This window comes from Vigna umbellata, chromosome 4 (genome assembly GCF_029865625.1).
Source record: "Vigna umbellata cultivar VRB3 chromosome 4, Vumbellata_1.0, whole genome shotgun sequence".
NCBI classification, from domain to species: domain Eukaryota; kingdom Viridiplantae; phylum Streptophyta; class Magnoliopsida; order Fabales; family Fabaceae; genus Vigna; species Vigna umbellata.
Window position 1 is genome coordinate 48398378 of NC_142168.1, and position 72089 is coordinate 48470466.

The 72089-nt window shown below is 32.2% G+C and overlaps 3 protein-coding genes across 3 annotated transcripts in view; 1 reads left to right on the top strand and 2 right to left on the bottom strand.

Annotated features, from left to right (window-relative positions):
* Positions 1 to 16959: 16959 nt before the first annotated feature.
* Positions 16960 to 21471, top strand: LOC124839126 (eukaryotic peptide chain release factor subunit 1-3). The gene is made up of 2 exons (XM_047314860.2): positions 16960 to 17118; positions 19877 to 21471. The coding sequence occupies exon 2, from the start codon at positions 19902 to 19904 to the stop codon at positions 21213 to 21215; it is 1314 nt and encodes a 437-aa protein (XP_047170816.1). The 5' UTR covers positions 16960 to 17118; positions 19877 to 19901; the 3' UTR covers positions 21216 to 21471.
* Positions 21472 to 29033: 7562 nt separating this feature from the next.
* On the bottom strand, positions 29034 to 29965 carry LOC148200443 (uncharacterized). The gene is made up of 3 exons (XM_088112529.1): positions 29942 to 29965; positions 29760 to 29838; positions 29034 to 29662 (listed from the first exon to the last, which is right to left on the bottom strand). Exons 1-3 carry the CDS (start codon positions 29963 to 29965, stop codon positions 29034 to 29036), a joined length of 732 nt encoding a protein of 243 aa, XP_087968655.1.
* Positions 29966 to 71151: 41186 nt separating this feature from the next.
* The window catches only part of LOC124839129 (xyloglucan endotransglucosylase/hydrolase protein A), a 1632-nt gene continuing 694 nt past the window's right edge, over positions 71152 to 72089 (bottom strand). Inside the window, exons 3-4 of the mRNA XM_047314863.2 lie at positions 72046 to 72089; positions 71152 to 71832 (exon numbers count right to left, since the gene is read on the bottom strand). The exon at positions 72046 to 72089 is cut by the window's right edge and continues 150 nt beyond it. Of these exons, the coding sequence (XP_047170819.2) occupies positions 71433 to 71832; positions 72046 to 72089 (444 nt within the window). The 3' untranslated portion in view covers positions 71152 to 71432. The remainder of the gene's footprint in view (positions 71833 to 72045) is intronic.

A 72089-nucleotide genomic window follows, 5' to 3' on the forward strand; every position in this document is an offset into this window, starting at 1 on the left:
GTGAAGAAGGTGAATGATCGGAGGGTTGAAGTTAGAGAAGCAGGGAGAGCCGTCTGATTTGAAGGAAGTGTCGAAAAGAAGATTCGAAGCGCCAAGTATCAAGGGTTCCCTTTTCTTTGTTCTAGTCTTCTGACCCTATATAAAGGGGCTTTTTCCATGTACATACAGACTTTCAACAGTTCTAGACACTACAGTTTCACACTCTCTAGAGTTAGGTTTTTTTTACGCTTTCTATAGAGTAGGTTTTCGTTTTTCTTACTTTTGGAGCACACACTCACGGTAGTGACAGCCCGTGGTGGCTTCGATTGCGTCTCATTCGGTACGTTTTTCTTGTACTCTTAATTTCTCATTAATAAATGTCTTTTTCATTGATGTGTTTCTGTTGTGTCTGTTTTGTGATTCTGAGTTTGATTTTGTTTAGGTTTTATGTAGTGTTTCTTGTTTTACATTGAGAAAAATGATTTGGATTTTGTATCTCTGCAATTCTATGGTTCCTTTGGAAATTATATGACTATGTATTGAGCATTCTTTATCGAGATGTCTTCTCGAGTCAGAGATGAGTCCAATGCATAAAAATTGATTCAAATTTGTGTTTTTTTTATCAGATTTAAATTGTCATTGATTGAGAATGAGTAGAAATTACCACTGTAAGTTCTGAAATATGAACTATAAAAGACCTTGTGATGGGCTTACTTTAGTCAGAATGTCTTTCTGAGTGTAATTGAAACTTTATCCTCAATCATTTGCACATTTAAATTCTGTTTGTGAATTTTAGATTGATGAATAGGCAAATGAACATTGGTTGGACAAATTAGTGGAAAGAGTCAAATGGGGCTCTGAAAAATGACCTAGAATACCCTGTATTGGGGTTCACATTATCAGGATGTCTTTCTGAGAACTTTAAGCACTCTTTTATTCACTCCAATGTGCATTTCACCTATGACTTCAATTCTGCTTTTGAGATCGTTATATTGCTTTTGAGGATTTAGGTACTGTTTCTTCATAGTTTAGTTTTCTGTTATTTGGAAATGTTATAGATTTAGGATTTATTTTCTTTTAGTTTTTGTTTGAGAAGGTTCAATTTGTGAATGATAATAATGATGTTGATAATGTAGGTTATTATTTTTTACAAGTGCTTAGACTAGAGTTGGTTCTGATTCATGAGTTTCTTCCCTGATTCTTTTCTTTTGATCATTAGTTCTAGGTGTGTCTTGTTGACTTTTCTTTACTTTAGATTGTACATATGTGGCCGCAACATTTAAGTTCAGTTACTTCATACATGAGCATATTCATTTGGCTTTTAGGATTTGTTTAGCTTTTAATTTCCAATTTGAGTTGCTTGTTTACAGTTTTAGTTTTAGGTCATTTTAGTTGCATGTAATTCTCATATTAGTTTAATTTCTGTTTCTACTTTAGGTAGTTTACAGTTCTATTCTCATTTCTTTTCTTTATTTTTAAAATGACATTTTATTTCTTTATTTTTCTTTTAAACAAATTTGATTTCTTTACTATTTTCTTTTTAAATTTCTTCATTTAATTTCTTTCCCCACCTTGCAGTAGTTAATAATTAGTAAATAAATACAAGACTTTAACCCTACACTTTAATCTTAATTAGCTGAGTCCTATGATTGATATTCTGGTTGCCCTATACTACATTAGTGGGGACCAGACTTTGTTCTGCCTTAGGCGACTAAAAGGCAGTTTAACAAATGGCGCCGTTGCCGGGGACTCGACGAGTTAAGTCTTAGAGTGTTAGCTTAGTCTTGTCTAGGTTTGTTTTCTTACTTGCATTTTTGTCTGTGTTCATATAGCTTAGGTTTAGGAGTGTAGAGTTAGTCCTTGCATCCATATAGCTTGTATAAATTCTCTTTTCTTTCATAGATTTCTTTTGTTGAATTATGTACTAGATATTTTAGAAGTCTGATTGGTGTTTCTTCCAATGAGCCTTGGGTAAGCATGAATTACTATTCTGAATATTATAATTGCTCATTTCCTTATAATGCTCAATCACCAAGGTTTGACCTATTTTATCAGCCTATTCTTGAGGATTTTATGCAGCCAACCAATCAAGCTTTCCAACAGCAACCACCACATTATTTTCAACCATATCATGAGCAACCATCCTAACATGTGCAGTGATAACGATTGAAAATACTGTTATCTGTGATGTGATTTTGATACTAAATGCATCCTTTTTTACTTAGAAAGTTGCTTGAAATCATGTTTTTCTGTTAAGTTGTGTGAATAAGAGAGTTAAGGTTGAACTTGATGATTTTATGACTAAATTCCCTTGTTTTGGAAGGAAATGAGATAATATGGAAGCAGAGCTGAAGTGCCAAGGAGATGGAGCTCAAAAACATTTGAAAAAGCACTAGAAACTAGGAACGCTCGAAGCTTGAGCATCCTTTTTTCAGCCCTTAGCGCCAAAGCCTACCGCACAATGCCTGGCGCCCTTTTTGGGGCATCGAGCGCCACTTTTCCTGAAGAACCACGCCTGCTTGCCCTCCGAGTGAAGCTGAGCGCCAATTTTAGTATCGCAACACGCCCAGGCGCCCTAAGTGGGGCGCTGAGCCCCAGCGAGATGGGCTTGTGCTTTGTTTTTGTTTTGATTCCGCTCTATTTAAAGGATCCAGACGCCCTAGGTTTTGTATCTTTGGAAGAGGAGCCGCAACAACAAACTCTTCCAGTCTCTGAAGGCGGATTTGGATGCGGGAGCCTCCATCTTCAACTTTTAGGATTTTTCTATCTCATTCTTCTCCATTGTACATCTAGTTTCATCATGACAATGGCGAACTAACTTCTATTTGTTGTTGGGGGATGATGTAACCTTGTGAATTCTCATGTATTTGAATTGATTCTTAATAATATATGCTTATTTCATTAACTGTTAGGATAATTCTTCTGTGATCAATGCTTGCTTTGTTTAACTCATTCATAGCATGATGTATGAATTGCATGAGTGCCGGGAGGTTCCTTACAATTCAGGTTCTTGTAGAATTATTCCTAAGAGCAGTATTTCTCAGGGATGGGGGTATGAGTCTTGGTCGTCTTAAGCTCCTGATCTTAAGAATTAATTATTAGGGATGCTAAGAATCGTATGAACTAGTAATTAAGGATACACTTTCTTCACCGAGGGATCGGGTTTTAAGTAATTTAGTGAGTGATGTTGACTTTAATGAAAGAAGAAGAATTCTTATATACATGAGAGTAAACTTGATGAAATCTAACCCCAACAACATATTCATCTCGTAACATCCGTTCATCGTTGTGCTACTCTTCAATTGATCAAAACTGCATTCATATTTAATTTTCTGTATTTGCATTCTAAACCAATGATTTCGTTCCTTTTAATTCCTAATTAATCGAGTTATCACACGATTGTGTGCTGAGAGTCTCTTGGGACACGATACTTGGTCTTACCATTTTATATTACTTGTACGATCCGGTACACTTGCCAGTGACTCAACAAGTTTTTGACGCCGTTGCCGGGGACTCACGATTTAAAATATTCAATTTGTGTGATTCTTGATTAAATTTGACTTTATTTTTTTATCTTTATTTCTTTTATTTTTTATTTTAGTCTTGTGTTTTGTTTTGTTTTTATTTTCCGTGCTAACAGTGTTTTCTAGGGTTTTGCGTCTAGTGTATACAGGATGCAATTCGGACAAGAATATAACTATATGGGCACTCACTTCCACCAAGGTAATTTCAACCACGGGTGGTTACCTCACTCAAGCATGAGTCAAAGTCAATTTGGGCAAGCTGCTAGAGAATTTAATAGACTACCACAACAATAATGGCAGCAACAACTCTCTCTATCAAAAAGAATGGCAACGCTAGATGACACACTTCAAGAGTTAATGCAGATGTCTGTATCTCATCATAAAAGCACTATGGCGGCAATAAGAAGGATGAAGATGCAGATTGGTCACCTAGTTGAGAAGATGGAAGAGTTTGAGGTTAATACGAAAGTTAACCCTAGGGAGGATTGTAACGTCGTTATCACTGGAAGTGGCAAGGTTTTAGATGAGAGAAAAATAGAGAGAAAAGAAAAAGAAAGTTTGAGTGAAAAAGTGAAAGATGTAGAGAAAGAAAAAGAAGAGAGCAAAAGAAAAGAAAAGAAAAAAAAAGGGAAGAAAAGAAAAAGGGAGAGGAAGAGGATGAGAGAAAAAAGAAAGAATTATATGAAAATCCCCTTCCTTACCAAAAGAATTATTCTAGGAAGAAGAAGGAAAAACATTTTGAGCGTTTCATGGAAATCTTCAAGAAATTGGAGATTAAAATTCTTGTGATTGAGACATTGCAACAGGCTCTTGGTTATGTTAAATTCCTGAAGAAATTCAACAAAAAAAAATATCCAGAAAAGGAAACAATTGAGGTACAAGGCAATTGCAGTATGATCTTGCAGAAGGCACTTCCTCCAAAGGTTAAAGATCTAGGAAGTTTCACTATTCCCTGCACTATTGGGAGTCATGAAATAGGGAAAACCCTAATTGATTTAGGGTCCAATATCAATTTGATGCCCTAAGGTCCAATAGATCCACTAAAAGCCCTATGGTGTGGTGGAGGATGTTGTGATTCGAATAGACAACCTTAGATTCTTGGTGGATTTTTATGGTGATGGAGATGGGGAAAATTTAGAGATCTCTATTATTCTTGGAAGGTCATTCATGAAAATGGCCAAGGTTATCATGAATGTTGATGATGGAACTATAGCACTCAAAGACCAAGAAGAGGAGGTGATGTTCAATGTCTTCAATGCTGAGTAGTAGATCCAGGTGGAGAAGACTAGGCTCAAAGCTGCATATGAAGATGCACTAGGGACTAGTACAAAAGCTGCTAAGCCAAGCAAGAAAGGTAAAAATTGTTTTCTGTCACAAGTGAAGGAAGAAGAAAAAGACAACAAAGGAAGAAGTGTTCATCAAGACTCCCTGGAAAAATATGAAGAACTTAGATTAGGCATACCAGTGAGATTCAACAACAAATTATGGGTAGTAAAAGAACTCAGAATTGATGGAATGATAGAGATTGAATATCCAATTTCAAGAAGAGTCAAGAAGGTGAACAGGAAGTTGCTGAAGATAAGTTGGTGTGGAGAAAGAAAGGAGAACACCAAGATCAAAGATGTGACATGAGCTTAATGGTGTCAAGCTAGTGACGTTAAATAAGCGCTTTCTAGGAGGTAACCCAGCTTTCTAAACCTTTCTTTTTTATCATTTGTTTTGTTATTGTACTTGGCTTGAATTAACTAGACTGTTGTGGTTATATTATGTTGTGTTTTGTGATAAGTATTGCTTTGTGATGCTCTAGTATATTGAGTGATGTTGAGATGATGCCTGATGTGCTTATATACAGGTGATGACTCACAGTTTGTATGAAACAAATGCTTAAGGTAAAAAGTTGATTGAGATACTGAGCAAGATGTTTATCTGAATTCTGAACTTGAAAGTAACCTGTGTGAGGTTTGGGCTTCAGAGTTTTTTCGAATAATTGCTATTACTTTGAAAGCATGAATGATTTTGCCCAAATTTTCTGTGATTGAACTACTTGCTTGCAGGTTTCATATGATCAAGGTCATCTTTTATTATCCCTTTTTAGCCTACACATGATTTTAGCCCAATAAAAAGAGAACAATTTGTTCTAACCTTTAACTTTGAGCCTTAAGCATGTTTTGAAAACCCTATTTGAAAAATCTTTGCCTTGAGTTAAGTTGAGAACATTTGTGGGGTATTGATGAAGGTTCAAGTTTGGGGTTGCTGGGAAATTTGAGAAAAGAGATCGAAAGAAAAAGCATTGAGCTAAGCAGTGAGCAAATGAAAAGCAAAAGCAAAAGAAAGGAAAAATGAAAAGAAAGAAAAGAAAAGCTCAATGTAAGGAAAAGTTGGGAATAAGTGAAGATGGTTATAGGAAAGAGAGGTTGTGTTTGAATGATGAAATCATAAATGTCTCTCTTAACTCAAGGATTTTGTTGTCTAGAAAATCCAATTTTCTTCTTAGCCTAGCCAAGCTACAAGCCGAGAAAAGACCTTGTGATGAAAACTTGCTTGTGAGTATGATTGATTGTGGTTAAATGAAAGGCAAAGTTAATTTGTTTGACATTGTGATAGCAGAGTGAAAGAGACACCAACACCTCACTATACACCTTTGAGTTTGAGTGATATACTTTTGAGTGCTTGAGTGATACACTTTTGAGTGCTTGAGTGCAACACTTTCCTTGGTGAGGAGTAGTTCTTTGAATTCAAGATTTCATCTTTGCTTGAAGTACATGAGCATCACATTGAGTTTGATTGAATTAAGGCATCTGTACATCTTGACTGACATCTTTGTGATGAGCTGATAAAGGTGATTACTTGTCATGGAAGAAAAAGTTTTGAAATATGCTGAGCCATTGTCGTAATTGTTGAGAAAAGCTGAGTTACATTTTGTTTTGCTTGAGGACAAGCAAAGTTCTAAGTTTGGGGTTGTGATAACGGTTGAAAATACCGTTATCTATATGCGATTTTGATACTAAATGCACCCTTTTCTACTTAGAAAATTGATTGAAATCATGTTTTTCTGTTAAGGTTGAACTTGATGATTTTATGACTAAATTCCCTTGTTTTGGCAAGAAATGAGATAATATGGAAGCAGAGCTGAAGCGCCAAGGAGATGGAGCTCAAAAACATCTGAAAAAGCACCAAAAAGTAGGAACGCCCGAACCCTTAGCGCCCTTTATGGAGCCCTCACCGCCAAAGCCTACTGCACACCGCCTGAGCGCCCTTTTTGGGGCGTTGAGCGCCACTTTTCATGATGAACCACACTTACTTTCCCTCCGAGTGAAGCTGAACGCCAGTTTTAGTATCGCAACACGCTCGGACGCCCTAAGTGGGGCGCTGAGTGCCAGCGAGATGGACATGGGCTTTGTTTCTGTTTTGATTCCGCTCTATTTAAAGGACCCAGACGCCCTAGGTTTTGTATCTTTGGCAGAGGAGGCGCAGCAACACACTCTTCCACTCTCTGAAGGCGGATTTGGATGCGAGAGCCACCATCTTCAACTTTTAGGGTTTTTCTATCTCATTCTTCTCCATTGTACATCTAGTTTCACCATGAAAATGGGGAACTAACTTCTATTTGTTGTTGGGGGATGATGTCACCTTGTGAACTCTCATGTATTTGAATTGATTCTTAATAATATATGCTTCTTTCATTAACTGTTAGGATAATTCTTCTGTGATCAATGCTTGCTTTGTTTAACTCATTCATAGCATGATGTATGAATTGCATGAGTGCCGGGAGGTTCCTTACAATTCAGGTTCTTGTAGAATTATTCCTAAGAGCAGTATTTCTCAGGGATGGGGGTATGAGTCTTGGTCGTCTTAAGCTCCTGATCGTAAGAATTAATTATTAGGGATGCTAGGAATCGTATGAACTAGTAATTAAGGATAGACTTTCTTCACCGAGGGATCGGGTTTTAAGTAATTTAGTGAGTGACGTTGACTTTAATGAAAGAAGAAGAATTCTTATATACATGAGAGTAAACTTGATGAAATCTAACCCCAACAACATATTCATCTCATAACATAAACATCATCCATTCATCACTGTGCTAGTCTTCAATTGATCAAAACTGCATTCATATTTAATTTTCTGTATTTTCATTCTAAACCAATGATTTTGTTCGTTTTAAGTCTTAATTAGTCGAGTTATCACACGATTGTCTAGTGCTGAGAGTCTCTTGGGACACGATACTTGTCTTACCATTTTATATTACTTGTACGATCCGGTACACTTGTCGGCGACTCAACAAGTTTTTGACGCCGTTGCCGGGGATCAAAAATTCTATTAACACGCAGCAGCAGCTGCCACACGTATACTGGGACCAATATGTTGAACCAGAGCAGGAGAAATAGATTGCCCTAATGAAAAAGCTTTTAATGCTTTAAAATATCCCTTCTTTTTCCATAAAGTGTTCCGAATAATTTTTTTTGATCTAGACGTGCGCTTTTTTGGAACTGCCATAGAATTAGTATAGTTTTTTATTGTTATAGAATTTTATGTGAAAGACATTTTTTGGTAAATTCCAATTAAGTTTCTCTCTAATTAGACATATATTTTATATATTTCAATTTCCATTTTTTTTATTGAATATTATAATAATAATATAATACTTTTTAGAAAGTTTTCCAAATATCGCTATATCTTATTGTCAGAAAAACTGAATTAGTTAAGTTAAATTTAATGAACTAAACAGCAGGATTACATGTTCCTTAGCTAGATTGCGGAACTACTCAAGCAGATCTGTAGGGGAGGCTACAAATGATTTGTAGGGAAGGTTACAAATGATCTATAGGGGAGGCTACAAATGTCCCGTAAGGGATGCTACAGGTGGACTGTAGGAGCGGTTATAGTGGGTAAGGTAGCGTACAAGAGTAAGACAAACTCTTTCTATTGTGGTGTTTATGGTACACTGATTCTCATGGTGTTGTTCATGACTGGGATAGTCATGATGGTGGTGTATCTATGATGGTAATCATCGTATTTGAGATGCTCCAGGTGCTGCTATGTGATAGCAGTGCTATTATAATAGTTATAGTAGGTCGTTAGCATAGGTGCTAAGGAGTGGATACACCAAGGGTCTATGTGTGAGATGTTAGTGATGACATCAATGGTTAAAGATCGAGGATCGATGACCGATGAATTCATTATGTTTGAATTTTTTATGATAAAAGATTAAGAATTCAATTGTTATTATTACTATGTATGAAGTGTTTGTTTATGGTTGATATAATTAGTATGTTTATATCTTGTTATTATGCTTATTTTATCGGTAGGTTACCCCATATGTGTTTATGTTTGTGAGTGATATTATCGACGATGATCGTATAATGTGTTATATGTGAGCAGATGATATTGTAGATGTTCTATAGGAATGTTAGATTCGTGAGATGATGGGGAAAAGATTTGGGTTTCTTTAAAAGTGTTTTTGGTATAGTCCTTTGAAACAATGTAGTGTAGTTGGTTTATTTCCTTAGTCATTTTAATTACTTTTAAAATAATGTAATTCGACAAAGCTTTTGGAACTATTATGTTTTAAATAAGTTATGCATGTTTAAAGGTTAAGGTTTTGAAAAATACGTTTTTGCACTATAAGAAAGTTTGAAATTTACCGATTTTTGTAAACCCGTGGCATCCCAGAAATTCGGGTGTTACACATTACTTTGACCAAAACCGAGTTTCACCTACTCCTGGTTATGCAGAATTCTCATCACTCTTGGTATCCCTAGAAAATCCATATATCTTTCTGATATTTTGTCTAGTTGAGTTTCACCCACTCCTGGTTTCCACTAGACAAACCTGTCTAGCTATCATATTACCCCAATGAGTTAAGCGTAAAATATTTGAATTCTCTTCAGAGTTCACAATCAGCAGATCAAATACAAGTCCTTAGAGCGCGTTACTCTTGTAGAGATGATGTGCATATAATATAATTCTATCTAATAGACTCTAATATTTTTCTCTCCTTTTACAACAATAAGCTTATGATTCTATGAAACTTTAAATTATTTTCTTTTTCTTTTGAGTTTTTCATTTCTTCACAGATTTTTCTTTCGTATTGATGTGTTTATTCTCTTGCTCTTTTCTTTGACATTCTTCAATATATAGGCTTTAAGAAAATGTCTGTTAGATAGTACTTTTCTTTGATCTTCGGATATTCTTATATCATTGAACACTAGCTCTATTATACCTCAAACTTCAACATAAGAGAAATAACTTCATAAGTTCACATATCTTATTGTATTGTGTTGATCCTCTCCTTGAGAGTTACTCAAATATGTATTTGTAATCAAACCCTGATTGTATTTGTATTGAAACACTTGTATTGAGATAATTGTATTAATTAATATTGACTAAAGGAACTAGGAGTGGTTGACAATACTTTGTGTGAACCAGAAGTGGGTATAATACTTGGATACAGGGAATAGTTAAACTCGGACTAGTCAGGATTGACTAGGGGAAACAAAGAGTTGTTTAGAATACTCGGTCTATACCAGGAGTAATTATAATACTCGGATACAATGAGTTGTTAGAATACTTGGTGTATACTAGAAGTGGTTTATACTCAGTTGTAATCTTGGATAAGATTAGTGGAACATCTTAAGAGTTCTTCAGACACCAGTATAAAAACAATTTTTTTCTTCCCTATTTGATTTGTGAAAGATTGATTTGTGAAAGCATTGGAAAACACTATTCAAACACCACATCCTCCTTTATAGTGTTCCCTGTATTTTCGTGTTCATAAAGAAATAAAAGCATTGACATTCATGAATATATTATGAAATAAGTGAAGTATGCCAATATTTTAGAATGCGCGACAATACATTATAATTTTTTTAAAGGTAAGACTAATTAAAAAATTAATTTAAAATAACATATAAATTACGTTTAAAGTTATTAAAATTTGTGACGGTAAAAAATATTATCACAAATGGTAAACACTTTTAGTAATGTAACTTCTCTGATTCTCTATACTAATACTGATTTATATTTATTTAAATTATTTATTTAATATTAGTTATTTGATTAATATTAATTGTCTAGATGAAGTAATTACTCATCTTATTTCATCAACTTAGATTGAGTTAGGAAACTAGTCTATGTTAAGATCCAATCATATCATCTACTCCTGCTAGATGTAAGGAATAAATCTATCTACTTTAGCTAAGTATAAATCTTAATGTACGGATCAATCAAGAAATGAGGAATCACATTGAGTTTTAACTTCTTAGGTTCTAAAGTTAGGGAATTTATTTAGAATTAGTTATGTACTTTCAAGAACATTGAGTAATGATTTAATCTATACTAAACTAATAAAAATGCAATATGAAAGGATCATTGAAATTCAATCCCGATATGCTCATTCTCATTAGAATATTTAACTTTGATTAGCATTTTTATTTTATTATCTTAAACAACCCAAACCTATTTCATTCCAAATCTAAATAGATTTAAGATTATTGAAAAGTTTGAACAAGATTCATGTAAATACAACACTTATTTACTACAATTGAACCAATGCATTTGGTGAAAATTGACAAAGAGGTCAAAAACACACACACAAATGCACCCACACCCATACCCTCACACACACACACCCACCCCATACTCACACTTACCCACCCACCACACACATACACATGTAACAATGTGCAAGAACTCACCCACCCTCCCCTCGCCTTTCCCCTCAATTTCTCATCACTTGAAGTCTTAGTTTATATGACTTAGACTAGTAGCGAAGCATGAGGATCTTTGTTATTAAATAGGTGTTTTTGCATAATGCACAACTTAAACATTGACTCATATCATTCCAAACTTTGCCGCAAATTCATACAATTTTAATCATTCTCAACAACCATATCATGCAACATAACTAATTTAAACAAAACCACAAATTCCTTAAATATACAAATTAATATTCATTTTACATTTATATTAAACATTCACATTCAATCTATTAAAGAGAAAAAAAATATTATAGGAAAAATTGTTTTATTTTAGCCAATATTTCTTTGTTTGAGCGAAAATCTAGTTGAAAGTAAGGGTTGAGTTGCAACTCTATTTGTGAAAATAGAGCCAAAAGAAAAGCTTGAGTTTCAACTCTATTTTTGCTTGTGAAAAAAAAAGAGTCTTTCTCTTAAGCAAAAATATCATAAAATTAACTTTATGTAGTCAAACAATTTAATAATACAACTTTTAAACAAATAATTAGAAATGACCAATTTAAAACTCAAGACTTGATCAAACTTAGACTTAAACTCAAGAACTTCCTCAGAACCAATTTTGTGTTGTCAATAGTTTAGATAACCTTACAAAGGTTTATAAGGCTTCTATTTATAGGCCATGGGTCAAAAAATGAAAATAGAACTCCCAATTGCTAGAGATAATCGATTATGAAAAGTGATAATCGATTATTTCAGGCAGTTATGGGTTTTGAAACACGTGATAATCGATTATCCTTAGTGATAATTAATTATTGCCAAACCCTGAACAATTTAAAACTTGCGGAGATAATCGATTATCCTTAGTGATAATCGATTATTGCCGAGACGAAGCCTTTTCTACTTTTGCTTGTGATAATCGATTATTCCCTATGATAATTGATAATTACTGCAAGAAATCAATAAAGAAAAGTAAGTTATAAGACTTATAAGTGCTTACAATTGAAAGATAACTCTAATATAAATGATTTCTACAAAGAATGCTTTTAACAATTAATGTATTTATTTCTTCAAGTCTTCAAGTGCATTAGCATCAAAATCTCTGAAAGCATCAATGCTTCCCATTGGTAACACAATTTCCACATGATATTTTACTAATATCATATTTTTTCTTCTTCATGCTAAACATCTTTCTACAATGTTGAACATCCAAGAAAAATTATAATTTAAGAATTTTATTGGTTAGTCTTTTTATTATTTAATAAAAAAGAGGTAGTTTTAATAGAAATTAGTATAATGATTATTTTCGAAATATTTTGAAAAATGAAAGTTAATATATATTTGATTCTAATTTATTATTCCTAAAGAATATATAAATATTGGTTTTATAAAAAGATATTCAAAATAATTTTTTAAATGTAATCATATTTTGTTAGCAAAAAGAAGAAGGTAGACATCTTGCTTCAATAAATGATTTTGATGATGATGTTTCATGGAGTAGTGTTGAAGATTGAAAGAGTGCTTGGATTCAAAAGATTTATTGAAGACTTAATAATTTAGTTGTTAAAGTCTTGTAATATGTGTATTGTATTTAATTTAGTAAGTTCAAGAGTCAATAGGTAGAACCCAAGTAGCAGAGCACTTGGAAAAAGTTTTATTTTTCATAAAAGCCTCTCTGATAATCGATTATCATTAATAATAATTAGTTATTCAATTAAAATCAAGAATTTCATAAATGTCTCTATGATAATTGATTATTACCAAGGATAATCAATTATCACGATAAGAAATTGTTATTTGAAAACGTTAATGGAATAATCGATTATCACTTATGATAATCGATTATCAGTGGCAGTTGCGAACCTGACTATTAATTAGTTTTTTGACCTAATTTTAAAATGTAAGAGTCTATAAATACTTAACTTAACCTAACTTAAAATAACTTTTCACTAAGAGTAGTAGAGTGTTGTGCCTAAAGAAAACTCTCTGTATTTGTTAAAAGGGAGTTTGTGTTACTTGGTGCTTGTAGAAGAAGTGCTCTTTCTTAGTGTGTCTAAGTGGTGGAGTATACCTACAAAGCAGAGTCAAGTTGTTCATCTTTTTATGTGTTAATATGATGTGCCTTTCATCTCTTGTCTCTTAAGAGAGGTAGTTTCTAATCTCAATCTTTATTTCTCTATTGTAAATTGTTAATTATTTTAGTGGAAAGGTTAATCACTCTTTTGGAGAGATTAACAACTAGGCGTATGGTCTTTTGATTTGAATCAATATAAAAATCACTTATGTAATTATTCTCTTCCTTTCTCTCTTTTGTTTATTAGCTTTTATTCAAATTAATTTTTCAGATTTATTAAAGAAATTTTTAAAATCACAAATATGTTAAAGAGACGTGATTTCTAACACAAATCAATTCACTCCCATCTTGGTTTTTTCTACCCATAAAACATTTCGCTGCGTATTTTTCTACATTTGGTATCAAAGCTTGCTTTGATATTCTTTCAATTTTTTTAAAAATGGTCTGAAAAAACCAAGTTTATGTTGAGGGTGCCTCCACCAACAGAATGCAAATATTTTTAGGGTCTGTTGATAGGGGTGTGGGAAGCTGTTGTGAATGTACCTATTATTCCCACCATTGCTGTAAATGATGTGCAAGAAGAAAAACTTTATTTATAATGAACTGCTGAAGAAAACAGGTGAGCTCAGTTTGATGTGAGAAATCGTAATATAATCTCTTTTTCTTTGGTCTTAGATGAATTTTATAGGACCTTTGTATGCAAGACAAATCAAGAGATGTGGAAGGTTCTTCGTGTAACTCATGAAGGGATGGACGAAGTGAAGCGTGCTAGGAAGAACAATTTGATACAGGAGTATGCAATGTTTAGGATGTAACAAGCGGAAACCATCATTGATGTGTAGAAGTGTATCACTCACATCGTCAACCATCTTTTCAGTTTAGGTAAAACATTTGACACTAACGAATTAAATGTTAAAATTCTAAAATCTTTGAACAGGACGTGGCAGTCAAAGGTTACAATAACTATGTCTTAGGACTTGTTATCAATGTCTATGGTTGTGCTATTTGGAAAGTTGAGAGAGTACGAGCTCGAATTGAGCATATTAAGTATCGAGGAAGACCAAGGAAAGAAGAAAACATTAGCCTTCAAAACTGAAATTTCAAAATGCAAAAGTTCAAAGAAGAATAAGGAATTTGGAGATGAAGACTCAGATGACAAAAATATGAGTCACATGATCAGAAAATTCAACAAGTTCATGAAATCTAAAGATAAGGAACAATTTAAAAATGAGAGGAAGAAGAAACAAGGATCTTCTTCAAATTACAGGTGTTATGGCTACAGAGGAAAAGGGCACGAAGCTCTTTAAGAAAAAAAAGGGAAAGAAGTTCTTTAAGAAGAAGAGAGCTTACTTAATGCACGAAGCTCCTCAAGCTCAAGTGATTCTAATGAGCAAGGCCAACAATGAATCATTTGGAAGTCAAGTAAGTATATCTAGCAATAATTATAATTATGATGAACTCCATGATGTTTTTCAACAATTATTGCATGAATTAGAAAAATTGGATATTGCTTGTCAAAAAGTATTTTAAATAATTACAATTGAAATTTGAAAAAGCTCTTGAAGAAGAAAAAGTTTAAAAAAATAAATTTTGGATCTAGAAAAGAAAGATGTCTCAAATGCTCAATGTGAGTCATGTAAGAGTTACATGTTTGATAATGATATTCTTGAAAATTTGCTTAAAGAGACAACTAAAAAAAATCTTGAAAATTCAAATTTTGAGAAAAAAGGACTTTCATATAAATAAGTAAACTCTTAAGAATAGGAATGAAAGACCACGTAGGATATAGGTAGACAAAGGTAAGTCTTATCCTAGGAATATAAATTGTATAACAATTTTTTTATTGTATGAAAAAGGGGCACACCTAAAATAAATGTACAATAAAACAATATGGTGTTCCAAATCGAAGATATGCTTAGATTCTTGTTATAAAGTAATCTGCCTCTAATATTGAAGAATCCAAATAAGAGTTTAAGGACCAAAATTCTTTGGTTTTGTTATGCAGGTTAAAATTCATAAAGAAAAGAAGGCTATATAGTATCCTGGTAAAAAATTTATGAGTTTTGAAAAGATTTAGGAATCTTAATATGTCTTAAGTGTCCAAAAATACTTAAAATAACGTTCATTCTTTTGTGTGTCAAAAACAAATGTCTTTCATCTCTTATATGTTAAGAGAGATGATTTCTAATCTCAATCTTTATTTCTCTATTGTAAATTGTTACTTATTTTAGTGGAAAGGTTAATCCCTCTTTTGGAGAGATTAACAACTGGACGTATGGTCTTTTAATCTGAACCAATATAAAAATGACCTATAGTTTTTCTCGTTCCTTCTCTCCTTTGTTTATTTGCTTTTATTCAAATTAATTTTTTAGATTTATTAAAGAAATTTATAAAAGCACAAATCTTTTAAAGAGAAGCGATTTTTAAGACAAACTAATTCAACTCTCTTGGTTTTTGTCCACCCACAAAACATTCCGGCTGCATATTTTTCTACATATGTTATATATGTAATTTCATTATTTTAAAAAGTTGAAAATATAATATATTTTGAGTTTGCTTAAGCTTAAAAATATGATAATTTTGAAAGAAAAGAAGTTCAAAGTAAGTATTTTTTATAAGTCCGTAAATTACTTATATTTAGATACGATTGTAAAAACACATTTTCTTTTAATTTTTTCACGTTTTTTAGGTTTTTATGAATTTATTTTGAGAAACTATTTAAAAGATTATATATAAATAATATTTTAATTTTATCTTTAGTTTTGACATCTAAAATATAATAAGCTTTTCTTAGTTTAAAAGGAAATGATTTTTTTCCTCATAGGAATCCTCCATAAAAAGATTTATTGCTTTTATAAAATAGTGCTAATATATAACATAAAAAAAATTTATATCAAAATTGAATAAAAATACACAAAATTTTATAAAATTAGAAAAAATAAGAAATTAGATACTAATATAATTATATAATTGAGCGTACGACCAGTAATTAAAAAACTTTTAAATATTATTAAAAATAAAATATTTAACATGTTAAAAAATAAGACTCGAACTTAGCTCATATAATTTTATGGATATTTGATCCTTGAACTTATTTTAATAAAAAAATTTGTTGGTCTTGTGAGTTTTTTTATATTAATCGATGTAAATTAGGACAAAGTCGAGATTAGGACCAAATTCTATGAGCTAATATGATAAATTTATTTGTTTGAGAGAAATTTGTTTTCTATGTTTCTATACGTAATTTGATTTGGTTGTCATGTTTTTATTTTTATTTTTATTTTTATCATTTTTTAATGGATTGTTTTAATGGATTGTTAAATGTGATATCATTAAATTACTGGTTGAATCTTGGAATGTTAGTCTACTTGTGTGTAAATAATTTATAACTAATATGTATTAATAAAACTAATAACATTAATTTCAATAAACAATTATATTATTGCAAACCTTTTAAGTAACTTGACTCAACTTGGAAACGGTATATTGTCGCCATTAGCCAATTAAACAAAAATAATATATAATAGAAATACAAAACAATTAATAAAATAATAATTAATGTTCGAAGATTTTTTTTTGTCAGAAAGTTAGTGCCTAAACAGGGGGCATAACTATGGTGGAAACGAAAAAAAATAAAGATTAAAAAATGTGAGACGGAGGCATCAGCGTTTCAGCAACATGCCGGTGGTGGGTCCACGCCACTATTATTCAAATCCAAGTGAAAAAAACAATAATAATAATAATAGTGAACAAATATAGGGTGAAGAAGCAAGCCCCACTGTTAATACCCTAATTGGGAGAGTTTCAGTTTCACTTCCTTTTCTCATCTCCAGCATCTTCGTCACAGAGGTAAAGACCCTTCCCCAATCTGTGTTTTCTCGTGCATCTGAAGCCTCACATGTTGGATTCAAATCCTTAGATTGAACAATTTGTTTTCGATTTGCAATATGTTTAGTGTTTTTTGTTAACTGGAGTCCAAAAGATTTCATTTTGGGTTGATTTGATTTATTTATGGATGATGTTAGTGAACTCGTTGTGGTTTGATTTGATTTATTTGGTAATCTCACTTTTGTGTTAATATGCAATTTTGAGTTGCTGTCTTTCATGTTTTGACTAGAAAGTTGAATCTGTTTTGACTGTTACAGCTATGTTACATTTTCTTTTATGCATTTTCTTATACGGGTCGAACAAGTTTTCTGCTTTCTAGTAAAATGAAAATAAAAGGATTTCTTTGAGCAAAAAAATCCTGTGGTAAGTGGTTACTTATCGAATTCATTTCTATCTTTTGGAATTGATGGATGTTTTTCTAACTCAAAACTTTGGGATTGTTTAATTAAGAGTGCTTAATATGTTTATGTATTTATTTTTGGGAAAGACATGTTTTTGGCCCTTGTACTCTTTTTGTCAAACTTGGATTTGGTTATTGTTCTTTTAAATTGATGAATTGGTCTTCGAACTTCAAAGAAAATGAGTTTTTTCTGCCCTCGATATTTTGACTGTAAACAAAATTTTATTAAATGTGAGGTTTAAATATAAACAAGGAGTAAAATCAAATATTTTCAGAAGTTGGAGGACTTTAATTTGAAAATACACGGACTAAACTCAAGTTTTACAAAAAGTACAAAGTTCAGAAACATACTTTTCCTTTTTTTCACTTAAATCTCTTTTTTTGCTGTGATATTTTCACATGTTAGGCTGATTGTAGGTAGATTATATTTTCCCTTTCTTCGTTACCATGTTTTCAGGTACTTTAGAAGTCTAAATCAGGACGCTTCGAGTCCGGATCTTGTTTTAAAATTTAATTAGAATGCTCTTACAACGTTATATAACCATTTACGATAAATTTGTAGACTTTTATAGTAGTTAAGCCGTACCAAAGATTATCTTTACACTGACCCTGCTAGAAAATTAAAATTCTTTTCTTTTTTTTTTTATCTTGAACAAAATGTTTGAAAAGATATTAAAATATTTCATATTCTTTGTATTAACTGAAAATATTAACAAAGTGCAGTCAGTATTTTTCGCTAATATTATGATATTGGGGGCGGGGGGACAATCTTGATTATAACGATTTGGAAAGTGCTTTTGAAGTTGCTGTTGAACATTTGAGTTTCTGCGATACCCTCTATTGTTACAATTTTGTGAAGTTTTCCCTGCAACACATATTACAAACTCTATCTCTATCTCATCGAGTGTGTGTATTTATAGGAAAGCTTGCTTGTTATACGCATGAATAAAACAATGCATAATATAAAATTTTATTGATGCAGGAAAACAAAAGTCTAACCACTGTCATTCCGTTTTTTCTTTTTTATCCTTGTTCAAAAGTTCAACTCATTGAACCATTGTGTGAAAGTAAGACCTTATAATGTTTTTCCATCTGTGTCACTTTTGCATGTCTGACTCATTTTTTCGCTTACCAGTTCCTTGTTATCTTATTTTTCATTACCAAATATGATGCTACATTAGATTGTCTATTAACTCTGGGAAGAAAGAATATTATCACATATACAAGGGTGCCAGCTACCAAGATTTTATGTATAATGCACAATTATACTATATATTGTTTGAGATGTGTCATTTATTCATAGATAATATACAAACTTAAAGTAGTTTCACTATCAAGTATGGCACACCACCATTATCCATCCATCTGTGTATTGATTTTTACTTGGCTAAACTTACGGTTATGATTCTGTCATTGGGTGGCTGAAGAATCACCAGACTTGTCTATCTACTCCTCAGCTACTTACTGTGCCTCCTTCATAGCTAAAACCCTGCAACCATTGTCTAAGTTCTGAATATTTCCCTCTCTTCACCCTTTTATTGTTGCATCATCAGTTCATTATTTTTTTTCATTGCTGTCATCATTCACCACCAATGTCTTCACTCGTTGCTGCTGCCCTTTCTCAACTTTTCTGCTGCACTCCACCATCAATCCTCTTCTTGGCAGATTTTCTTTTCTTTCCTGTAACTTGTTTTTGGATTTTGAGACTTTTTATTGTTGATTGAGTCCTGAAAACCTGGGGATTTGAGTCAGTGTTATTTTCTTGTTTGATGAATCCTCCATGGCAAAATTCACCTGTGTTTTGAACTTTGCTGTTTTTTACCCAAGCTATCAACATTGGGGAAAATATAGGCTTTTTTGTTTTGTAATCAGGTGCTATTGTTGCACTACTGAATAGAGTGAAAAGAGAGGAAGGAGAGTGTGAGTTTGAAAAATAAAAGATAATAAAATTACTAATTGATGTATTGGATATCATTCATAAAACATTATTATTGGATTAATTGACTTTTATCCAATTGACAGATCGTGGGTGGATTCTGTGTTTAATATTCTACTTAATGGATCTTAAATTGATTTTTTCTGCAGCTTTGTAATGCAATCCATAATACATTCGTGCATCTATCTGTTGCCCAGAAACAACACCAATGGACTTTGTTTTAACCTATCCATCATTTCATTAATGTGTTTTAAAAAAAATAGTTCAGTAATGATTCAATAGCATTGGAGGCTAAACTAAATTTAGATCTATTATGGTGGTTAACTGATTAACTTACTGTTTGCTGAACTTGCTACCTTGTATCCCTGCTGTTATGCTTGTAGGCTAGTCTTCCTGTCATCACAAACAATGGCTGATGGTCAAGAATCAGACAAGAACATTGAGATATGGAAGATCAAGAAATTGATCAAGGCATTGGAAGCTGCAAGAGGTAACGGTACCAGCATGATTTCCCTGATCATGCCTCCACGTGATCAAATATCCCGGGTCACTAAGATGTTGGGAGATGAATTTGGAACTGCTTCAAACATCAAAAGTAGGGTGAACCGACAGTCAGTGCTGGGAGCCATTACCTCTGCTCAGCAGAGGTTGAAACTATATAACAAGGTCCCTCCAAATGGGTTGGTTCTTTACACAGGAACCATCGTCACTGAAGATGGCAAGGAAAAGAAGGTGACAATTGATTTTGAACCTTTCAAGCCTATCAATGCATCATTGTACCTCTGTGACAACAAGTTTCACACAGAAGCTCTAAATGAACTTTTAGAATCTGATGACAAGTTCGGTTTCATTGTTATGGATGGAAATGGTACCCTTTTTGGGACCTTAAGTGGAAACACGCGTGAGGTGCTTCACAAATTTACTGTTGATCTTCCAAAGAAGCACGGTAGAGGAGGTCAATCCGCTTTGCGTTTTGCTCGTCTTAGGATGGAAAAACGCCACAACTATGTAAGAAAAACTGCAGAACTTGCTACTCAGTTTTTCATCAATCCTGCAACCAGTCAACCTAATGTTTCTGGACTTATACTGGCTGGTTCTGCTGATTTCAAGACTGAGCTGAGTCAGTCCGACATGTTTGACCCTCGGTTGCAAGCAAAAATATTGAATGTGGTGGATGTTTCTTATGGTGGGGAAAATGGATTCAATCAAGCTATTGAGTTATCTGCCGAAATTTTGTCAAATGTGAAGTTCATTCAAGAGAAACGCTTGATAGGGAAATATTTTGAGGAGATCAGTCAGGACACTGGGAGATATGTCTTTGGGGTTGATGACACTCTGAAGGCACTGGAGATGGGTGCTGTGGAAACACTCATTGTGTGGGAAAATTTGGATATTAATAGGTATGTGCTGAAAAATAGTGTCACTGGTGAGATTGTCATAAAGCACTTGGGCAAGGACCAAGAGACTAATCAAAGCAACTTCCGTGATGCAGCAACCTCTGCAGAGTTGGAAGTTCAGGAGAAGATGCCCTTGCTTGAGTGGTTTGCCAATGAGTACAAACGATTTGGATGCTCCCTGGAATTTGTTACCAACAAATCTCAGGAAGGGTCACAGTTCTGCAGAGGGTTTGGTGGCATTGGTGGAATTCTTCGGTACCAGCTTGACATAAGATCATTTGATGAGTTATCTGACGAGGGAGAAGTGTCTGATTCTGATTACTGATCTGTTACAGCAGGATCATTACTTTGTTTTGGATTATTAGGGCCTCTCCAAGCACCACTTGGATATTGATTATGGTTTCAAGACTTTGACTTTACCTTTTTTATTGTTTTTGATCGTATGATGTGTATCACTTTTTTCCTTTTAAGCCTCATACAATTTCCCTTTTTGTTAGTCAATGTATGGTTATGGCAACTCTGCCAGATTGTTCGTTGATTCGACCAGAAAGAGCCCTCTGGAAACTCATAATTTTGCAACATTTCTTGGTTACATGATTCGAATAACTCATGATTGAAATGTTGGAGTTTTTAGAAAGTAGTTATTGTAATTTGAAGCATATAGAGAAGCAAATGTTAACATAATGAAGCTTAAATAAGTTTGTGCGTCACAGGTGAAATTAATCTGCATAAATGTTTTGAATCAATTATCTTTCAAAGATTGAAAATAATTAACTTTTAGATTTTTGAACGATTTATTTATTTATAATGTACATTTAAAATTGTCTCTTCTCTTTCATTCTTAACAAACACGCACATAGATATTAAACTATGGTTTTAAGACACTTAAAAAACATATATCAAAAAACCTTTTACTTTACTATTCGCATTTTATCTTCTATCATTTAATTTATATATATATATATATATATATATATATATATATATATATATATATATAAATATTATATTTTGAAGTGACCATGACATGGAAGAATCTCAGTTAGATTTCATATTCGGGCAAATCTCCGATAATTGTCACATAATTTTAAAATTTAATTTACTTATATATTTTAAAACAATAATTTTATATTTAAATCTATTTAATTCAATTGATATGTTTTGGTTTCCAACTAAAATGTTCAAATTCTGTCATTACCATTCGCAAACATTATTTGATCTAGATAAACCATAGATGTTACAATGAACAGAAAATTAATTTAATATATAGGTTTATAAATGTAACACATTAATAAAACTATCAACCAACATGGTATATTTTATAATAATATGAAACATTTTAATTTAAAAAACATAAAATAAAACAATACTCAATCTAATAATAAAATCATAAAAAGCATAACTGAAGTTTTGTATGGTGGTAATGGATGAGGAGAAAAGGGCAGGGAAAAATTAAATAGATAAGGTGAATGTTGTAAAGAAGAATGAAGAAAAATGAAATGAGCTCGTGAATCTAATCAATTATATTGGTTAAAATTCATAATTAGTTATGGGACTATTTTTTTGTTATAATAATAATGATAAGTAAAAAATAATATTCATAATAATAAATAAAATTATGAGTAAGAAACAAAGCTATTTTAAAACTTAATGCTCCATATGTTTTTATTTTTAATTAAAGAATTCCCCTTTTTTCATGTGTTAAATTTTTTTAAGTATGTCAAATCCAGGCTTTTATTCATTTGGCTAAAATTGTGAAGTCTGAAGTCATTTATAAAGGCTTTTGTCATACCTAACAAGTTAGCCTACTTAAGAGAATATAAAATAATATACTTTTGTTATTATTATTGTATTAGAATTGTTATAATTTATAAAAGTAATATATTTATATGATTTTCTTAATTATTATGTTGATTTACATAAAAAAAAAATAAACTTGAAGACCATTGAAAGAAAAACTTATATTATGTTTAATGATCATGTTATAAAATAGTCTTTTAAATAAGTATTAAACTTTATTTTATATTATTTTAAATTATATCATATTATACACATATATAAATATATATTTATACATTGCTATTATATATAATACATCTATTCCACAATATTATAAAATTTTGGTTGGTTGTAAGTTTTATCTTATTTATTACAATCCAATTATGTTAAAGTGATTTTGTATTTTATTTTATTTTGACTTAATTAGTATTTTTCTTAATATTCAAATGTATGAGGTTGATCTATTATGATTCTTTAGTTTTTTTTCTCAATTTTGTCTTTATTTTATTTAAAAAGATTGAATGTGTTTTCTTATTATAAATTGATGGTAACAACCTTTGAAATGTGATCACATATTAGTTTTTTTCTTGTTTTCTTTTAGATGTGTAGACTTGATTTTATCAATATATTACGACCTGTAAAGAATAATTTCATTAGTATTGTTCAAGATGTGTAGATGTGTTTGATCAATTTCTTTTCAATTTACATTTTTAATCTTTATTGTTCAAGTATCATTACCTTCACGTTTCCCTTCTTGTCAACTCTAAGGAACTCTTATTAGTTTACAACTTGGTATAAAATTTGAGTAGAATTCAATGACTTCTTGTGTTGTTCTACGATTGAAGTTTTGAGACTATTCTTCACATATCTTTTAAGATTTTTATGTAACTCTCAATTGAGTATATCCATTTCAAATAAACTGACCCCATAATCGAATTTCTCTCATCACATGAACTATCAAATACACCATGATATGAAAAAATAACAATAGAAAATAAATTTTCAATAATTGTTTTTATTGTATCATTTTTCAAATCTTTTAACACATGTGAGTCAATAACTTTCTTGCATATGACATTGAAAACCAAAATCAAGTAAGATGGTGCAAAAAGCTATTAGCAAAAATTGTTGCATCAGCACATACAATATGGGACTTCAAACCAATTAACTCCACATCTTGCTTATATACAAGTCTCTTAACATTTAAAGAGTAACCCTATGACACTTTCAAATTACTTAAACATTGACAAAAACTTAAGTGTCTTACACTATCACAAATATTTTTTTCAACATGCATCACATCTATATAGTGTGTCTTATATACAGTTTTCAGCAATATGGAAGATTAAACAATATTGATTGTTTCTTCCAAATGTTCTTCTCAATTGTCTCCTTTTGATTATTTTCAAACATAATGTTAATATTTTTCACTCAATCATATACTTTTTCACCATTGTGGAGTCTCAACGCAACTTTGCCTCATGCCTTTCATTAAATGCTTTCCTCATTCTACGTTAAGGATGACTATGAGGAAAGAGCTTTTGATGCATAATGTACATGGTTTTTTCCATGCTTTAATTGGATATATCTCGTGTTTTCTTCACATTTGTGACAAGAAACATGACCTCTCACATTATAACCACCGAGTTACCATATTTGGGAAATTATTTATTGTGCAAAAAAATTTAGAAAAGAAAAAGTTTTCTTGACAATATAAATCGAACAACGTTAAAACATCTATTTCTCGCAAAAATTTCAAATCACCAATCAAGGGCTCCATGTACACATCAATGTCATTTCTTGGTTGTCTAGGTCTCGAAATCATCATATATAACAATATATTTTCTCTTCATGTACAATGAATGTGGCAAATTATAAATCATCAACAAAATTGACCATGAACTATGTTTATTACTTAAGTTCCCATAAGGATTCATACCATTTGTAGCAAGTCCAACTTTTAAGTTTTTGACTTTGCATCAAATTCTAGAAATGCTTCACTAATCTTTTTCCACACTGGAGAATTAGTTGTTGGTGAAAAATTGCTCTAGAAGGGGGTGGGGTTGGGAGGAAGGGGGTGTTGAATAGATCTTGTTGACAATTTAAATATTTTTGTACATACATAGAATAATTAAATAAAAATATATAGGACAAAAAACACACACAAAATTTATACCGATTCACCCTCAATGCAAGGGCTGTGTTCAATCTTTTATGCACCAAGCTTAAGAAGTTTCACTAATCAAATGTCTTAATTTGATTAAAACATTAGTATCAACCTCTTCAGATATCATGAGTATCAACCTCTTCAAGTACCATGAGTATCAGATTCTCCAAGTATCATAAGTATGAACCTCTCTAAGCACCACAAGTAGCAACCTCTCCAGGTACAACCTTCTTAATCTTCCCTCATATTAAGATCTCTCAATCAAATAAGTAAACCCACTCTCAAAGCAAGAAAGTACACTATAAACTCTCAAGATATACTTCACAAAGTGCATAATATTACAATGTTGAAGTCCACAACCAATGCGTTTTCAAACAAGAATATTTATGGATTTGAATTTATGCACTAAGTGTCTTTATTTCTTTTTTATTTTATATTTTGATATCATTTGTTGTGTAGATGTCATTGATGTATCTTATATATTTCTTGTTGTTTTTGTTGATAATATTCTATTGTATCATATCTTTGTATGTCTTTCTTCATAATCTTGTACCTTTATTTATCGGCATTCTAAGAATATGATCATTGAGGCTTTTCTCTTCTAAATTTTCTTCAATATATTCTTATATAAATCTTCTTGATTTTGTTTTCCTGACTTAGAAAAATTGTGATATAATATCCAACGTAGTAAAAGACTAATATGAGAACCATAGGTAATCAATTTCTTAAATATGTGGATATGGTAAAACCTAAATATAAGAATAAATAAGAACCTAGAAAATGACTCAAGTGTAGTGGTGATTTTTATAAAAAAAAGAACACTATATTAATTTAATAATAAAAGGTTTAAACTATAAATATATATGTATATATATAATAATTGGATTTCATTTTATATAAAACCACCATCTTTCCAGAAACCACTTTTCCAGAGTTTTTTTTTTCCTTCTCTAAGTTTCTAATATTCTAACTCATTTGTTTGAAAATAAGAGTCTGCCTATGTGATCAAAGCATCGAGTAGTTGTACAAGGATAATCAATCAATTTCTCCATTTGAGTAAGTTGATTTTTTGTTCTCTTTCCCTTGGTCAAATATGTTTTTCACCTTGCATGTGACTATTCTTTGTTTGCATCTGACCTTAGAGTCATCATTGTGATTATTTGCTGATATGTGATCATAATGGTATGACCTAGTCATTATTGTGATCTTTCTATGTTTACATAGAGCATCATATGAAGTTGAATGTGCTTTGTGGTTTATAGCCATTAGAATTTTCAAATAAGGTGAGGGAAATTAATTTTAGCTTTTATATGTTGTGTTTCTTTCTAATTACTAGTTCTAACTAGATGTTCTGATATTTGAACTGTGAATTATATCCTGTTTTGGTTTGAACTATTTTTTAAATGTTGAATATGTTGGATGCTAGTTAATTCTACATCGAGTTGTGATATGCATGAAAATTATGATATGGTCTTGTTTGGGAATGCTTGTGTGTTAGCTTTGAATTGAGTAATATGAAATTGATTAAGCTAAAAGCGTTAAGGTTTTAAGTGTTGGGACGTTTATGATGTGGGAATTAACTTAAGAGGTGTCAAATTACTCATTTTAAGCTCAAAGAGGGATATTTGGAGTTCTGGAATAGCATAGAGCGACACTGATATTGTTGGAGGCCACCCGGATAATGGTTCTCTTTGTTAAATGTCATTGGGTGCCACCTAGTGTCGTGGGCACAACTTTATGGAATTCGTTGGGCGGGCACTGACCTCCCTCGCTAGGCGAAGAAAGTGGCATTGTGCGCCATTTGTTTGGTGTTGGGCAAGAATTTTCCATAGGTACCTCTGATTAAGTGGCGCTAGGTAGGGATTTATGGCATCAAGCGATATTAGATAGTTTTCTTTTCTTGTTTGGAATTGCATAATAGGTTACTTGATACGTATGATGTAAGTATGCTGAATATAGTTAATGATATGTACGATATTGATTTAAAAAGGGTGAAGTGAAGTTATTCTGATGTTGATCAAGGGGTTTCCAAGGAGGAAATCCCTTTTATGTACATTTCTTATGGAGTGCATTGAAATATGGATACAAAAAATGGAAATTATGCTAACACTACTAATTATTCAAATTCAAATAAAAGAAAATGAGTTAGGTACTTGTCTAAGTACAATTTGGAGTTCTCATGACAAGAAAATGACTCACCTTGTGTATGATAGATAGGCTATCACAAGTGTAAAATTTTCGAGAAGTCTAATATTTCATTTTATCTAGATAATTAAGTTTAGAAGAATCTTTAATTGATAGTTTATATCTATATAACTTTTTGGAGTGCATTGTATAGTGATACAACATGTTGAATTTTTATATGATGCTTTTTTTTATAAATTAGCTTACTCTCGTGTGTTTATTGGTGTTATTGTGTGACTTATTATATTTTTTTTTTTGCAATAATCAACTTATTGGTGCGGGCATATGAAAATGTAGATGTAAAGGCACCTCTTGTGAATGAAGTGTTAGTTGTTTGAGCCATTGATATTAAATCATGTTAGATATAATTTTGGAATAGAACCATAATATAATATTGAAGCTTTGGATGTATTATAGTCCTATCTTTTGGATCATTGTACTAATATACAATATTCCTTAGAATATTATATGTTTTCTAAAATGTTTTATTTTAATAATATTTTGTTATTAAAATGAGATTTTATAAACTCAAAAGTTAGTTTTTAAAATAATTTTAATATAAGAAGAGATTAATAGTTGACTCTTAACTATTACACTGAACAAAAATAGATAAACAAATAAACAAAAATAATGAAAATATTATTAGAAAAAATATATAAATTGTGACTTGTTCAAAAAGTGTTATATAAGCTTTTGCAGCAAATTAAGTGAAGTAGTGCTAATTTATAGTATTGAGTATTGAATTCAGTATTAAATTATTTATCAAGAATTACTTGAATTATAATTTTCCGATATGTTTTCAAAATATTTTTGAGAATTTTATCATGTCTGTCATAGCGATAAATGTAGGGAAAAAGTTTTTGAGAATGTTAATATTTTTGGATGTTTTCTTTTAAAAAAAATTATGTAAACATGAGAAATTAATATTCCATACACAAAGTTCTCGAAAAGCTTAAAACAATACCTACCAATCACTTCCATTAGATATTCGATTAGAGGGGTTCTTTGAACCGATGAAAACTACATACATAAAAACTTATCAAAAATCATGCTATCACTTTTGATAGTTATCTCTATTTTCTTATTGGAACTGATTGTGATAAGCCAATTCGACTTTATGCTGGCGAGTGACACTCTTATCTCTTCTACAACCTTTTCAAAAGATTAAGATTAGTGTTGAACATATCTTAATTATTACTTAAAAGTAAAAATATTACATGTTAATAAGAAATAGGATTTAAAAAAATTGTAATTTTTTCATAAATTTAAATATATTTTATTTTCTAAGAATTTAGGGTTTTTTTTTCTTAAACTTTGAATAAGATTAATTAATCTCTTAAAATTGATTTTTAGTGTATATAGTTTGAAAAAATGCCTTTGTTTTGTCTGAAAGAGTTAAAGATTACACTTACATTAATGAATTACAAATAGTTTAGATGACAATTTATTTTAATTTCATATATGTTTATGTTTAAACATTTCATTTTATTTCTCTTTGAAACCTTTTATTCTCTTAGTAGTTTTGGAAGAAAATTTAACATAAAAATTGTGTTTTTTTGACACCCAAAATATTAGTCAAGATGTACAGCTTATTAAAACAATTTTCTTTCAAATTATAGGGTTAAAAAGATAATTAATTTTAAATTTAAATAACTAACATAACATTTATCCCAAATTTAACTGAGAAACATACTTTAAAGTGTTTCAACACATTTCAGCTGACAACAAAGAATGTAATAAATAAACAGTATTATCAAAAGAAGGGTAATATTATCCTCATTCCATAAATATTAATCCAGTTCCTTACAAGAACAATGGCACAAAACTAGAAACTGGCAACAAGTAGGATTTTTGGTACTTATCATGTAAAGCCGCATGGTGTATATATAATGTGGATTGATTATTTAATCCATGTTTGTTTAGTCATTAATTATTTTTAATAATATTTCATATGATTAGAAATGATTATTAAAATTTGAAAAAGTGATATTTAACATGAGTATTATATAAAGCTCACATCACATGACATCCCATGGTGTTTTCATCACTGAAATAGTCACCCACTTGCACTGTTGGTCTCAAGAATGGTGTCTGAAACCTGGGCATCTCAAAGTGGCAGTGTTGAGCACAGGCTTGAGGCAGAGGAGGAGCTGAATGTGAAGGAATTGCATAATAGGGCACAGCAACTGCATAAGGCTGAGCAATGTAACAGCACTGAGGATGTGTTCTAATGCTACTATAACGAGTGTTCATCATGCTTGAATGAGCCATGAAATTCACTTCATGGTGAGGCACATGGTGATTCTCTTCTTTTTTCATTTCTTGCGGATGGTAATAAGCACTATAGTTCATGTTGTTGTTGTTGTTGCTATCTTTTGAACTCTTTTTTTTGTCTGTTCTGACATCCTTAGTTTTCTCAATTTTGATGTCACATGGATGAGGTTGTTTCTCTTGTTCCCACCACACAGTATTCTGTTTCTCATCCTTTTTTGACACTTTCTCTTCAGCTTCAACTTCCTCGTAGCTACAGAGTTCAGCACGCTTTCCAACTTTCTGAAGCTTTTCGATCAAAATGTGTGGATTCACGTTTCCAAACACTGATATTTTGGGCTCCGAAGGGTCTATTTCTATGCTCAAAACACCTAACATGGTGAACAAACCATGGTCATTAGTTGTAGTAAAACCAGAGAAAAACAAAGAAGTGGAGATTCTTCAAGAGGGTTGTGCTATGTTTAGTACCTTCAAGGTTTTTTAAAGCTTTGTTGACTTTCCTCTTGCACCCTTCACAGCAATTAGATGAGACTTTCACTTCAATTTTCTGAAAAAGTAAATTCAAAGGAACTTCATTTCAGTTCAACCATTTATGGTGTCAAAATAAAAGAATGGAAAATCACAAAGAACATAAAGTAATGAGTTAGGACCTTGTAGTCCTCTTCGTTTGCCATATTTCTGGTCTCAGTTAGAAGAACTCAAAAGTTCCAAATGTGAAATGTATGAAACAATTATTTGGTGCAGCTTGATTGTTGAACTGGTGGTCAGTATATATAGGGAAAAGAAAGTGGATACAAATAATCTCTATTTTTTTTTTCTTTAGGGTTAAATATGTTTTTAGTCCCTCAACTATAATGCGATTTTAGATTTCGTCTCTCTTTCAAACTTTGGTACACTTTGATCATTGACCTTAAGAATCTCTAATTTTTCGTCCTCGAAAACCAACGACGTTAAATTTAATCTGTTGTGGCTAACGGTAATACCGCGTATGATGTTAACTTACTTGCTCACTGTGTGCCACGTTTGTGCCATGTTTGATACCAACATTGTACACTTAAAAACTCTCATTCTTTCCACAACCACCACCACCATAACGTCGTTAAGCCACCACCTTCCACCATCATCGTTTTCATCTTCGCCACCGTAGGACCTTTGCGTTGCCATGGCGAAACAAACTTGCAAACCCAAACCACCATTGTGAAGCCAAATCGAAGTCCTTCATCGCGCTTCAGTTCATCTTCCTTCACCACCATAGAGACCTAAATCAGAACCCAAGGAACACCAAAATCATAGAACCCTAAATTCCCAATTTTCAAAATCCTCCACATCATGTGGTGTCTTCCTTTTCATCGCAATAATCAATTTCAATTTCACAATTGAACCTACAAAAGATAATTATTGTACATGATTCAATATTGGATGAAAAATATGGAAGTAAATGTTTTACATCACCTGACTTTTGTCTTGGGATTGGTTCATTGCTTGAGATCTACCTTTTTTTTTTGTTTCTGCATCCTTCCCAGGTTATCAACATTGAAAGCCACCACTCCTCAAAGCCAATGTTCATGAATCATGTCTTTTTCTTTTCTGATATTCTCAATAAGGTTCTCATCTTTTTAAGCTACTGCTTCATGTGGCTTGTGGGGTGCTTTGATTTCTCTACCTCTTTGCTTTGTTAGCTTTTTTCCTAGTTTGGGTTTCTTTCAATTTCTGATTGACCCTTGTGGACTTTAGTCTAGGAATTTGATTTTGGTTTGTTGATTTTGTTGACTTCAAATTCTTTTTGTCATGTAGTTTCATTTGATTGTTTGCGTATGTCTAGGGTGTGAATTCAAGTATTTAGCTATTATGCTCCTTCTTGGAATTCTTTTTCCATGTGCGCGGTACAAATGGAATTGATCAACAACATATATGAGTGAATTTAGCAGGAAGTTTCATTTCTTTGGCTATTAGAAAGAAATCTTTCACGAGCTATGCCTAATTAGACGTGCAATTTTTTTGTGTTTGTTACGTGATGAGGTGAGAGTTTTTATACCCGATTGACTTATCTTGTTGTACCACAGTGATTTTCTGTTTGAGTAGATAGAGAAGAGAAGAAATCCTTCGTATACATGTGCTCCTGAATTGACTTTTTGAGAGAAGGATTATTAACAGGAGAGGTAAAGATGGAGAAGAAAAGGAAGATTGTGCACTATAGGGAGAAGCTGGATAGGATCATTGCTTCACTTGATCTTAAAAATGATGGCTTGCTCAAAAAGCTTGTCAGAAGTCAACTTTTTCTTTCTTCAGAACCTGAAGTAGAAGGTGATTACATTCCCTGATTCCTTTTAATTGGTATTTGGGATCGAATAGTACCAATATTTGGACAATTATTTTGTTTGTTTGATTGTCTGTTTTTTTTTTAAGTTCATTATTGATTCGTGCAGGATATATAGATCAATTGCCTTGGAGAGATCACCGATCTCGGTGGGTGCGATGGGTTCCTCACCGACGTATCATGCGTTCACCTTCGAACACTGCTTGCCAAAGTTCCCAATCCAGGCGATGGAGACTCCCAACCAAAGATGCAAGGAAGGACACAGAGGGAGAGGGAGGGAGAGAAGCAGGTAAAGATTGACTCAATGTCAAAAAAAGAAAAGATGATGTGGCACACCATTCGCCAACTCAGCCTATTTTTAACAGCATTGGTTTTGGAGGACGAAAAATTATAGTTTCCTTAAGGACAAGGATCAAAGTATACCAAAGTTTGAAAGAGGGACTAAAACTAAAATCGCTTGATAATTGAGGGACTAAAAACATATTTAACCATTTTTTTATATTCAGTTTTTTTTTTCAAATACTCTATATTTTAATTTTAAAAACATTTTATTTTTACATAGTTTTACGTATATAAAAGGCTAAGTAGAGTATTGAATGATCAAAATCTAAAGAAATATTGAATAATCATGTATATGATGTATATGAAGTATTTTCAAAGAGAAAATGTTATGTTGTGTTATTTAGAATGTGTATTATGTAGGAATTTTTGACGCAATTATTCACACTCAATTAGATATTGAAACTTTCATAGAAAAAAACTTAGGCAGTGAGATCGATGAAAGTTTCATTTATAACGAGAACTAGTATGAAAGAGAACTATTTTGATAGGTTATATGAAATTAATTCTATCATATAAAGAGGACTTATGTCATAATATATTCGCATTCATCATGGGGTCTTGGTAAAACTTTCCTTAACTTCATTTTTTTATGGTCACCACTTGAAGCCAAGCCTAGTTGTCACATGAGATGGAGTATAATCCAGTGATGATCCTTTAGAATCAAATGCAGATGCTAATCTAGCAAAATGAGCAACAATGCAAGCTCTACGACGAGTAGCTCGAAACCTTGTGCACCCAATACCAAGTGGACCTTGAGGCACTGAACTAGAAGCTGACCAGCTTGGAGAACGAAAAGTCTCCTTCGCATTCTCATCCTCGAAGGAAGGATTCCTAACAAGTGATCCAAATGTGGCACTCATTGACAAGTGAGGGGTCTCCCTCGCAAAAGCATTGCAGTAAGATTTGTGTCTCCATGTGTCGAGAACGCTGTCAAGAAGGTTGTAACTCAAGCAAAGTGTCTTAAGAATACACCATCTAATGTATGACTGCTAAAAGCTACTCTTGCAAATCACCTTTGGAAAAGCATCTAATGTTTTATACCATCTGATGATTATACATGTTGTATGCTTTACCAAATAATGCATTTATTAATGATAAAAGTGATAAAATGTTTTAAACATTTTCTCTTTGAAACGTTCTCCTTTTAAGCACTTTATAAAAACAAGCGTCTAAACATATTACAATTATATATCTTTTACAAACCCTTAAACGCTACTTTGCGAAAGAATTTCAAAAATACTATTCACCCTCCCTCTAGTATTTTCCTGTGTTTTCATAAACTGTTAAGACAAGATCGTTCTAGAGAGAATAGATTGTCTAGCAGCTCGAGTTTTGAAATTTAATAAACAACACTCAATGAAATATTGATTATAGAATGTAATGTCTAATGTTTACATGTGCTAAAGGATAATATTGAATGAAATAAGTGCTTATCATATATAAAAATCTATCCAGAGTATTGAACGAGATAAACATATATAAAGACTATAATATTTGAAGTAAATTTTGTCTAAAAACAAACAACGTCTAATGGAAACATAACCCAAGTAAACGGTGATGCTTAAGATTCAATATCCAAATGCGTTGAGCCACTAAGCGTTTGATGGAACGAATAATCCAAGATATAAATATAAGGCGTTAAATTCCATGAAATGATATGTGATATCTCAAATGCGTCTAATGCATAGACATAAAAAGCGTCAAATGCATAGTTATAAAAAGCGTCAAATGCTATAGAACTCCTAACAGAGTGTCTAATCACTATAGTGCTTAGAGAAAATGATAAAGCATCTGAATGTTAGCTTTGCTTAGCATATATAATTAAACGATGTATTATAGCTTAGATAGCTTTATGAGACAAGCATCTAAAGATCATATCTTCTAAGTAAAACACATCAAACGCTTTTCCTTCTAACAATGCTTTTATGGAACGATGCTTACACGTGTCAATGTCTTTTAAATATGCAACATGCGTATTGATCATCAAATTTTAAAACATTTAATGTTGTTCAAAAAAAGTGTTTCTTTGCTTGCATGCTTACCTCTCTTTGTGTATGTAGGAAATATCAACATCAAGTTTTACTCATAAGCTTTACAAAAAAAAGTAGAAAGGCGTTGAGAAATAGGAAGACATTCTTAGAATGTTTTCTCAAAGCTTTTAACTTTGCAAGACCGTACAAGCTACTTATAAAAGAAAGCGTTAATAAAGCATTGTCACTCTATAACACGTAGACCTGAGTCTAACCAACTACCTAAAATGACTATGAAGTTTATCTAGAAGTTAACTTTGTGTCCAACGATCATCTCTCAAGAGGCTATATAAAGAGGATTCGCAAAAGAGAAGAAAGTTGATAGAAAAGAAAAGAGAGAACATATAATAAATGATGAAAATATAGTAATTGATGAAAAAGAACAGATTAAGTATTCTATGTGATAAAATTCTAAATTTAAAGACTTGTTGACTCAGATAAATAAATAAATAAATAAATAAATATATATATATATATATATATATATATATATATATATATATATATATATTAAATACATTCTGTTATTTAGAATCTTGTTGAACATAATGAATTAGTATATCATATCAATATATATTTGAGTGATATTTGAGTTGTTCGCCAATAGAATTACTTTAGTTCCAAATATCTTCAGGATTCACTTAAAAAATGTTCGATTGGTAATTTGTTTTCAATTTGCACTATTTTTGCTTTCATATACATTTGTGGTATAGGATATAGAGATCACAATTAATGGTTTGCTTTTATAAATGACTTTACATTCTTTCAAACATTAATTTAGGTGTAAGTTAAGTTTTTGAAATTTTTTTATAATTTTTTAAAATAAATTTTTTATTGTTCTATATGTAGTTATAGCATAAAAATATGGGATAAATATGTTTTTAGTCCCTAAACTATTAGCCGTTTCTGGTTTTCGTCCCTCTTTCAAAATAAGGTACAATTTGATCCTTATTCTTTTCGAAACTTTGGTTTTAGTCCTCTAAAACTAACACCATTAAAAATTAGCTGACGTGGCTAACAGTAGACTAGCACACGATTTTTTTTTCAAGTGTTTCTCACCTTTTCTCCCCTTCTCTCTCTTCCTTCCATCTTCCACCCAACTTCATCTTTCACAGCATCCCTGGTCACATCTCTAACGTAACCAGCTTTCTTTCTCATGGAAATGACAATTCCTTTCTTTGTCTCCTCCATCACCAAAGCAATTTTTTCCCAATATCATGACACTTAACTTCACAACTCTTCCCTCTCGCAACCTCCATGCATATCCCAGCGGAGCGTATCCTTGTTCTTGCTGGGACCAATAGGCCGTTTGACCTGGATGAAGCAATAATTAGGAGATTTGAAAGGAGGTATGTCTACTTTGAAATTCAGTAGACACACACACACACACACACACACACACACACACACACACACACACACACACACACACACACACATATATATATATATATATATATATATATAGGAGTTTGCTAACGCGCGTACGTCTGTTTTTCAGTTGGTACATTTTAGCAATGTGTACCGGGTTTTAGTAGACAAAAATATCCTTATATATCATGGATTCTAAGTTTGGAGGTTAAGGGTATTTTAATAATTTTCATTCTCAAAAATAAAAAAAAAAGAAACCCCCAAACCTATACTCACCTCTCTCATTCCTCTCAACCCTTTCTCTTTCCTCTTTCTCACTCCAATATTTTCTCTGTCATCCCTACTGTAGCCCCAATTGAAAAAATCAGAAACACTTACTGTTAAACAATCTTACAAAAAAATGATTTTATAATGAGTTTTTATCTTATAATTTTTGTCTTATCTAATTTTATCCAATTTTCACAAGCATAAAGGAATTGGTAATTGACCTGGAAAAAATCAGAAATACTCGCTATTAAACAATTTCTTACAAAAAATGATTTTATAATGAGTTTTTATTTTATAATTTTTGTCTTATCTAATTTTATGTAATTTTCACAAGCATAATGACATCAAAGGAGTTGGTAATTGGCCTGGAAAAAAATCAGAAACACTCAGTTGTTAAACAATTTCTTACAAAAAATGACTTTATAATGAATTTTCATTTTATAATTTTTGTCGTATATAATTTTACCTAATTTTCACAAGCATAATGACATCTGAAAGAATTGGTAATTGGCCTGGAGGGTTTTTTTAGAGATGATGATTCATCAAATACAGATGATGAAATTAGAGAGGTTAGTGAAGATGGTGAAATTGAAGAGATCTTGAATGAACCTTTGCCTTGAAGGTGAATATGTCAATGACTCAACTCTTTACAAAGAAAATTTTTTTAAAGGCATGTGTTTCTGATTTTTTCAATTGGGGCTACAATAGGGATGACAGAGAAAAGGTTGGAGTGAGAGAGATGAAAGAGAAAGGATTGAGAGGAATGAGAGAGGTGAGTAAGGGTTTGGGGGGTTTCTTTTTTTTTTTAAGTTTTGAGAATGAAAATTATTAAAATACCCTCAACCTTAAAACTTGGAATCCATAATATATAAGGGTATTTTTGTCTACTAAAATTCGGTACACATTGCTAAAATGTACCAACTGAAAAACAGGCGTACGCGCGTTATATATATATATATATATATATATATATATATATATATATATATATATATATATATATATATATATATATATATATGTTTGTGACAATCTGAATACTTTGAAATTCAGTAATACTTTATCATTTGTAATTACTTAACGCCCATCTTTTGTTAATAGAATAATGGTGGGGATGCCAAGCTTGGAGAACCAGGAAAAAATTTTGAGGACTCTTTTGCGAAGAGAAAAGGTGGACAAGAAATTTGATTTTAAGGAACTCGCAACTATGACAGAAGGATACAGCGGAAGTGATCTCAAGGTTTATGCAATTTTCTAACTATTTCACTAAATATGTGACTATCGTGCTACAACCTGAAAATGCTTTTACTACTTTTAGCTTTTGATGCTCAAAGCTGCCTAACACATTTTTCACTCCCACTAATTGTTAAATGTAGAACTTGTGTACAACTGTTGCTTACAGACCTGTTAGAGAGTTAATTCAACAAGAGAGGGAAGATGGAAGGAAGAGAGAGAAGGGGAGAAAAGGTGAGAAACACTTGAAAAAGAAATCGTGTGTCAGTCTACCGTTAGCCACGTCAGCTAATTTTTAACGGTGTTAGTTTTAGAGGACTAAAACCAAAGTTTCGAAAAGAATGAGGACCAAATTGTACCTTATTTTGAAAGAGGGACGAAAACCAGAAACGGCCAATAGTTTAGGGACTAAAAACATATTTAACCCTAAAAATATTTTATAATTTTTCTTTTGTACTGTATGTTCGTACGGTCTCCACATCAGTGAACAGTCGACCGTGGGAAGCAATGAAACTAGACGTACAACCTCTAATCAAGTTTACTAATAAGTCTGATTTATTAGATGATGGACAATGATTACGATTTTGCTAATCATAAGCATATCTTAACACCTATAAATGTAGGTCAAAGGTAAGAAGGTAGGTGATTGCATTTATTGCGAACTTAAGATTTTACTTGTGATCCTTGATCAGTTAAATTACTGATTTGAGCGTCAAAATTTGTTTGTTAGGTACCACCCACACGGTTTGGAGTTTAAACATTGAGAAAGCAGAAGGAAGTTAACCAAAAGTTTCCAAAATAACCTAAGTTGAACTAGAAAAAGTGTGAAGAAGTGTTTTGTGACGATCATCGACCATACACCCAAAACAACTCTTATTCCTTTATTTGAGAAACTGCATTAGTTCGTGTTTAATGACAAAATCTTCATATAATATTTTGAAGTTGTTAAGATAAATGTATAAAAGTTTCAAAAGTTACTAGTGCATAAAGGAACTTTTACAATGTCAAATAATGACAGCTAAAAAATAAATGTTGTCAAATGAAACGCAATGGCATTTTTAGTATTTTTACAAACTTTTTAACATTAGTTTATTTTACAACGGTCATTAAGGGAGGTGTAATAGAGAAACAATGATAGTTGTTTTACACAATCGTCGTTAAAAGTGGTACAATGGAGAAACAACAATGGTTTCCTACTTTTAAATTCCATTTTTTCTTCCAACAACATGTTTTATTTTTCTCTCTCGTTTTAATTTTTTTCTTTCTCGTTTGTCGTGTTATCCACCCGCTGCAATGTTCACACCATACAAACACAAATCTTCGTATCCTACGAAGCTCTATCGTACTTCATCATGCACTCCACAACTTGTAAGGCTCCATCACATTGCATCGTGCAACCTCTACATCTCGCAAAGCCCCTTTACACCACATCACGCACTTCTCGTAACTCCTTCTTACCATACCACAAAAAAATTAAAACGAGAGAGAAAAATCTTCGTATCCTACGAAGCTCTATCGTACTTCATCATGCACTCCACAACTTGTAAGGCTCCATCACATTGCATCGTGCAACCTCTACATCCCGCAAAGCCCCTTTACACCACATCACGCACTTCTCGTAACTCCTTCTTACCATACCGCACCATTGTACATCCACCAATGACATTTTGTAATGTCAAACCTTTATAAGCAGCCATGTGAAACCTAATGCATTTTTTGCAAAAAGTTCACAATAAAATAATGCGACCTCCGCATCTTAAACCCTAAATTTTTAACAACGGTTAGAATCTAAAACCGACTTCATTTTTAAAATTTTTATTAACAGTTCAAAACTGTTGTGGATTTCCCAAATTTTTAACGAAGTCTAATAAAATGATGGTTAAAAAACTGTCTTTAAAACCTTTATTTAGCCATTATTAAAAATGTTTTAAAATACATTAAAATTAAAAAATATATATTTATATATTAGTTTGTATATATAGAAGAAGAAAAAAACGGGACCAAGACTCCGATAAGCCTTCTAACCTCCACCCACATGTTCATTTCATCTTGCAGTTGAACATACCCATTTACAGATTAAAAGAAATTAACATTCGAAAAATTTTCATTATATTTTCTTAAGTTTATTGTGAAATTCTAAAGTTAAAAATGCATAAGTGAAATGTGATTTTTTTAATATTTAAACAAATATAAGTTTTTAGTACACATATCATAGCCAATAAAAACTAATAAGTACACAATTCAGACAAATTCAATGAATTGAAAAACTCTTAAGTTTAGGTGATGATCCACTCATGTTAAGGAGATTGATCTTGAACACATATATAAAAAGCAGTTATTTTGTTGAATTGAGGTGTGATGATATAGGCAATAATAACCACGAAAGCAAAAGAAAAGGGGTTTGGATTTATTCGAGAGGTCCATCAAAGGTCTTGAAACAAGTTGTAGGTTGTTGAACTCCCATCAAATCTGATGAATCAGAAGATAGCTTAGGTAGCTTTATGAGCTTCTTCAAAGAGGCATTGGGTGTCTTGGGAAGAAACCGTACCATCAATTTGGATTTGTGTTGAACCCAAAAGCAGATAAAACCCAAACCAAAGGAACATCGACCCATGTAAAGAATGGCCACAACCTTTACCATTTGTCGATTACTAGTATGTGGTCCATTATGTATGTATGTGACGTTTGTGTCGCTAACTTTTTGCTCTCGGTATAAATTTAACTTAATTAATTCTTTAAAATAAATTTTAATATTTTTAATTCAATTTTTATTTAATTTTTGTGTTACCTTTAGTGCTCAAAACTTTTAGATTTTTTAATTAAGTAGATGTATATATTTTTTTCTGTGGGTGATGTGATTCTAATTATTTTGTTTATTTGTGCTCAATATTAAGAAATATAAGATATTATAATTAATATAAAATAATTATTAGATACTGATACTGTTTTAATTAAAAATGTATTGAATATTTTATGTCATCTTATTTGTGATTAAGAAACCACAATCAATATAAGTGGCAATGAAGATTCTTTAATCTAACGCCTTTTGAATTTAAATGATAAATTTTATTTATCATTTTACATTAATTATAATATTTTTTATATTAATTATAAAATCTTTCATTTCTTAATATGTACAGATAACTAAGTACGATAATAGAACAAAATAGATTTAAATCACCTTCAAATTTAGTTAAACCTAAATTTAATTTACAAAAAAAAAAGATGTAATCAAAATCTTTTCAGGCAAAACTTTGAAGTGCATTGTTTTAAATTTGGACTGAAATTCTCAGTAAACCTTAACCTTTAAAAATATTTGATTTTATCATAAATCAGTATTTTTGCTTGTTCATTGTATAAGTGTATGCTTTTCTTTATATAAATTTTTGTGAGTTATATTAAATAAATACTCTTAAATATAAATATATTAGAATAATTTTTCCATAAATACTTCTAAGGAAAGAAATAAAAAAAATAAAATTCATAAGCTATATTAGCTTATGCATGACGAAAGCTATATTTTACAAACTTTCTCATCAATTTCTCTCAAATAAAATATAAATTCTGCATAATTAAATGCTAGTTTTGTAGAGAAAGTTATTTCCCTCTGATTTTCTTCTTCTGAATATATTTACCAAATTGTTTACTAAAACATACACTATGATATAAATTATAATCTTCAAATGAAAATGGATATATATATATATATATATATATATATATATATATATATATGTATGTATAAAAATTATATAAAATAGTTAGCTTATATCTGCTTCTATGAATTGCTATAATTATATTTGAAACGAGAACAAATGCACTCGAGGAAGAAAGTTATTTTATATTCTTGTCTAGTTGCATAACTTAATTAAACGACACGTTACATCTGACACCTTATTTGATGAGACACTAGCAATTATAATTTATAATTAGTGTTTCAGTATGGATGGGGAAACCGAGATACGAACCTAAAAAACCTTAGATGTTCCGTCCTGTGATGTCGCTACTGTGATATCTTCCTTCCTGCCCTATCCTCTCTGATGGGAAAATGGGCTGAATACCTGCAAAGGCACTCCGACGCTCAAGTCAAAAAGGGAATTACTGAGTCTTTTCAGTTCAAGGTGGTCAGGAAGAAGAAAATAATTTCTCTCTCTTAATTTCTCTAAAGGGAAAAACGTACCTTTTTTCTCCTGTGATCTTCATATTTAAAATAGTAAAATAAACCGTTTACCTGAAAATCCGGTCAGTTATCGAAGTTGGTTACCTGGAGGTTGTAACTGTTGAACCGTGTTTGACACTGGGTCAGTTATTCCCGTGATTCGTGGCATTCACTGATCTTTGTAACTGTTTACTTTTAACTGTTAAATTAGGAATTGTTCACTGTTTGTCAAGCGCCTGGTGAATCGACACAGACTTGTGAGGGTTCTGTGTCGTGTGTTATATGTCGCGACATCGTTGTTGGCTTGTCGACTACTAGTGTGTCGACATCAACAAAATGAGTGTCGACATCAACAAACGATCGGCGTTAAGAAGTGTTCGACACTCCTGTGATCGTGACATTGTGATCGTAAGATGGGTCGACAAGCTGTCGTCCGTGGTACTCCTCGACCGTTGGTGAATTCAGGTATCCTACGGTACAATTAGTATCCTAAAAACATATTAATTAGTAGTAGAGGTTAAAATCATTAATAGAAAAGTTAAAAGTACATTCAAAATGATAAGGCTTGCGTTTGTTTTCGGCATAAGTTTGTTTGGTCTAACTTATTAGCGTGGAAAATGCAAGAATTAAAGAAGAAAGAGCCACAACACATTTCCTCAGACAAAATGAAAAGAAACATGCGAAAAATCAACATAACAAATTATATTAAAAACTAATTAATTTCAAATAAAATAAGGATTTTTAGTCCCTCAACTATCAAACATTTTTGGGTTTAGTCTTTTTTTCAAAGTTTGCTTCATTTTCATCCCTCTCTTTAATGAAATTGTAATATTTAATCTTAAAAAACGAACGACATTAATTTTTGAGTGAACTAGCTAACGGTATGTCACGTTTCATGTCATGTGTATACTTAGAAATGAAGGTGCTGGGGTTATTCATGCTAAAGTGAGATTAGGGGTCATTCACTTGGAAGGAAAATTAGGATTCTTTAGGAAATCTTCAATCCAATTAAAGAAATCACGATTAGGGTTATTTTATTCATTAAATTGTGATAGCGGTGCTGGGTGTGGTTGGGGTGTTTCGTGGCGTTACGGTGCTTCGTGTGGTTGTCGTGGTTCATGTGGTTACAGTGCTTCGTGTGGTTGTCGTGGTTCGTGTGGTTACGGGGCTTGTTCGGGTTGTTGTGAAAGATGTCTAAGCAAGTATTGGAAGAAACGTGTAAGCAAGTAAATTCTTTCCTTTTGGTTTTCGTTTAGGGTTTCTGCTATTTGATTGAAATTGTTGATGTTACAATGTAGGTTTAGAGAAATGGTTTTCGACGTGCCTTTGCATCACATGTGCAAGTTCGTTAACAATAAGGGACTACAATATGTTGGGGGACCCAATCGTTGGTCTACTTTGAAGTAGTGGGAATTGATAAAGATTTCAAGTATGATTGAGAGTTCAAGTTATGGTGGAAGAGGTCCAAAAAAAAAACTAATGAACAATCTCAAAATATTGAGTGATGACAGGGAAGCAATAAACTTGGCTAACTACGCAAAGTCAAATGATGAAGAGATTGAAATATATGTGCAACATGTTCGCAGTCAGGCAGAAGAAATTATGTTTATTACTCTTAGTGAAGAGGCAGAGGTAGGACACATAGAGGACATGGAGGAAGAGGTAAATGTGGGTGAGGAAGATGTCAATATGACTGAGGAAGAGGCGAATATGGGTGACGAAGAGGTTAACATTGTTGAGGAAGAGGAGGATGTAGGTGACGATGAGGTTAACATGGCTGAGGAAGAGCGATAGACAATGGAGGGTATATGAAAGAAGAATACTTAACATTTTCATTTATAACCTAACTGTTTCTAACAATTAGGAAGGACGGGAAAAGAGGTTGTATAAATAGTTTGTTTGTTTAATTAGAAGGGAGCTTTTGGAACTTTGATTGTTGACAGACCCTTAGACCTGTGAAGGGGATTAGGCCCCTATGTCCTGACTGTACAAACTATTCTTTTATGTGAATAATACAAGATTCATCTCATTCTTTTTGTTATACTGGTGTGAGAGTGTGTGAGGGAGTTCCTTGATTAGGTTTCGTGTTTAGAAACCTATCAAATTGGTCCAACCTGTCGGATCCCCAATTGAGAGGGGGAAATCACGCGTGATGGAGGGAAGATTGGTGATGGTAGAAGGACAGCTGGAAGCCATAGAGATTTCTGTGGCAGAAATGAAGGCGGATACTAGGGTTCTATGACATGAGACTGGGGCGTTGAGAGAAGATTTTGTGGCGATGCGCCAGGATATCTAGGCGATTTTGAGAATGTTTGGAGATCGTAATCACCACCAGGACGACCAGCACAATGAGGGAAGTCAGTCGTCTGTTAATGATAACGAGGGTAGACGCGACGAAGAGAGAGGAGAAAAAGGTGACGAGAGTCAAGAAGGGAAATCCAATTGGAGGAAACAAGTTGAGTTACCCGTGTTTGAAGGAGGCGATCCTTTGAACTGGATCAATAGGGCAGAAATTTTTTTCGAAGTTTAGAGGGTGGACAAAGAAGAGAAGTTGAGCTTGGCCTTCATCAGCATGGAGGGGTATGCGGGACATTGAAGTTCTGGTAGGACAAACAACCAGGATTCCCGAAGAGCAATTCCTGGGTTACTTCATGGCGGGCTTTCAGGAAGAGGTTTGCAACCACGTTTGACCAGGATCCGACGTTGAGAAGTTGTGCGCCATCATGAAGATCGGAGGCGGGTTGACGACCAAGAACCAAGGTTCTTGGGGAAGGACGACAAAGGCAATAACGCGAATCGAACCCAATCGTGACACGCAAGGTCGAGGGAGGGCCGCGTAGAGTGTTAGATTAGTGAAGAAGGAGGTAACCCAAGGAAGCAGTAGCGAAATCCAGTTTCGAGGGTAGGGGGAGAAATATCCGAAACTTACCTTACTCGGAGTTCGTGAAGAGAAGAGAGGAGGGAAGGTGTTTCAGGTGCAGAGGACTATTTAGTCCAGGCCATCAATGCCCGGAGAAAGGATTGCGAATGTTGATATTGGCCGAAGAAGAGGAGGAGGAAGAGGGCGAGATTCAAACAAAATTGAATCATACGCAGATGGAATTATCGACATTCTCAGTTGAAGGCTTAACTCTGCCAAGAACGATGAAGTTTTGGGGGGGGGGGTATAGGGGACAGAGAAGTGTTGATTTTAATCGACAATGGCGCTAGCCACAATTTCATCAGTCAGAGGCTGGTGAAGGAGATTGGATTGGCCATAGAAGACAACCCTCCTTATCTGGTAAGCCTGGGAGATGGCCAGAAGAAAAGAACTAAGGGTCATTGTGAAAGAGTGATGATAAAGGTGGTGGGAACGGAGATTGTAGAACGATTCTATTTCTTCGAACTAGGAGGGGTGGATGTCATATTGGGCGTGGATTTGTTGAGAAATTAAGGGAGGTTGTTTTAGACTGGGCAAGTTAACCATGGTGTTCCATCAGGAGGGAAGAAAGGTAATGGTGAAAAGGGACCCAACACTGGAAAGGAAGATGGTGGAACCACGAGCCTTGCTCAAGATGAGTGAAGTAGAGGCGTGGTTGTTGGTTTGGGAGTTGGGCATGGGAGAAATGGATGAGAGTGTTAGGAACTGCTAGAGCTTAACAGAGGAACAAGATTGGGAAATGGAACAATTGTTGAATCAATACAAAGGGGTATTCACTGAACCTACAGCGTTACCGGCTGACCGAGGCATGGTGCACCACATACCACTCAAGGAGGGGACTGATCTGGTTAATGTTAGACCCTACAGATACCCTCATGTGATGAAGGGAGAAATGGAGCAAGAGGAGGCTGAGATGCTTAAAATTGGGGTTATCAGGCCGAGTAATAGCCCGTACTTGAGCCCGGTCATATTAGTTAAAAAAAAGATGGTAGATGGAGGTTTTGCGTAGATTATAGGGCCTTAAACCATGCTACAGTGCTAGACAAGTTTCCTATACCAGTACTTGAAGAGTTGTTGGATGAGTTGGGGGGGCTAGTTATTTCTCTAAGGTTGATTTGAAGGCGGACTACCATCAAATTCGAATGGGGGAAAGAGACATCGAGAAGAATGCATTCAGAACTCATCAAGGTCACTATGAGTTCATGGTAATGCCGTTTGGCCTTACCAATGCGCTTGCCACATTCCAAAGTGCTATGAACAACCTCTTACAGCCCTATTTGAGGAAGTTTGTCTTGGTGTTCTTTGATGATATATTGGTTTATAGCCAATCATGGGGGGAGCATCTTAAGTATGTGAGGGAAGTACTGGGGACACTGGCACATAATAAATGGGTGGCAAATAGGAAGAAGTGTGAGTTCAGACAGACTCAAATCAAGTATTTGGGGCATGTTATATCCGATAAGGGAGTGGAGATGGATCCGGAGAAGGTGAGGGCGATGTTAGACTGGGAAAGGCCTAAAACAGTAAAGGACTTGAGGGGATTTCTAGGGTTGATTGTCTATTGTAGAAAGTTTGTCAAGGATTATGGAAAAATTGCAAAGCCTTTGATAGAATTGTTGAAGAAGGGGGAGTTCTCGTGGAACGAGAGGGCGGAGGAGGCTTTGAGCAAGTTGAAAAGGGTTGTTACTACTGCCCCAGTACTGTCTTTACCAAATTTAGTCAGTCCTTTCACATAGAGTGTGATGTGTCTGGTAGTGGAGTTGGAGTAGTCCTTACCCAAGGAAAGAAACCGATTGCCTTTTTCAGTAAGGCCTTATCTGAAGGAACACTGAATAAGTCCATCTATGAGAAGGAATTGATGGCTTTAGTCATGGCCATACAACATTGGAGGCCCTACTTGTTGGGGCAGAGATTTGTGGTACACACCGATCAAAGGAGCCTCTGATATATGTTAGAACAACGCATTACCACTCAAAATTAGCAGAATTGGATCGCCAAGTTGCTGGGGTATGATTTTGAGACAGTATACAAGGCGGGAGTTACTAATAAAGCAGCAGATCCTCTATCCTGGAAGAATGAGGGGAACAACGATGAGGAGAAGGAGCTATGTGTAGTAGCCAGACCATACTATCAAGATATTGAGGAAATTGTAAAGGAAGTGGAAGAGGATGAGATCTTACGAAAGGTGGTAGATGACATTAGAAGGGATTCGAACACTTACCCAGCTTATACGCTAGAACGGGAAAGGCTGCACTATAAGGGTTGGCTGGTGATCTCAGTTCGACCAACATGGGTTCCCAAATTAATTGCAAAGTTTCACTTAAATCAGACTAAGGGACATTCCGGGGTGTATAGGACGAATCGCAAGGTAGCTCAATCATTGTATTGGATTGGCATGAAAAAGGATGTGACCGATTTTGTTGCTACCTGTCTGGTCTGTCAACAACACAAATACTTGTGCTCATCTCCACAAGGACTCTTGCAGCCTCTACCGATACCGAATGTTATTTGGGAAGAGTTGAGCATGGACTTCATAGTGAGGCTGCCTAAATCACAGGGCTACGATGCTATCTTGGTTGTGGTAGATCACCTTAGCAAGTATGGACACTTTCTGCTACTCAAGCAACCTTATACAACTCGTACTATTGCAGACATATTTGTTAAGGAAATAGTCAAGCTGCATGGAGTACCCATTTCCATTGTAAGCGACAAGGACCCTTTGTTTCTGAGTAGCTTTTGGAAAGAATTGTTCAAAATGCAGGACACTCAATTGAAGATGAGCACGACGTACCATCTAGAATCTGATGGGCAGACGGAGGTGTTAAACTGAGTGCTGGAGGGCTATTTAGGGTGTTTATGTTCTGAGCAACCCCGAGGATGGATGACAGTTTTACCATGGGCTAAGTATTGGTACAATACCAGTTATCAATGAGTAATAAGGTGTACCCCTTTTGAAGCAGTATATAGGTTGTGAGTTAGGAATTGCACAGGTTTATACCAGGCGAGTCTTTAGTGAAGGTTGTGAGTTAGGAATTGCAAACCAAGGATGAAGCTCTGAGGCAATTAAAATTTCATTTAGAGAGGGCTCAAGCGTTGATGGTGAAACAAGCCAATAAAGGAAGAAGACCTGCGAACATCGAGGTTGGAGATTGGGTATATCTAAAGATAAGACCATACAAGCAGACCTTGATGCCAACCAAACTTCACCCGAAGTTGGCAGCTAGGTACTTTGGGCCATTCCAGATTATTCAGAAGGTGGAGGAGATGGCCTATAAGCTCCAGTTACCAAAGACAGCGTGCATACATCCGGTGTTTCATGTATCGCAGTTGAAGAAGGAAGTAGGAGAATAGAGGATGGAGAAGGAGTTGCCAAAAGATTTGCAGGCAGATAAGCCCTCATTTTGGCTAGTCAGAATTCTGATAAAAAGAGAAACATAGAAAGGGGAGGAGAGAGTGCAACAGTTGTTAATAGAATGGCATGAAGGTGGTCAGGATGGGGTGACTTGGGAAGATGAAGTGACCATCAGGGATCAATACCCAGATTTCAACCTTGGGGACAAGGTTGAGCTTCAGGCGGAGGGTAATGATAGGCAATGGAGGGTGTACGAAAGAAAAAAGAAGAATACTTAACATTTGCATTTATAACCTAATTGTTTCTAACAGTTAGGAGGGGCAGGAAAAGAGGTTGTATAAATATTTTGTTTGTTTAGTTAGAAGGGAGGTTTTGGAACTTTGATTGTTGATAGGCCCTTAAACCTATAAAGGGGATTAGGCCCCTGTATCTTGACTATTCAGACTATTCTTTTCTATGAATAATACAAGATTCATCTCATTCTTTTTATTATACTGGTGTGAGAGTGTGTGAGGGAGTTCCTTGATTAGGTTTCATGTTCAAAAACCTATCAAAGAGGATAATATGGTTGAAGGGGAAGAAAAAGGTTCAACTGAAGATAAAGTGGATGACAGTGAAGAAGAAAGAATGATAAATGATGATGATGGGTTTGGGATGGAGAATGAGAGGGTGCTACATGATCGTAGAAATATTAGTGTTCTATTGGATAGGTGGAGTAGAAAGAAAAAGAAGAAAACGGTGAGGAGAAGAAGCAATGTTGGTAAAGGGTCATTTATCATTAATGAACAAGTTGGAGACCATGACATAAATGAAGAATACAATACTGTTGAATTGTCTTCAGATGTAGATAGTGATGATGGTGTGAGTTTGAATAGGGGGAAGTGTCCAAAGTATAAAGCGGATAATATGAACAAGAGCTTCAAATTTAAATTCGGGATGAAGTTTTGTTCATTGAAAAAATTTTAAAATGCATTAATAGAGCATAACGTTTTAAATGGAAAAGAAGTGTAGTTACTGAAGAATGATTTGAAGAGAGTTAGGGTAGTGTGTAAAAAGATATGTGATTTTTTAATTATGGCTAGCAAGGTAAGAGGCAGCCATAATTTTAGGGTCAAAACTTTGGTTGGGCGTTAGAGATGTGGAAGGGTTTTTGGAAACAAAAGTTCAAGTGTACATTGGATTGCACAAGTATTAATAGACAAATTTATAAATCTGGGTAACATGACAGTGAACCAAATCATTGATGAAATTAAGAAGTCATATAGTGTTCAATAACTCCTTGGAAAGCTGAAAAAGCAAAGGAAATTGCAATGGATTCTTTAGTGGGAGATGGAGAACGACAATATGGTTGTCTATATGAGTATGTGGCTGAATTGTTAAGAGTTAAGGCTGAAACCTTAAAGATTCAAGTCAATTAACCCCAACCCAGTTCGCCACCAAGGTTTGGGTCATTTTACATGTGTTTAGAAGGCTGTAAAGAGAGCTTCTTAGGTAGTTGCAGGCCCTTCATTGGGGTAAATGGTTGTCATCTGAAACAACATATGATGGTCACTTGATAGTGGCAGTGTGTAGAGACCCTAATGACCAATATTTCTCACTAGCTTTTGTTGTGGTTTAAAGTGAATGCAAATACACCTAGACTTTGTTTTTTACATTACTGCTGGTTGAAATTGGGGACATAGATGGTCAACGTTGAGTATTTATTTCGGATCAACAAAAGGAAATTTTTTGCTTTATTACCCAATTTCATTTCATATTATTATCATTATTAAATAAAAGATTCATCTTCTTTTTTGAGGGACTAATGACAATGTTTGAGGAGATTTTGAATTGGGTGGAGAACAGGTTCTGCTTAAGGTATTTGTACAACAATTACAAGAAAAAAATTGGTGGAGAAGTGGTCATTAGAGACCTTATGATGGGGGCTACGAAGGCAACATTTTTTTAGGAGTGAGAAAAAAGATGGATGAGTTAAAGAATATCAGTATTGATGCTTATAATTGGTTACTTGCAATTCCAACAAAATCTTGGTGTAAACATGCATTCAGTAGATATGCTGATGTGATGTCTTGATCTATAATTTTTCTGAGTCATTTAATTGTACAATTTTAGTGGCTAGAGACAAACCTATCATTACTATGATGGAATGGATTAAGTCATACATTATGAATAGGTTTGCAATACTAAGAGAAAAAGTAAAGACATATTCGAGAGATGTTATGCCTAAACCAAGAAAAAGGCTTGATAGGGAAGTTGAAAAGAGTGGGAATTAGATTCTTGTTTGGGTAGGGGATGTAAAGTTTGAGGTCAATCATGGCTTTACAATGGAAATGTTTGTAGTTAACCTAAGTAACAACCCATACATTACTTTTAGGATTTGGTAGGAATACCTTGCAGACATGTTGTGGCTGCCATTCATTATAAATTAAAGAACCCAGAAAATCATGTTCATTCATATTATAAGAAACATGCTTATGAAACTTGTTATGGGACTCCAATTATTCCAATCAATGGATAACAACAGTGGCCTAGAACTAATTTCGTATCACTACTACCACTCATTTATAAAACACTTCCAGAGAGGACAGAAAAGCTAAGAAGAAGGGAAGTTGATGAACATGTAGTCATACAAAGTTGTCAAGGAATTATATTGTTATGAAGCATAGCAGCTGTAATCAATATGGACATAATGTTAGAACCTATAGAAAGGGAAAGAAAAGCACAAAGGTACAACTTCCTATTATGTTAATTTGAACTTCTCTTATTTACACAATGTCAAATCTAATTATCGTACTCCATTGACAGACCACAAGGGCAACCACGAGTGAAGGAAGATCTGCATCAAGACCACAATCTTGAAGAACATCCACAAGGGGAACGGTGAGGGGAGAAGGATCCGAAGGAAGAACAGAAGCCGCAAGAACAACCACAAGGCCAACTACGAGTGGAGGAGAGTCTGCACCAAGTAACAAAGGGGGTAGAAGAACATCAACAAGAAGCATGGTTGCACAAGTTGTAGGGTCTCAAGCAATTAGTACAAAAACATCGTTTAACGTCAGTGTTTTTTGGCCTTTCACGTGGAATTCGAGGTCGACGTCATATCAGGAGACGTTAAATTGACGTCAAACATAGAACAATTTGATGTTCATAGTAAAGCAAATTAACGTCAAATTTTGTCAATATTTGACGTTAATATTTTTTTTCAAATAATTTTAATTCTTTGTTACAACTCTACGAGACCTGAAAAGCAAAAAAACTACAAATTTCAGTTTTTGATATTTTATAAAGCTTGACTATAACATGTAGTGTAGTATCATCAACAAACAACAATAACAAACAACAAACAAGTTCAATCAAACAACCACAATAAACAAGTTCAAACCAAACAACAACAACGAACAAGTTCAACAAAAAAAGCAATAAACAAGTTCAACAAATAAGTTCTTTAAAATGAAAACGAAAACTAACTTTCAAAAGGTGGGTTCGTCGAAATAAAGTGTTGCCATCAGTAAGAGAGAAAACATAATGCGCCAATGAAGGACAAAAACACGAAAATAATTGGTCAAAAAACAAACGAAAATCATACATAAAGTAGTTAATTAACATGCATTTGTAAGAAATGAAAGAAAAATTACATGTAATGGTCGTCAAACTTCGTTCCAGAAAGTTTGAGCAGAGAAGAGGGTATCGTGCGCTAAGATAAAGTGAATGAATTTTCAATCTCCCGCTTAAATTTTTATTGAAATCACTAACCTTTTAATGTCTAACGCTAGGGCATTCGACGTTTTATATCCTTTTGACATCTAATTGTAGGGAATTTGACGTCATACGTAAACATATTTTCACCTTCACGCCAAACATTTTCAATAATTTACCAAATATAAGAAATTGACGTCAAATTACAATTCTAAACGACGTATAATAATTGCATTTATTTAAAAAAATGTCACTGGTCATTTGTAACGTTGGCTATTCAGTCGTTGGACGTTGAACGTGTGACGTTATACGCTGTTTTGGCACTAGTGAGGTAGTAGCAATACAAGTTTTAAACAAGCCATGTGATATATTTAATGTTTTTTGTAGTCAATGTCAACCACTTAGGGAAGAACTTAATAGTGGGTATCTTTTTTTTGCACCTTTTTTTTGTCATGTACTAGCACATGTATGGTTCAGTAAAGTGCTAAGGGACAACCACAATAATGTAGCTCAATAACTTTTGTTATTTAATGTTAAGGGACCACTTTTTAATGTTAAGTGCAACACCACCCATTTATTTATTTCTACTGCTTTAGCTTTATTTATTTGTACATGTTTTTGGCTTTGTTCATGACAAAAGTTGAGTGACTCAAAACATAAGTTGAGGGACTCAAAACATAAGTTGAGGGACCTCATAGTGTTTCAGTCTCTTCTGGTTTCTGGAGTTTTAAAACATCATTTTATAGTTGTTTAAACTGTTACACACATATAGAAATGCTACCATTCAAAATCTGCACTTAATTTTCAACTTTGCACCAAAAAAATGGCTTGAAATTGATGGTTTAAAACTCAATTTTTCTCAACAGTGGCTCTAACTTAGAATTGATCACTCCAACAAATTTTTTTACTGGTTTCAAATGTGTTCAAACTCTAAAATGACTTCAATCCAAACTGTTACACAAAATCACCTTGCCACTTCCAAATTTGGCTAAAAAGTAATGGTTTACTATACTAGTCTGCACTTAGACCAATATGTCACAAATTGAACCTTGCTAGCAATTTTAAAACATCATTTTATACTTGTTTAAATTGTCACACAAAATAGAAATGTTGCCGTTCAAAATTTTCACTTAATTTTCAACTCTACACTAGAAAAATGACTTGAAATTGGTGGTTTAAAACTCAATTTTTCTCAATAGTGGCTCTAACTTAGAATTGATCACTCCAACAAATTTTTTTACTGGTTTCAAATGTGTTCAAACTCTAAAATAACTTCAAACCATATTGTTACAGAAAATCACCTTGCCACTTCCAAATTTGGCTAAAAAATGATGGTTTATTATACTATTCTGCACTTAGACCAATATGTCACGAATTGAACCTTGCTAGAAGTTTTAAAACATCATTTTATACTTGTCTAAACTGTCACACAGAATAGAAATGCTACCGTTCAAAATTTTCACTTAATTTTCAACACTACACTAGAAAAATGGCTTGAAATTGGTGGTTTGAAACTCAATTTTTCTCAACAGTGGCTCTTGTTGGGAAAAACGTGACCCACATAAATAATAATACTCTTCAATTCACTGGGGTTATTTTTCATTGAACATTGGCAACCTTCAAATAGGTGCAAATAAGACCTTGGGCCAAGTACAAATAATGAAAACTAACAATAGAATATCAACTAACTTAAAATAAAATCTACCTAATCTATCTCTATCTTATATTAATAAAATAAAATAATACTCTCCTAAATAAAAGGAAAATCAAAACTAGCTATATCTATTTTATCTCTATCAAAATCAAATCAAATATTACTAAACTCAAAACTAATAAAATAAGATTTTAATGAATCCCTAAAATTTAAGTTTATCCCAACAGCTCTAACTCAAAATTGATCACTCATACAACTTTGTTTACTAATTTTAAATGTGTTCAAACTCTAAATTGTCTTCAAACCAGACTGTTACACAAAATCACCTTTCCACTTCCAATTTTTGCTAACAAATGATGGTTTACGATACTATTATGCACTTAGACCAATATGTCACGAATTGAACCTTGCTAGCAAATTTAAAACATCATTTTATACTTGTTTAAACAATCACACAGAATAAAAATGCTACCATTCAAAATCTACACTTAATTTTCAATTGTACACTAGAAAAATGGCTTGAAATTAGTGGTTTGAAACTCAATTTTGCTCAATAGTGGCTCTAACTCAAAATTGATCACTTTAGCAACTTTGTTTGCTGATTTCAAATGTGTTCAGACTCTAAAATGTCTTCAAACCATACTGTTATACAAAATCACCTTTTCACTTTCAATTTTGGCTCAAAAATTATGGTTTATTATACTATTATGCACTTAGACCAATATGTCACGAATTGAACCCTCCTAGTAGTTTTAAAATATCATTTTATACTTGTTTAAACTGTCACACATAATAGAATTGCTACCATTCAAAAGTCAAAAGGATGAAGCATAATTTAGAGTCAAACATAAGTACCAATATTTTATTCAATTAAACACTTAACAATACTGTTACAACACAAAATTTACAATACTAATTAGAACTTATCTTCAATAAAAACCTAATATAAAACATAATTGTTAATGCCCACGACAAAACAAATAACAATAATATAATTTTTTCAACTTTTCTTTGTTCCTCTAATTTCCTCTTCAACTTCTCGTTCTTCTTCCTTAGATCCAGTACAACCTTTTACTTTTCCAAACAAACTTCAACTTCTTCACTTTTTCTTTGTAAGCTTGCTTCAATTTCAGATTCTCCTTCATCAACCCATTCGAAGTTTTTACATTCTGAATTACTCTGTAATAAAAATTACAAACCATTAATAAAACATTCATCACCATAACTAAAGCATCTTCTCACTTACTGTCCAATTTCTACATCTCAAAAATAGTCTTCCTTTGTTCTTCAAAGTAGTTGCCTTCAACGGTAACAATGTTTCTCCCAGCCACAAAATTTTGATGTTAACTAAGAAAAGGATGCACATGTTTGCAACATTCCTAAACCAATGCTCCTTCGCGTGCAACCAATTCCTCCACTGTCATATTTCATTTCACTGCAACAATGATTTCTTTGAAGGTTAATTGACGATTTCCTCTTTCGAGAACTGCATAGATAGCAAACCTCTCTAATCTCATATATCAATTTCGCTTCAAGCAAAGAAACCCCTAAATAACCCTAATATGAGTTTTCATTGAAAAATAAGAAACTTTAAATTTCAGATTTTCAATTTCTAAGTATACACATGACATGAAATGTGACACACTGTTACCAGCTCACTCAAAAATTAACGTCATTGGTTTTCGAAGGATAATTATTACATTTTCATTGAAGAGAGATGAAAATGAAGCAAACTTTAGAAGAAGAATTAGACCTAGAAACACTTTATAGTTGAGGGACTAAAAACATATTTAACCCTTAAAGTAATTACAAAGGTATTTATATAGTGAAAACGTTAAATTATGTTATTTTTTTAGTTTTAATTTTTATCAAATGGATCAAAATAATAATATATAAATTAATTTTAGTATTTATAATATTACTACTTTTACTTATTTTTTATTTCTTACTTTTTTATTATTCAATCTAAGTATAAGGAGAAAAAATTAAAAAGAGATGAACATCGAAATTCATATTATGAAAATAAAATTTGCTTCACTCATACCACTTATAAGTGAAATTATATTAATATCACAGAGTGAAATGATTTTAATATAACACGATTTTTTCATTTTAAAATCTACAGTAACTTTCCAAACTCAAAGCAATTATGAGAAATTTCATAATGATTAAAAAGAAGCCACAAAAATAACCACCAAGCAATCATCGTGAAAATTCAATTTTATAATGCGCCGACAGAGTAAGATAAGATTAACAAAAATCACCTAATTTAACTACGTGGATGATGGAACCATGCACACTTGTATCCTCTGTTTAGAAACTTTATTTTGTTTATCTTTTCCAATAAAGTTATGACGGCAGAGATATGGAGTCAAAGCATGGCCCACTCTGCTTAGTTTTGCCTGCAAAATAGGATAACCTAACATGGCCTAATAGAGTAACAACAAATTTTTTCAAGAGCTAAATTTGTTTTATATGTTTAATATACTATATGTGTTCATTTTTATTTAATTTAGTATTATTACTCAACTCCAAATATTTAAGACATTCTAGTTATCAAATGTATAAAAAGATCTTAATACTAATTAGAGTTTTTTTATAAGTAAATGCAATTTAAACTTTTATAACGATTTATTCCATTAAAAATATCAAACATTAAACGTAATATAAATAATAGTTTGTTAAGAATTATTAGGTATTAAATTATTACAATATTTGAAACTTTTATATTTATTTGTTTTAATCATTAAGCATTCATCTTAACCTTTATAAAAAATCAAATGTATAAAAATATCCAAAGATAATTATTTTATTACAAAATATTTTTTTCGAAAAATGATTTATTATGATAATATATACACAATTATAATATATATATATATATATATATATATATATATATATATTTAATGCATATAGAATATAATACCATACTATAAGAAAATTGTACTTAATAACAAGTTTATTTAAGTGAATAGTAGTAGGTTAAATAGCTTATAACAACATAAACTTGGAAACACACACACATTATTTTAAAACTTTTACAACCTCTTGTATTGATCTGTGTGATTTACATTTCTTATTCTTATATTTACATGCTTTCATCATAATAGTTAAGTCTATTCATGTCATTTTAATCTATATAATTTAACATAACGTTAAAAAAATCAGCAAATGTTTTGACCATAACAAATGCTATTAAATTTTGATGAACTAATGTTTTAATTTAAATGAGATAAACAAATACTAAAGGAAAACATAATTTCATGACAATTTATTATGACAGTTTTAATTCATCGTCATAATAAGTTGTAAAATTTCTCAAATAAATACAAAGTATGATGTTTTAAATTTATATATCATAATAAGTGGAGCAATGACATTTTAGTAATAAATTATAAAAACATATTATGACAATTCTCAATTCATCCCTCATAAGTGGTGTGATGACATCTTTGTAATAATTTAGAAACAAATAGTATGATGGTTTTATATCCATCATATAAGTCTTACAGTGACATCCTTTTTTTTTGTTTGATCGTATGTTTTTCTTTTAACACTTTAATTATTTTTTTCGTCTTCCTTCACACTTTTCCACTTTGAACCCTAGATTCAAGCTCATCCAGTATGAAAATGTCATCCATCACATCTACCATCTTGCTTCCTTGATGAATCAATCTATTTGCTTTATCGCTTGATTAAGAGCTTCCTTGATAAATCTGTGTTGAATATCATCGAAGTCATTATTAGAAAATCATTAAATAGGAACAAATTTTAGAGACAAAAATTAATTTTAGTCACTATAAAGACTAATTTAGATATTTTTCTTAGTAGTTATAATATTGGTAGCTAATGTTAAAGACCAATTATATTCCAATTCACAAATAAATTATAATTTTTTTATTCAAAATAGAGACTATTTAGATACCAATAAGTTTTAGTTTAAAAATTGTTATCTAAATACTATAGTGACTAATTATATTTTGTCTTTCAAATTGGTTGTTATTTAATTATTTTCGTAGTGAACGAGTGGTTTTGTTATATTTGAAAAGAGAGATTGTAGAATGCAATGAGGTGAGGAAGATAGAGATGCATCTTGTGAGACGCAGTTCATGAAAAATGTTGGTTTTGAGATGCTTAAGGTTTGTGTTAGAAATTTCTCATTGTATTTTCATTTTGGTTATTCAGGTTTGTGTTGGATATTTTTTAATACACTTTTATTTCTCCTAGTTTTCATTTTAATTTTCCAGTTCTATCCAACAACAAAATCATTTTTGCTTATTCCATATTAGTTTTGACTATTAGTATTGATTAAGCAATATTTATTAAAAATTGGTAGAAATTGACTTGTTTTTAGTCAATTTTTGTATGTTAACTTCTACTTGTGTATATTTGTTTGTAAAGTCTTTACATTTTATATATTAGTCATACATTTTGCTTCACCAAAATTTGGTGGTGAAAAAGCATAAAATGATAATGATTTTTTGTTTAAACCTCAAATGACGATCCGTTAAATGGTAAAGTTGTTGGAAATTGGTTTCCATTGTAGTGGCCAACCTAAAGGTTGAGGCTCCTAACATTTTCAAAACTTTGTTATATACCATATTTTTTATAGTTTTTTAGTATTTTTTTCTTTTTTTATACATTTTAGAGATTTATTTCATTTACCAATACTATTCAAAAAATTCTAAATTTTTTTGTGGTGTTTTCTAACAGTAAATAGAGATTTTTATGCTTTTATGTTTTAAATCATTTTTCGTAGTGTTTTTATATGAAGAACATTTTCATCCATTTAGTGTTTTATTCACTTTTCTACTATATTCATTTATTCAAAATGTGTTTATTACAGTGCTTTTATATGAAGAATATTTTCATCCATTTAGTGTTTTATTCATTTTTCTACTATATTCATTTATTCAAAAATACCCTTGGTTGAAAATGTGTTTATTATGTAAAGAATTGGTCATGCAAATAAGAAAATTAATACATTACATTAATTAATTTATTTTTAAAAGAACATTTTTATGATAGTTAGTATTTTTAACCGTCATAGAAAGTAAAACATTCTATAACTCTACTATAACTGTCATAAAAGTTTATACTTTTTATGTCATTTATTTCTATGCTACTTGTATAATCGTCATAGAAGGTCTATTTTAACTATCATGAAAAGTATATTCAAGACTAGTCATTTAACAATCATATAATCATTAGATCATTAAGCATTAGAATGATTACCATTAAAACAAGCTTCAAACTATAATACATAAGAAGTTTCCTTAATCAAAACCACAACACCAAAAGACACTTTAACATAAAAGATTCAAATTTAATTTTTAATTGGAGAAATTGTCTAGCAAGGACAAAAGTTGACTAGTACATCCCTATCAAAACTCTAATGTATCTAACAAATTCTCTTTACGAGAATATATGCTAAATTTGGTGTTATTAACATAAGGAAAGGGTGTTCAAAACAAAATTTGCTTTATTCATAGCTAGTTTGATTCATAAATATTATGAATCTCTTATAAAGCTTTAACACGTGAATAGAAGATGTGTGCACAACTTTAAATGATCTTATTCAAAACATCTATAAATAGAAGTTTTTATAATTGCAAAAACAATCCATGATCATCTACACAATGTTTCAGCATGTGATATTACTTCTCAAATCTCTAAGTGTTAGATCGATAGATTATATTATATACGAGAAACAAATATTGCACTATATTTGTAAATTTTTCACATTTGTGAAATTTTCTCTAGCAATGTTTGTTTATATTATAAATCCTCTTGTAGACAATTTTTATAATAACTTCAAACAACTTCTATTTTATTTTAGTTAGGAAAGACAATAATAGAATACTCAAAAAAGTCAAGAGGAGATAAATGGACTAATTATAAATTACTTTTATACTCAGAAGTGATAATGAAAAAGACTTGTGTAATCATTTAATTATAATAGAACCCTCTAATAATTTTTTAAAGGAGAACCAAAGTATATCAATTGGAGGAAACAAGTATAAAAAACAAGTTTATAAGAAAAATATATTTAATTATAAGAAATTGATTTCTTTGCATCAACCAAATGCATTTAAAAACAACTACATCTCATTATTTCATTCATCATACCTATTCTAGTCATTAGAGAACTACATCATATTATATCTCATGCTTAATACTTACTTTGGTCATTAGGGAACTAAATCACATCTTAATTTCTTCCTAATACCTACTTTGGTCATAAAGAAAATATGTCACATCATATTTCTTTCCAAATACCTACTTTGGTCATCAACGAAATACATGACTCAATGTCATGTCTTCCTAAATATTTAGCAAGTTCGGAAAAAACTGACACTTAACTTATAATGAATGAGTATCAATGTTGATAATATCCTATAAGTGATCAAGGAAGCTCCTTGCATAACATCGACCTAGTGTTGTGCAAGAATTTGAATCAACTTCTTACCGTTTGATATCTTGATTTCTGTTATTTAGACTATCAATGAAAGTTGGATATCATATTTCTTTAATGGTCATTATACTCAATACTAAACAAACCAAATACAATTCAATCATAATATTTTCTCCTTGGTAATACCTCTCTCACACTATCATTCTCTTAATTATCCATCATATATTAAAATAATTCCATGACTACTATTAGTACTACTATTACTACACACAAACACATATACGTACATACATATTCTTTTTTTAATAGTAACTCCATCCATTATTTAGATAAAGGGACTATATCATCATACTCATTCCTTGCCTCGATAAAGGATCAAGGAACTACAATGTCTTCTAAAAGACATGTACTAAGTAAGCCCCACTTAAAACAAACATTTGACCCCGATAAAAGCCTAATATCATATCCACCATGGCTTAATGTTGTGAATTCATTACATGTGCTCAATAAAGCCTAATGCAATAACTTGTTTCAACTTTTCACTCCCTCTAATATTTTACTCTCATTATTTAAATCATTAGTGAAGTTAAAATATCTTATTTCACTAATAGGTTCCAATACAAAGTACTATAAAATACAAGCTAGGTTAAAATATCATCCCAAATATTTTTCATGTCTCATTCAGTTCAATTGTCATATATCTCAATTCACACTCATTCACTATATTCACACTTATATCATTAAATTAGATATAAAACACATAATATTACTCAATCATTAACATATAAAAAATGTATTTAAAACAACCCAAGACAAGGTTTTTAATTACAGAAAAATCTATTGAGTAAGATGTCTTACTTGAGCGACCTTTTCTAAAGTCAACACTAACTCTCTCGTGCTCAACCTATGAATTGGTGATTGGATTATGGATTTTCTCACTTTGAGGGTCATTATTATTCTAGAATGTATTCCTTTGTAAGAGTGAGAATTTATTCATCCCTTTTTCCCATGAGTGCCTAAAATAATGTTTGAACATCCAAACCCTCATAGGAGAAAGAATTTAACGTTATCTCCATATCTTTTAAACTATATAAAGTGTGGCTTAAGCAAGAAACTCTAAGATTATCATGTTTTTTATTATGTTTATTTTTTTTATCTTTTATTAGTATTTTTATTATTATATTTTTAAAAAAGGTTTAATACCTTTTTTGGTTATCTTATTTTTGAGTTGTTCAAAGTAGTCCCATCTTTTGTAAAAATGGTTCAATTTGGTCTTTTTTACTGATGGCATTTAAAATGTTAACGACATAATTTTGAAGGGTGTTACTCCCTCCCCCCATTATTTTCTTTTATTTCAAAAATACTTTACATTTCCCCACTATTTTCTTTTATTCCAAAAATACCCTATAGCTCCCAACTATATTAAAACATCTTTTTCTTTCTCTTTCCACATTAATGGAGCATTCACATGGCTCAGATTTAAACTTCTAATATATTGCAAAATTTTATTTACATTTTTCGTTAAATAAGTTTGATTCAATCTTATTTTCACTGTTCAATATTTTTTTTCTCTTCAAATTACTTAATAAGTGGTAAAATTTTGTTCTAGATTTCTAGAAAAATGTTTATATATATGTGTGTTTTTTTTTACATTTGATATCTATAATTTTTAACATTATATTATGTTTTAACTTACCGACATGGTTGACTCAAATAACTTGAATAAAGTATTTAATTTATTAGATAAATAATATAAAAATATTATTAAATACTTAAAATATAAAAAAAAGTTATTTGTTAAAGATTTGGAATTTATTTAGTTCTTTCGTCATTATAAAGTTAGTATATAATAATAATAATAATATATTATTTACTATTAATATTATTATGTTTATCATTTTGTATTTGCATCTAACTTTTAAGTTTATAAAATGGAAGTGGTAGAAGCACTAATATTGAAGTTTCCTTTGAATTTTATATTTTGCAATATATCACAAGTTTAAATCTAAGTCATATGAATGCTCCATTAATGCACACAGAGAAAGAGAAAGATTGTTGAGGATAGTTGGGAGGTGTAGGGTATTTTTGGAATAAAAGAAAATAGTGGGGAGGTGTAGAGTATTTTTGGAATAAAAAAAATAGTGGGGAGGTGCAGAAGCACTTGAGGGTGGTGGAGGGAGCAACACCCAATTTTGAATGACCTGCCAGTTTTGCAATACGTTAACGTCAATTGGGCTGATGTTACCACGTATTGAAAAACTGGACATGTCATTCAAAATTGGCTAAGGTGAACATTACATTGTTAGAGTTTTAAACGCCGTCAGCAAAAAAGCACCAAATTGAACAATTTTTACAAAAGATGAAACTATTTTGAATAACACCACTTTGAATATAACTAACAAATAAGAGTTTAAACCTTTAAAAAATTAAGGGTTTATTAAATAATTTTAGAAAGGATAAGTATTTTATCTTTTATTGACATTTTTATTATTTTTTGTTTAGATAATTAATATTTTATTAGATAATTTTGGAAAAGATAAATATTAGGATTTTATTTGTGGAATATTTTGTAGATAGGTGAAAATCCAAAAAGATTGAAGAATATATCAAAGATTATCATTTACTTACAATTCATACAAGTACATTTTTTAGGCCCATCCAGTTTGGCCTAATTCGCTTAATGAGTGTTGCAAAATTGGATATTTGAACATGCTTTCACAAGACTTTTATCATCTTGCACGTTTTCATGATTAGTAATCAATTAGGATACTAGAGAGAGACTCTTGGAGACTGTTTGGGCTATTAGGAAGCTCTCCCTTGTCTTCTTTGGGTTTTCATCTTCATCCATGGAGGTTTTGTCCTTTTTAGGTTGAAAGATGGGTCACAAAATTGGAGGTGGAGATGCGAATGGGAGGCCCTATTGGAGTGTGGATTAGCTACTAAGAACCTTAGGAGATGCTTTGACTCTAATCTATGGTTTCAATTTCTTCTCTATTCTACAGTTTTGCAAACCCTAGATTCTTCACCATGAAAAACTAAATCTATTTGTTGATATTAGATGTAATGAATTGATTTCTTGTGTATTTTGCGAGGTTAATACATATGTTTTTCTATTTCAATGTTAGTATTTGATTTTTATTCTTAATGTTTGCTTTGGATTAATCAACCATAGCTTGGTTCATTAGGTGTTGGAACATGTCTTCTGAACCTATAATTTATAATTAATTACCTAATGAAGTTTATAATAGGGATAAAACATGATTTATTAGTAATCTTAAGACTCTTGAACTTAATTCTTGATTGCTTGTTGATGATTGAAGGAATTGAAACTTGATAAGTTAACAATATATTAAAGTTACTAGGAATAAGATTTGAGTATTACTTTAAGTTGATTTTAACATGAAATTGAAATTGAAATATTTATAAATTCATGAAAATGAAGTGAATGTATAGTTTTAACAATTGTAAATACTCAATGTTAAATTTCTATTGCACACTAACTCTTCCATAAAATTACAAAGACTTTTTTTTGTGTTTTTTGTGAATTTTGTTATCTAATTGAGTGTGAATTATGAAAGTTATTAAACGTCACACAAGTCTCTTGGAAAAACAATATCTAGACTTTCCACTTTGTTACTTGTACCATTTGGTACACTTGTACGATTTGATATACTTGTCAATATCATAACATATCAAAATATATTTAAAACAACCCAACACAAGGATTTTAATTAGAGAAAAATCTCTTAAGTAAAATGTCTTACTCGAGCGTCTTTTTTTATAAGAGAGAGAGTGAACACTAACTCTCTCATGCTCAACCTATGAATTGGTGATTGATGATTGAGTGATGGAATTTACCACATTGAAGGTTATTATTATTCTTAATATATTTTTTTTTATAAGAGTGAGAATTGATTCATCCCTTCCTCTCTTGACTATCTAAATAGTGTTTGAACCTCCACATTAAAAATAATTATTGTTCTTGAATGTCTTTATATCGATTTCATTGAATTCAAACACTCAATTTACTTAAAAACATACAAAATTTATATGCTAATTATTCTTTCTTACAAACTAATTACAAAATTTAAAGGTTATATAAATCTTATTACTCATTAATATAATCATTTAGTCAAATCAATCTCATGAATGTAACTTACACATTCATATATTCAACTTTCATAACAAAGTCATGAATTTTGGTATATCTTTTGTATCTTGCAACACCGTAAATCATAAAAAAAAAGGGAGACAATCTACATTTCATCTCAATTATATAATTATGAAAATTCTGTTAAATTCTTTAACCTCTAAATATCTTTTGCTCAAATTATTCACACCAAAATAAAGAAAAATTAAGGTTATCCTAACTTATTAAAAAAAAAACTTAATAAAAGAAAATACATTAATATAAACCTAAAATAATCGAAATTCTCATTCCCCAATCATATTGGACACACAATAACAAATTCAATCTCATGCATGCAAAATGCGCAAAGATTTAAAAACTTCCTCGTAACAAAATTGACCAGCCATTCTTAATCAAAACTTGATATCTTCAAACTTGCTAACTCAGATCTATAAAATTTGAACTTTCTTAAAATTTGAAAACTTTAATTACAAATAATATTTAAAAAAGAAATAAAATATTAAATAACTAAAGAATGAATTAATTTTAACTTAAAATAAATATTTATTATTAATTTATTTTAAACCTTTTTCGGTATACTTACTAAAATTAGTCTATTCAACAAATAACAATATTATTATTATTGTTATTATTAATATCAATTATATTTATTAGTAATATACTAAATACAAAAATTATTATTATTTTTGTAAGATTTTAATGCAATTTTTTTAGTTTTTACTGTGTTTGTAATTTCACATATTTCATTTCCTAGCATTATCGGAAGGGAGATCATAAATTATATATTCATTCTCACAGTAATTAAAATAAAGTATTAAGAAATATTTAGTTGACATAATACAATAAAAAAAGGGAAAATAGATTATAAAGATACTAGTAGATCCCACTGTATTGCTTTCTTATTTTCATTTTGCTAAAACAACTAATACATTTTTTTTCCTTCGATTCTTACCCTTCTCTTATTTCTATACCACCAAAAACAAAAATAATAATTTAGGCTTGACTATAATTTCAATTTCTATATTTTACTAAATCCACAATTTTGATCTATAATTATAATTTTAATCACTTCATTTAATTATCCCTAATTTTGATTAACCTTATTTTTATCTTATTTTGATTCCTTAATGTTATTTATTCATAAATTTATTAGTTTTCAATTCAATTATCCATAATTTCAATTACTTTAATGTCATACGATAAAATTGGAAGGAAATACTTTATATTGGTGACATTTTGTTTGAGGGATAGAAGTTGAATAATGTATCATTCATGACGACGACTCTTTAAAATTGAAACTTAAATAAAGTCACGGATTAAAAAGAATTAGGAATCAAAATTATGTAAAAATAATTCAGAAATCTTAAAATAGGAATAATTTAAAATTAAAAATCCAAAATTATCATAAATCAATAATTCTAATGCAAGAATATATAATATATAATACTGTTATTTTTATCTAAAATTTATGGATATAACAAAAAGTAAAATTAAATATATTTTTAGTCCTTAATTTTTAATTAGTTTTCTTCGTATACTGTAACATTCCAAAAATACAGCAATAAACTATATAATAGAATAATTAGATTTGATAATATTTCAGTTCAGTCTTACACTAAGGAGAGCGTACGGTTCTGGTCGAATGACCTTTACAAAAGAAGTTACACGCTTAAACTGTATAGCGTTACAAAACCATCCGACCGGTTTACAAAATAAAATACTGATCGTTCATGCATAACTAAAGAGAAAGGTGATCGAACAACCATCTCACTACCAAACTAAACTACTAACCGAGCGTCCTACAGTTCGGCCTTAACTTCAACTTCGACCAAATTTTCTTCTTCCAGTATATCTTCCAACAGCGCGTCCCCTTTTGCTCACATCCACACAGATGATCATTGCAACGACAAGACGAACGTACAAAACAAGACACGACAGAAAACACAGGGTAAGCTTATGTAATTTAATTCATGCATAAACATACATTTCAACAATCCAACACACAAGATAAATTTCGTCATACGTATCATACAAAGCCTATTACTAGACTGACTGTCCGGACGGTATGAAATCTGTGTAGCTACAGGCATTCGTGCACCCAGGTTATGTAGTAACTGGGATGCCCTAAACAGCTGTCACCCGAGGTTAGCCCTATCTGTCCAAAGTACCCCTAAGGACTAGGACCTCCTGCTGTTTCCATACATGACATACCCTCCTCTACGTGAAGACGAGTACCCACGGAACATCAGGATGAACAGCCAGCTTAGCTTGCCCATAGTCATACTTTACAAATTCCAAATTCATTCATGAGTCGTTCCTCCCGGGAACGCTCGTCCAAAATCCACAATATCTCCATATCACATTTTCTTCATCTTTCATTAATAAATATTTCATTTAACCACCTCGTACAAAGATTCTTAAAAATTTTAAATGACAAACGTTCAACCCGAACTCAGAACGAGACCGAACACTTAGAACTAGACCAATAGATCTCCAGTTCCAGAATGGATTTAGAACAAGAAGTTTACTATCGGTTTAAGAAAGAAACCGAGTACAATCACACATCATGAGAAACGAGTAGAACGAACGTAAATTACGAAATGAGCCAATTAGATGAATTGACTCTTACGAACTCCAACTGAACATCAAAAAGACCATACTCCGCACTAAGGAACTAGGCCGGAACCAATGGACACAAACACTACAAGATATTCAAAGAATAATACGTACAGGAGTTTCCATGAAGAAACCGAACGCTTATGAACACTTAGATTATTTAGATTTAGTATCAAGAAATACGATTTCCAGTTAAAGACTGAACACTATAGTGAGCGAACCCTAGTGGTTTGAACGAACGCTCGTATTAGAAAATTTAGTTTAAGGAGATAGAACGAGTGCCTGGTGTAAGACCACACACTTGTTTAGGACGAACACTTGGTATAAGACCAGGTGCTACTAAACTTATATAAAAGAGGCTTGACAAATATACTAAGATACTATTAGATTAGTATTTAAGAATAACTAAAATATACAATTTCACACACACACACACACACACACACACACACACATATATATATATATATATATATATATATATATATACATATTTAAGTTCATAACAGGATATTAAGAAAGAACTATGCTTGACCGAACGCTCAAGCACAGTATTTCGAAATGCAAACGCTCGTACTCGACTAGGATTCTTTCTAAATGAAAGATTCCAATTCTAACCAAGTTCACTTAGAAAACCGAACGGTCGAAGACTGTTTAGTAACGAACATACACTATCTTAGGGGAATTTCATATTCAGAATTCATATATAATCAATTTCATTTCTTAACGTATTACTTCATCACTTTACACATTCATAGCATAATCAATTTTTCATACTTCATATAGTTCAAACATCTCAACCATCATACAACATATTCATTCATTCAATTCAACGAACGCGCATACATCACATAATCATACAAATTAAATTAAATAAGTTTTCCTTACCTCCAGCGTGAACGATCGTCCTAGAGGCAGAAGTATGGTTTGCCTGACTACAATTCCTTCTACTCTCAATGCTCAACCAACTCTTCAAACTAAAACAAATGACAGAAAACCAGAATTGGTTTAGGCAAGATGACAGCATGCAACCAGAACTTGAGTTGCATGTACCAAAGAACGAACAACTAAAGACGAGAAAACTTACCAGTTCAGAACTCGAAACTGTTCGGTTCAGAATGAAGCTTAGGATGCCGGAAACGCTTCTATGGTGCCTGAATGGTGATCGGAGAAGAGAAAGGGTAAGATTTCTTAGAGAGAAGGGAGAGTTTTCTAGTGAGAATGAGGAGAAAATGAGAAGTTCAGAGTTTTGGGGAAGAAGGGTACATGCAGAGAGAGTGGAACAGGGTTTTCAGAAAAATCAATTTTGCTTCCCACGTTAAAACGAACGTCCGCTCATCTGTTGACACCTGTCTCCCACTATCTGATTTTTGGATCTCGTTGCTTGACTCCTGGCGTCCGGCAGAGGGTTTTGGGTGCGTTTTAATGGTTCTGACAGAGGGGTTTTGGGTGCGTTTTAATGGTTCTAACATATACTAAATTAATTTTGTATTTTTAGTATAAATTTAGTTTTCTTAACCAATTTTATTAAATTTATTTTATTTTTAAATGTGTAAAAATGTAACAATAATATATACAAATCAAATATTGTTATAAAATATATTTAAAATATTAAATAAATTTAATTAAAAAACTAAATTCACATATATCTATTTTCAATTTTGACTTAAAAAAGATATTTAACCTATATATATAAATAAAGTATAATCAATATTTAAAAAATATCTCTGGAAGAATCCTTACCTTCCCAGCAGGAGTACCCCACCAAAAATATTAATGATTGTACTTTAGGAATTTAACCGCGTAAAATCAAAATAAAATTATTTTACAAGTTAAAAAATACAATCAAATTCAAGACACGTGATTTTTGTTTTTTAAGATCTTAATCAAATACTAAAACTTTGACCTATCAATAGGAAAGTTCAATGAGGAGTAAGTAACTGATCAAGCACACCCTCACCACCAATCTTCCCTTACTATTTTTAATACAAATCATTATTAAATTTTAAATACAAATCATTATTAAATTTTAAAGGAACTTTTCATACATTAAGTGTGAGAACCTGATTAATTAAGCACTTAAATCCACACTCTGATCACCATTTATTACACCTTGCCACGTCAAAACTCACTCACTTCCACTCTGCATGCGCCTGCCATGTGTCACTGAGGGAACGTTCCAAAAACGTTAGTGGAAAACAAGTGGCATGCAGAGAATGGACGTTCGTCCTGCGTGGGAAGAGAAAAATATTTTCTGGAAACCTCTTCTCCATTCCTTGCATGCTTCATCTTCTTCCCAGAAAATCTGAATTCAAATCCTCCAACTTCTCTCTAAACCGTTTCCATCTTCTCTCTAAGATAACTCACTATCAATTCCTCCAATCCTATTTCAGACACCGTAGAAACCTCCTCAGCACTGTGAGCATCATTTTGATCCGAACAGAACTGAGAACTGATCTGGTAAGTTCTCGTCCCTGCACTTGGTCTGTTTTAGTTCATGCGAACCAAATCCTGGTTGCATGCATGGGTTATAGGTTTGAATCTGATGTCCTTTTTGGTATCAGATTTAGTGGAATTGGTTGAGTGAATTCCTGGATAGAAAGCCGTGAGTGCAAGAGTGAAATTCTAAGCAATTGGAAGTACACTGCAGTAACAGGTAAGGGAAGCTTTAGTAATTTAATTTAATACTGGTTTAATGTCTATGACAGTAATGAAGTGTACTGGTTGTCTAAAATGTATGAAATATATGAATTTTGAGTGTGCCTGAATAAGCATGGTTACCCTGGATGTATATTATGAATGTTGTTTGAACCGTATGCAGAGAATGAGATGTATGATTTGGAATATGATTGAATTTCTGTATGATTTGGAATGATAATACTTGGAACTGGATGTTGATGATGATATGTTTGAAACTGGAAAATGGAAGATTCTGGAATTATGAAATGATAATATGAATTATGTAAGGTATGAGATTTATGTTAAAGATAAATTCTAAGTTATGAATAGTATGAAAAACTGTGAAATTCTAGTGTTTGAAAATCTGGAAAATCTGATCTTCTCTGATTAATGGTGTACGCTCGTCATCGAACGGTCTTATACCGTTCGGTTTCACTGGAAAATAACTTAGAGTAAGAATTCTTTCATTTGGAGAGGATTCGGATCGAGAACGAGCGTTATTTGTGTGAAGAGTTAGGCTTGAGCGTTCGGCTCAGCTTAGCGTGTCCAACCATTTAAAAAAATAATAAATTGAAGAGTATTAATACGCTCGGTTTGTTTACCAGCGTTCGTCATAAGTGGCGCTTAGTATTATACTGAGCGTTCGTCCAAATGAACTCTCGATCTTAGATTGAGCGTTCGTTCTAGTTAGCGTTCGGTCTGACACTGAACGTTCGTTCCCATGCGCGTTCTTTCCCATGCGCGTTCGTTCTATTTGGTGCTCGGTCATTGACTGACGTTCGTCCTAAGCAGTGTTCGGTTTTATAACTGAACGCTCGTCCTATCATCGCTTCGTGAGCGAACGTATATGGTGCTCGTCCAAGTTCTTATTTAACGTTCGTTTTTTTTATGGCAGTGTTCGTATCTGCATCTTATCATATCCTGGTTATTATTGAAATATATCTAAATTATATTTATCCTTTTTATTCAATCTCCAGTATTTTACTTAGAATTATCCTAAGTATTATTCAGATCTTCTTGACTCAATCTTAATTAAATTCTTAAGTGTTCTTAACTTACGTGAATGGATAAAGATTCGTTTCTTTTGTTCAGAAACGAGGCTGCAGTGCACTGTAATACAGTCGTCTTGATCTATTAAATAGTAACTTGTATTTAAATTAAGAGAGTGGAATACAGAATGAAAATTTGATTAAGAGAAATTGTGAATATGTACGAATGGTGATTTGAATGGATTTATGAGAATTGGATTGTGAATGAGCGTTCCAAGGAGGAACGTCTCCATGATGTGAATATGAGAAGTAGTGTAGTATGACCATGGTAAAGCTGCTGATGGCTGTTCATCCTGATATTCCGTGAGTGCTCATTCTCATGTAGAGGGGAGTAGGTCATGCGTGGGAATGGCAGGAGGCCCTAGTCCTATTGAGTACTTTGGACTGATAGGGTTAACCTCGGGTGGCAGCTGATGGATGTTCCAGTTACTACACCACCCGGGTGCAAGAACGCCTGTAGATACATGGCATCATACAGTCCGGACAGTCTTTAATGTATGAGAATTTGAATGAGTTATTGCATGTATGAATATGTGTTTAATGTTGTATGAACGGTACGATTGATTTTATATGTTAAATTATGTTGATTGTATTGAATTAAATTACCTAAGCTTACCCTTGCATTTTCCTTGTGTTGTCTACTGTTTCTGTATGTCCGTCTTGTCAATGCAATGATCATCCGTTGTGGATGTGAGCAGATGGTGAGGTACCCCTGGAAACAATGCTGGAAGAAGAAAATTTGGAGGATGCCAACTTGGTAGAAGTGGAGGTTAAAGCTGAACAGTAGCTTGTTCATTATTTAGAAACTGCTAACGTTATTAGGTGCTGTATTGTAATACGTTCGGTTAATAGTTTTGTAAGACCGTTCGTTCAGTTTTAAATTTTGAGCAGCTGTTGTAAATCTGTAAGACTGCACTGTATTTCTGTAAATGTGATTAGTTCTGGTTAATGTTGGGATGTTACATTAAGTCTTAATCAAAATTCAAATTCTAAAATATAGCAATATTTTTCTTAATAGTAATTTTTAATGTTATTAAACCACTCATTATTAAGACATTATTAGATTAATTGATATGTTTTACATGGTCTCAAAATTCATATATCTACTTCACCTGATTAATTGATATGTTTTACATGGTCTCAAAAATTAATATTTCTTTTGTTAGTTAAGAATCATAATAAATATGTTATTTTTCAAATATTTTTCTTAAAATATTATTATTTCATAATAAATGGTCTAATAAACCAATTCTAGAAAACAAGCATAACGAATCTCAAATATTATAAACATAACTTAAATTTATGTATTTCTAGAAAACAAAGAAGGAAATAATAAAAATGTTAAAATCAAATCCAAAACACAGTTCCCAATTCGTGATTATCCACTGCAACCTCCCTACTGTCACATGCAGAAGTGTTGTTCAGTGGAGCCACTTGTTCAATGTTTTTGTCTATGTTTCAGCCTCTTCACCACCACTTTTCTACCTCTTATTTTCTCCTATTTACTACCCCTGTCGGTGTCTTTTCAATTTGGGACCGAATAACGAGGATAAGGATATAGGCAAATGCATTCCAACTCATTCAGCAGAAAAAGTACACAACAAAAATGACAAACCAAGAATAATAATAGCACTCCTATAAACCAGTATAAACTAGTAGTATTACTAGTATATTGATTCAGAGTGAAACAGAATTACAGATACAAATTAAGGCACAGAGCCATATCTGGTACATAGCCAAACAGTAGCAGCAATAAATGATATTATGATTATCAACAATACAGGAAGCAATAGCAAGCTCAAATGAAATCTGTATCAGCACTTAGGTGGGAACTTTATGGGAGTGTGATAATGAAAATAATGAGGCCTTAAAGTATAGGTTAAAATGATTAAATGTCACGGTCTCTGGTGCACTCTGGAGGGACTTGAGAGTAGCGTTTGCGATCAGTGCAGTAGTTGTAGATGGTGTATTTGTTGCGTACCCAAGCCAGTTTTTGCCACTGAGCAGCATCAAGGTCACGAAACTCTGGTTGATCCCACCACCTCTTGCCTTGTGTGTCACAGAACTTGGCATTCACTGAGGCCTCACACCCATCAATGTGGAAGCCCTTGTAAGAGGCTATGAAGGGGGCTTTGGACCAATCTGTTTTCTCCAAACCACCCCTTGTAGCCCAGTCATCTGCATTCCACAAACTGTTGTATATCTTCATTGGTTGATTGAAGGGGAACTTCACTCCCAAGTCATTGCTGTTCTTGAACACCCTTATTGGGTAGTCATCCACATAGAATCTGCACACCTCATTTGCCTCTCTTTTAGTAATAATATCACAAATAATGATTGTATATTCTCTTTGAATATATCAGACGGAAAAAAAAAACAAAAAATCAGTGATCAAATTTAATATCAAATACTGTTTACCCTTTATATCAAACATGTTGGAGGCACATGATAAAGGGAAGGTGAAGTTGTTACTAATTCAGTGAAAACTATAGGGTACTTACACAATCTGGTACATGTTCCATAGCACTGAATATCTGTGGTATTG

Bases quoted from the DNA above. Each gene is read 5' to 3' on its own strand.
- LOC124839126 (XM_047314860.2), top strand. From the start codon at position 19,902: ATGGCTGATGGTCAAGAATCAGACAAGAACATTGAGATATGGAAGATC.
- LOC148200443 (XM_088112529.1), bottom strand. From the start codon at position 29,965: ATGGCAAACGAAGAGGACTACAAG. The intron at 29,839-29,941 runs GTCCTAACTCAT...TTACTTTTTCAG, and splicing joins CAAACGAAGAGGACTACAAG to AAAATTGAAGTGAAAGTCTC. The intron at 29,663-29,759 runs GTACTAAACATA...TCACCATGTTAG, and splicing joins AGCTTTAAAAAACCTTGAAG to GTGTTTTGAGCATAGAAATA.